General features: G+C 46.4%; 1 protein-coding gene across 1 annotated transcript; it reads right to left on the bottom strand.

The window, feature by feature from the left end:
- Positions 1–214: 214 nt before the first annotated feature.
- LOC142251092 (cytochrome P450 2G1-like) lies at positions 215–30937 on the bottom strand. The gene is made up of 10 exons (XM_075323605.1): positions 30838–30937; positions 25979–26186; positions 23377–23539; positions 22822–22971; positions 20567–20727; positions 10152–10328; positions 9015–9156; positions 7082–7269; positions 573–714; positions 215–442 (listed from the first exon to the last, which is right to left on the bottom strand). Exons 2-10 carry the CDS (start codon positions 26156–26158, stop codon positions 285–287), a joined length of 1461 nt encoding a protein of 486 aa, XP_075179720.1. The 5' UTR covers positions 26159–26186; positions 30838–30937; the 3' UTR covers positions 215–284.
- Positions 30938–54469: the final 23532 nt, after the last annotated feature.

Here is a 54469-nt window from a genome sequence, read left to right as displayed (position 1 = left end):
AACCCAGGAGTACTAAGGAAGAGGTAAATTGGGCCATGCTGCCACCTGGTGGCCACACCACACACAATGATAACTTTATTACACACAAACACATGGTCTATCACCTCTACGGCGGTGGCAGAGTCTTGTAGCCCCTACACACCCCTGTGGCCATGTTACATTTTGAACGCTGGACATATACAGTATAATATATAGAAAGTAACAGATGATATCAACCACACGTAGCCAAAAGGTCCTTTAATGGGAATAGTTTTTATAAATTCATTGACTTCCATTAACCATAGCTATAAGCGGGGGACAAAACGTATCTTATAGGGTAGAGGGGTAATGTCAATATCGGAAGGATTCTCGTCCGTTTCCAAGTTGAAATTCTGCAGGATGAAGGTGAGAAAAAGAAAGATCTCCATTCTTGCCATTCCTTCTCCCAGGCAGATTCTTCGCCCTACAAAGAAAGGAAAAAAAAGTAAGGTTTTTCTTTCAAAATTTTCTTTAAAATAACAATTCTAAATTACGAAATTGAAATTTGACTTTCTCATGAAATGTTTATTCTGTGCTGGTGCCCTCAATAATACCTGCTGAAAATGGTAGGAAAGCTTCGTTCTTCTCAAACTCCCCTTTCTTGTTCAGAAAATGCTCTGGGTCAAATCTTGCAGGGTTCTTGAAGTATTTGGGGTCCTTCAGTACAGAGGTCAGGAGAGGAAACACGGTGGTGTCCTTCAATGCAATAATAGACAATGTGGAATAAGGATGAGAATATACAAGATATTTCAGAAAAAAAAAATAGACAATCCCTTTGTGCCTAAAAATAAGCAAAATTTAGGTGCATCTTTCTGCTCTTGGCCTCAAGGGTCAGCAGTAAATGGTAGGTGGAGTCTTACTTCCGCCACATAATAACCCTAGTGTTCCGCTAATCTTCTTACTGATGTCATTGATCTCCAGACTCTCCCGGTCCCGCTGCGCTCTATGTCACCCAGAAGTGGCTTTTACAATGTAAAGGGTGCTTTACACGCTGCGACATCGCTAGCAATTGCTAGCGATGTTGCGCGCAATAGCACCTGCCCCCGTCGTGTGATATTGTGTGATCGCTGCTGTAGCGAACATTATCGCTAAGGCAGCGTCACACCCACATACCTGGTCAGCGACGTCGCTGTGACCGCCGAACAATCCCTCTCTCAAGGGGGAGGTGCGTTCGGCGTAATAGTCACTGTGGCGCTACTAAGCAGCCGGCCAATAGAAGCGGAGGGGCGGAGATGAGCGGGACGTAACATCCCGCCCACCTCCTTCCTTTCGCATTGCCGGTGGATGGAGATAAGGAGATGTTCGTCGCTCCTGCGGTGTCACACATAGCGATGTGTGCTGCTGCAGGAACAAGGAACAACATTGCTAATAAGCAGCCAACGATTTTTGGTTTTAGGACGACCTCTCCAAAACCAACGATTTTTTGCCTGTTTTGCGATCGTTTAAGGTCGCTCGTACGGGTCACACGCTGCGATATCATTAATGACGCCGGATGTGCGTCACAAACACCGTGACCCCGACGATAATACGTTAACGATATAATAGCGTGTAAAGCCCCCTTTAGTCTACGTAGCCTCATAACGAGGCTCCATAGATTTACATTGGAAAAGGGACTTCCGTTCATGCCTAAAGTGATCCAGAAAGTCCGAGGAACAGTGATATCACTTCGAAAAGGACCGTGGCGGTGCTGGATAACAAAGAAGACAGCGGTGAGCACAGTACCGTATATTAACCCACACTACACTACATGTACATATACAAGATTTATTGAACATATATGTTAATGGAAAAGCTTCTTTAAAGAGGATGCCCAAAACTAACATTGATTTCCCCTAAATGTCTATTAAAAATAATAACCCAACTGCTTTTCTAATATACTGTAATTAAACATTCTCTACTGTTCCCTCTCTAATATCTTTTCTAACATTGTTCCCTCTTTGCCCTATCTAACTGCTTTTTTTCCCTAAAATGTTTGATTACATTTTGTTTCAGAATCCCCAGTACGTCCCTAGTGCATACTGGGAAACTCAAAAAAAACAACATGAGGGGACAGAGGCTGCGGTCACTGCTACAGCTGCTCTCCCCACCCTGAGATAAGGCGCCATCAGTGACCTCCATTTCAACGGTTGGGATAGTCCCTGCTCTACTGAGCAGGCATTCATGTTCAATTCCAATATATGCTCAGTGGGATCTTGTCATTGTGCAATATTCTTTGTAATGTACAGTGTCTTCAAAGTAGGAGGAGATAAAAGGTTTAATTCCGCACAATCCGCCAAATAAGATGTAGAAATGTTGATAAATGAATCACTTTTATTCCATAGGTCTACGCATTTCGAGGTGTAAAAACCTCTTCATCAGGACCAGATATTCTGGTCCTGAGGAAGAGGTTTTTACACCTCGAAACGCCTAGACCTATGGAATAAAAGAGTGACTAATTTATCAACATTTCTACATCTTATTTGGTGGATTGCGCGGGATTAACCCCTTTTTCTCCTCCTACTTTGAAGACATCTCCGCGTGGGGCCGCGGCAGCCATTATTATCTTATGCTATCTATGGTGGTTGTGACCCTTCACAACCACAATTGGTGAGTGTATTAATGTATACACTAACCTGTTGCGCTGATAGGGTTTTAACAGATAAGCTTCTCTTTTCTAGCACTATTATTGTAATGTACAGTGACAGTGCACTCCCTTGCCGTCTCTGATGAAAAGTAACGAGGTGGCAAGAGAGTGTATTGTCAGTGCAAATGTTAAGGAGAGAACCAGGTGATCAGGAAAAATAGAGACAAGCCATAGCCTTAAAACAGATGTCAAGTTGTGTGGGGCTGGTCTCTTCTCACCGGATTTTCTTCTTAGTCCCAACTCTAGGGATCATGTGTTGGTTGTCAATTCTGATGTATGCTCAGTAAAAGCTCCATTGTCACTGTGAGATATTCTTTTAAAGGCTAAAGGCACAGTGACAGCGCACTCCCTCACTAACTCTAGTGAGAAGTGACAAACCATCAAGAGAGTGCACGTTAGGTTAGCGCACATTGTACAGAGAGAAACCAACAAGCAGAGATTAGCCCTGCCCCCAAAACAAACTATACTTTCTGGGGTAGGAGTTGTCTCTGCTTTTCTTACTCGTCAGGTTCTCTCCTAACAATGTGCACTGATTGTGAACTTTGTTGCCAGCTCATCACTTCTCATCAGAGCCAGCGAGGGAGTGCACTGTCACTGTGCATTCTAATTTATATTACCCTGTGACAAGATCCTACTGAGCATATGTGGGACTTTACAACCAATGTATGCTCAGGAGAGCAGGGACTATCCGAGCCCCTAAAACGGACATCATAGATGATGTTTCATTTCATGGAGAGGCCAAAGGCTTCAGTAGTGACCCCAGCCTCTGTTCCCTGATGACATCCAGTTTGAGTATCCCTGCATGCAGTGATGATTCTCAAATCAAATGTCATCAAACTGGAAATAGTTAAATAAAAATAAAGCCGTTAGATAAGACAGAGAGGAAACAGTATTAGAAAAGCTATTAAATTACTGGACTAAATACATAGACATTATGAAAATCGATTTTAGCTTTGGACCATCTCCTTTAAGTATCACAGCACATGTTATGGAGCCTCCAAAAGGTGTTGATATAAGGCAGGGAAACATTGAATTAGTCTTTTTAAGGCCTCTTTCACACGTCCATGTCTCCGGTACGTGTTTGGTCCTTTTCCTCACGTACCGGAGACACGGGCACACAAAGACCCATTAAAATCAATGGGTCTGCGCTCATGTGCGTGTTTTGCCATGGACCGTGTGGAGCATACGTGTGTCCGTGTGCTCCACACGTCAACATGTCCGTTTTTCTCCGGCAACACGGGTGTCACATGGAACGCAAACGGACCACACGGAGGTGTTCCGTGTAACACGCGCCGGAGAAAACACACGTGTCTGAGAAAAAAAAAAAATGTACTCACCTTCTCCAGCCCTCCTGTCTCTGCCGCTGCTGTCACTTGCTTCCAACCCCCGCTCATTATGCTCATTGCATATTCACTTCACTGCGGCCGGAAGCAGCAGCAGCAGCAGGGAGTTGGCAAGACCGGAGACCGAAGATCAGCACCACGGACAGCGACGCCAGGGACAGGTGAGCAGAAAGTTCCCGTTCTCCGTGTGTTATCATGGATAGCACACGGAGAACACACGTGAGCCATAAACACGGCTCACGCAGGGCAATACGCACCTTTAACACGTCCGTGAAAAACGTGCGTGATTTTCACGAACGTGTGAAAGAGGCCTAAAGAGCACCAACCACCAGGATTTTCATATATAAACTAATACCAGTGCTATACTGGCACTATCATGCTGATTCTATACATACCTGTAGTTGTGAGATCTGTGAGATCTGATGTATAGTTTCTGAAATGCAGGCAAGTAAAGTTTGTGAAATGCACTGTTTGATGAGAGGTGCAATGGAATATTTAATAGGTGGGTCGAGTTTTGCTAGTTATTCCCACCCCTGTCTGCTGCTTGTCCTTCCTCCCCCTATCTTTATTATTACAGAGGGAGGAAGGAGGGAGGAAGTGTCGCGGGTGGAGGAGGGGACGCCGCGCTCTCCCACTGCTCGGGTCCGGCTGCCGCTGCGGCTGATGCGGCCTGCTGCTGCTGCTCGGTGGCTCGAGCGATGGGCCGGATCCCGGGGACTCGAGCGGCGCTCCTCGCCCGTGAGTGAAAGGGGATTGGGTTTTGGGATAGTTTATTGTCTGTGACGCCACCCACGGTTGTGGTGATTTGTTGACACCACCGCTGCTCTGTATGGGGATCCCGGGAGCGATGGTATGGAGCAGCTAGATGTTAGTCCTCCCCTCCGTGGGTAGGGGGTAGTTGTCCCGGGGCCCAGTGATGAGGTGGGTGATGCAGGGCTTGGTGGGGTGCAGGGACGCGGGGGCAGCGCTGTGCCTCACGGCACTGTGGTACTCACTCAGCCTGAGACGATGACACAGTTCTCGGTAAAACACACGGCTGGAAAGACGGTTCCCACAGACGGCTGCACTTGCTTTCCCCAGTAGTTGACGGTGACGGTCCCTTTTCCTGCACCTAAGATGATGATGGTTGCGATGGGTTCCCACCGGTAACCCGCTCCCCGGCTTGGATATGGGCCGGAGGAGCCCTACTTTGCCCGCAGGCGCTGGCCCTGAGAAACTGGTGCCCTGGCGGTGGCGGTGTCTCTCTGTAACGGTTGGACTGTTGCCTTCAATCGGGACTTGCTTGTTGGGAGACCCAGAGGTCCCCTTCACTAACGGATTTGGCAAATTCACGGCGACTCCTAGCCTTGCCGGGATCCGAAAGGCCCCTGCCACTGGTGCTGACTGTTCTTCGTATACCGCTCCGGTACCGCCGGGCCCCCACCCGTCCGCGGTCCTTTCAGCAACCTCCAAACAGCCACCCCTGCAGACAGTCACCGCCGTCTGCTGACTTTGCTGTCTCAGTCCGGGGCACACACCCGGACCAACTTCAGGCTTGCTTAACTGTTCCTTTTTCTGTCGCTACTCTTACTGTCCTCCTTTACCACTTCCTTCTACTTCACTCCCCTAGACTCATCTGCCTGGTTTTCCCGCCTCCAGGGCTGTGAACTCCTCGGTGGGCGGAGCCAACCGCCTGGCCCACCCCCTGGTGTGGACATCAGCCCCTGGAGGAAGGCAACAAGGATTTTAGGTTAGCCTTGGTGTTCCTAACTGGGGTGTAGGGTGTGGTGGTTGTGACGACATGGACTCTCATGGGTTAAAGTTTCTTAACATTCAGCCAGACTATTGTTCTTATGTGTGCTAAGTCATGTTTGCTTAGCTATTGTATCTCCAGTCTCTTCCAGTAATCATTGTATTGTAGTTGTGTATTGATAATGTAATTACCTTAGTAGCCATTGTCTAGTCGGTGACTTGCCGACTCCATGTAGATATACTGAGTCTTTCTATGCAGATCATTTAAATGAACATTATCCATGCAGCTTGAAATTCATCCAATGGGAGAAGCAATCTTGTCCAACCAATCGATGAGGACGCAGTGTATCCTAAGGGAAAGTTATGGCTATAAAAGGGACTTCTTTAAGCCACCAGGTTTGATGAAGGTTGATGGATGCTGATGGATCCCGTCTAAGCTCTTTGGAGCTGACTAGAGGATCAGGACATCTTATAGCTTCAATCTAGGGACTCCGGTTCCGGTTGGAGACCATATCCACAATCTAGGGATTTCGACTCCGGCTGCCAGGATTGTAACATCATATCAGGACTACCTAAGGTGGACACTCAGGTTGGGACAATCCGGTCACCTGGCTACAGACTTTACAGACCTCACACAGCTTCCTAAATCTGGCGCTATTCCTATCTCGGTGGGTGCCCGCCGAAAGCGGGGTGCTGCTGGATTGGAGTAAGCGGCCCTGGAAGCTAGGAGGCCCGGACATTCTAATCCCTGGTGAGCCAGCGGAAGGGTGAAACTCTGTTGCCTGTTACATTTGTGTTTTGTTGTCTATGTGTTATGTGCCGTTAATTGTTTGGGGATCCAATAAAGTCTAATTATTGTGGTTCCCTCACCCTGTGTTGTCTGAGTAGTGTTACGCCCACGGTTAAGGAGGCCGGCGTTCAGTTGGGATGAGCCCTGAGCCACGCTGTCTTTCTAAAGGCGGCGGGTTTTAGTGGACGAGAGCACCCACTGAGCCCCGTGTTTCCACAGTGGTGTTATGACCTGTGACCCCTGGCTTGCCCAGGGCGTCACAGAAGGACTAAAGGAAGGAAGGACAAGCAGCCAGACATGGGCCGGAATAACTAGCAAAACCCGGCCCACCTAGCAGATATTCCATTGCACCTCTTATCAAAGTGCATTTTACAAACTTTACTTGCCTATATTTCAGAAAGTATACATCCAATCTCACAACCTAAGGTATGTATAGAATCAGTATGATAGCGCCAGTATAGCACTGGTATTAGTTTATATATGAAAATTCTGTTGGTTGGTCCTCTTTAAGCTCAATGTAAAATGTATATAATGTAGAATATAGCCCGATGTATTCATGAGCACATTTTCTCTGACCTTGGGGATTGTGTGCCCCCTGAAGTTGGTGGTCTCGTATGCTGCATGGGGCAAACCCAATGGGACAATGTCTGAATATCTATGGATCTCATGAATCACAGCCTCTGTATATGGCATCTTGCTCCGATCCTCTAAAGAAGGGCTTCGATCCTGACCAATCACCACATCAATTTCTTTTTGAACTTTAGCTGAGAAGACAAAAAACAAATTACTTTGACTGTTACTACTAGTAGGAGTTTTTCTTACTTTGACATGTAATTATTTTACATATATTAGTGGGTACATTTAGTTATTAGGGATGATCGAATACTTAGATTATTCGGCTTCACGAATATTTTCCGAATACCTCGCTGCAATTCGATTATTCGAGAATATTCGATGCGCAATGTAAGTCTGTGGGAAACCCGAATAACAACTATTCAATACGATTTGGGCTTCCCATAGACTTACATTGCGCATCGAATAGTCGAATAGCGGCGAGATATTCGGAAAATATTCGCGAAGTTGAGTATTTGAGGTATTTGATCATCCCTATTAAAATTGCACTACGTTGTAGTTTTCAATCTTTTTCAGCTTCCCTGAAATCCAGTTTGTCTCCTGATCAAAGTTATCTCTTGTGTTCACCTCCTCCCTGCTGCTATCACTAACACTGAGATAAGGGAGGGCTCTGATGTATTGTAATTTTTGGGTGAAGTAGCTGTGGATTCAAAATGCTTAATATACTCCTGAATAAAATCCTTGAGGGGTGCAGATTCCAAAATGGGGTCACTTGTGGGGGTTTTCTGACGTATAGGTACCCAAGGGGAAATGTGACATGGTGCGCGAAGTTTATTTCAACTTTTCCAAAATTCAAATGGTGCTCCTTCCATTCCAAGCCCTCCCATTTATCCAAACAGAATCTGGAGAAGGAAATGACATCACAGGTTTTTTTTTCCAAAGGTCTGTGTTCAACCAACTTTATTAACACTGACAAGTCTTAAAAAACGCACCTAAAAAACGCATGAAAAACGCATGAAAAAAGCATGAAAAACGCATGAAAAACGCATGCGTTTTCGATGCCTTTTTCTCAAAAAAGCATTGTTTACAATTCTCCCCTCTGCCAGAGGGTGCGTTTTTTTCCGCGCTGAAAAAAAAGCAACGTGTGCACATACCCTAACAGTTTTGCAATAGCACTCATCTAGAAAAAGAAAAACAGTAGAATGTTTTTAATGAAAAGTACTTAAAAAGTTGCTTATCTTTATGTTTAGGAAACAAATGAACAATAAAAAAAAAATCTGCGTCAAGAAAGCGCTTGGATAGCTCCAACCCTATCACAGATATGAATGGAGCATTTCTAGGAGGAACATCTTCTATATGTCTAAAGGCCCCGTCACATGCAGTGATATCGCTAGCAATATCGCTGTTGAAAGCACCCGCCCCCGTCGTTTGTGCATTATGGGCAAATCACTGCCCGTGGCACACGGTATAGTTCGGAGCCATTACACGACCTTACCTGCCTAGCGACGTCGCTGTTGCCGGCAAACCGCCTCCTTTCTAAGGGGGCGGTTCGTGCGGCGTCACAGCGGCGTCACTAAGTGGCCGCCCAATAGAAACGGAGGGGCGGAGATGAGCGGCCGTAACATCCCGCCCACCTCCTTCCTTCCTCTTTGCCGGCGGCCGCAGGTAAGCTGTAGTTCGTCATTCCCGAGGTGTCACACACAGCGATGTGTGCTGCCTCCTACGACCTCAACAATCAACGATTTTTTTTAAAACAAACAACGTGTCAACGATGGACGATTTGGTGAGTATTTTCCATCGTTAACGGTCGCTCGTTGGTGTCACACGCAACGTCGTCGCTAATGATGCCAGATGTGCGTCACGGAATCCGTGATCCCGGCGATATATCATTAGATACGTTGTTGCGTGTGACGGGGCCTTTACTGTATACACCTACCTTGAATATCAGGATACTTGAGCAACATTCTTAAGCCGTGTCTTAATGTCGAGCTCGTTGTTTCTGTTCCAGCAAAGAAAAGATTCAAAACACTGACGAACATGTTGTCAAAGTGGAATTCGGTATCAGGGTTCCCCTTTTCCTAGGTGAAAAAAGGTTTCAACAGAGGTCTCTAACACAAGGAGTAGTTATCGATTATGTACAATATTATTAAATCTATCACAGAAGCTGATCCATAGTGTTTTGTACAGAAGAGTGTTTTCTTTTTTTTTTTTGGAGGGTACTGGTTCTGGAGAATATAAATTCCCAGTATCAGCCTCTCCATTACTAAGGAATGTCAAATGTTTTTGGACGCATGGAAAAAATCCATCCTTGGAGATTTTGTGATTCCAACTTTTTTGCTTTATTGGTTCCAAAAATGGCCAAACCCATCAAATATCTCCTACCTTCACCATTTAGTAAACTACTTTGGAGCAGAAAGTGACTATGAGATTATTTTCACTGTTATTGACCATTTTCTACTTGGAAATAAAATATCAGCTTCATTGGAAAAGAAGAATGCTGTTTTTATCCAGGAAAAAAAGTAATATAAGGACTAAAAAATAAAACAAAAAATGAGCTCACCATAAAAGGCTATTTTCATTATGCCCTTATATAAGCATAATGTTATTTACCTAAGCATTTGAAGTGTAAATCAACTTTTTAAAGTATTTTTATATGTTGTACCCTTTACATGTCCTAAAGATCGGTGTGGATTGGGATTCTCAGGTCCCCTCTTATCACTCAAAAGCAGAATAATTGAGCTTTTGGATGAGTATGCGCACTGCAGTGTATGGGTGCACTGCAATGTATGGGAGCAATAGAAAATCTATGGGTCCATATACCGTCTAACAAGAGCTCAGCGCTTCTGCCTGCTAAGATGAGCCCTTCTGCACAGTCTACAGGACATTTAAGGGTCCACAACAAATAAAAATATATATTTTCTGCATTCATAGATTGCAGGTACTTCTTGGTCATACATTTTAATGTCGCCTATAGTCGCATGATTAATGCAATCTATGATACTGCTATTTATTTTACAGCAACAAATTCAAATTTTTCCACTAACTTGAACTTTTCCCGCCTTAATTTCCTTACCTCCGTCATCTTTACAAGGAAACAATCTATAAAATCCCTGGCACAGTTTGGGTCAAATGTCTCCTGATGTTCCTTCACTTTTTCCTGTACGAATGACTTCAGAGCTTTTATATTTCGGTATACTCTCTGATGTGGCCCTGGAAGTTTTTGAAGGATTTGTGGGAAGGAATTAAGTAGCTGTAAAGAAGATAAAAAAAAAAATCAATCCTCCGAATACTTTCTGAAGACGACCAGAAGAGACCATCGCCATCGATTTTTCAAGTTTTTCTAGGATGTAGTCCCAAAGCTTTTGAATCTATCACTACTTACGGTATTATTTCCTAATTACAACATTGGTGTCATCAAATCTGGGAACAAATTTCCTGATCACAAATTTGGCAGCAGTGAGGGCTGCTTTATCATATCATGTCTGCACATACCTCTCAGTATTTCGCGTGTCCGAAGCCGGGTTGAGCCTCAGTGCACATCATCTGAAGTCATTGTGTGGCGCCCCAGGACCTGGTCGCCACAACAGCATTGCCCCTCCAAAGGGTTAATGCTGAGCCTGGAGGTAATTAGGGGAATCATTGGCCAGTAAGTTTAACATCCAACGCAGTTTCTCCCTCCGGCCAGCAGGGGGAGCTCTGAACCTGGAGTTCCAGGGAGCATTCCTTAAGTCTGACCTGAGGGAGGGGTTAGTGTTCAGTCTGTGTAGAGAGAGCAGAGAAAGCAGACGCAGAGTGTGCTGTCTTGTGGAACTGGGGCCTAGAGCTGGAATAGCTTGGCCCAGTGAAGCAAGATTTGCAGAGAGGCACAGAAGAGACTCAGACATCGGAGTCTGTGGTTGCCAGGGTATAAAATCCTTCCCTGGTGGCCGAATCCGGAGGGCAGGAGAGCTGCAAGCCCCCTGGCCCATCAGCAATCTGAAGGTACAGCTGCATTCCAAGGGCCCGGTGTGGACTCCAGCAGAGAAGCACCCGAGAGGGCCTGCGCAGCCTACCACACAGAAAAAGGGACGAACCACCGGTCCCAGCAGCAAGAGGGCAATTGCTAATCCAGAGAGCAGGGTCCTATAACAGTAAAGAAAGAACAGGGGTAGGCCTCATACTCATCTGGCCAAAAAGATACCTCAGTTACTTCCAGGCCGGCCGGAGCCCTCAACCATCTGTAACGGTCTCCCAGGACTAACCGTTTGCAAAGAAAAAGAGGAGAAGGTAAAGAGACTGTTGTTTGTGTCCGGTCCTTTCACCGCCTGTCGGCCCTGCACTACACCTCAACTGCATAGACACATACAAGCACCAACTGTGCCCTGGGGTCCAGCTCCACCTGTGGGGAGCTGTTACGAGGGGGACCCGGGGAAGCGTGCCAAGATGGGAAATGGACTGCTTCCGCCGGTCAAGGTCCACTGTGCGGTGTAAGGGACCGCCGCTATGGTGGGTGAAGAGTGAGCGGGTTGCTGCTAGCGATCGTCTGGAATGTCACAGACGATCTATGTACACCGATCTGCCCTAACCCCTGAGGGTTGTATGGCACAGATCTCACGGCTCGGTGTACCTGTTGCACGGGGAAGCACAGAGGTGCCCACGCACGTGTGCCAGTGGAAGTCACGAGAATATGGCACGAGGGTAGCACAGAGGTGCCCACGCACGTGTGCTTTCAATAACCAGGTGAGTCCAATGGAGACTTGAGGAGCTCACCTGGGACAGGAACACGGCCTGTTGACGGGGGTACTGCCGGAGCAGCAAGGCAGGAACACGGCCTGCAAACGAGGTACTGCCGGAGCAGCAAGGGCCAAGCCCACAAGAGACAGTAATGCCTGAGCAGTGGCGTGGCAGCACGCTGCCAGACATCCAAACATAGAAGGACGGTCGCGCGCCGCCATGATGGCAGGGGGAGCTTTTAAGGAGGTGCAGCTCCACCCGAGGGCGGGCGCGAGGCGGAGATGACGGACTTGACCCAATCAGGGTCCACGACGTCCCAGCCTGGCCAGTCAGGATTCACCACGTCACCAGCCTTGTCATCAAGCCGTGTGACGTCAGTGAGCGAATCAGGACCCACCACGCATTGCACATGCTCACCCTCCTGCCTCTGGGAAATAGAGGCGGGATCCTCGGTCTCACAATGTGCAGAGATAACGGGAATCTCACTGCTTCCCTGAGCAGTAAACCTCTGCACATTGCGCAGCCTCGCAGACCTTCGGGGCCGCTGAGCAGGAGAGTCTGCGGCAGGCCAGGAATGGGAGACCGCTTCACTCCTTGTAACAGGAGAACCACTAGGTGTCACCCTTCTGCTGCCTCTCTGAGAAGGTATCTCCTGCACACTGCGCAGTCTGGCAGACCTTCGGCGCTGCTGAGCAGGAGTGCTCGTGGCAGGCAAGGAATGGGAGACTGCCTCAGTCCTTGCCTCAGGAGAGCCACGAGATGTAACATTACCCCCCCGTCTAGGCCCCCCCCTGTCCGTGCTCGAAGGCCGCTATCAAACCCGGGGCGCGGATATGATCCTCCAACTCCCAGGATCTATGCTCCGGACCACGGCCGGCCCACTCCACGAGGTAGTACCTCTTGCCCTGTATGACTTTTGTCTCCACAAGTTTTGCCACCTCAGGGTCGTCGGACGGGGAGTCGGTTTGAGCCGGCAGGGACCCCGAGAATTTATTAAGTCGTACGGGTTTCAGGAGGGACACGTGAAAGGTGTTGGCTATAGCCCAGCGTGGAGGGAGCTGGAGTCGATATGCCACTGGGTTTACCTGCTGTAGTACTTTAAACGGACCCAGATACCTAGGGGCGAATTTGGCTGCCTGTACCCGTAGGTTAACATTCTTAGAGGACAGCCATACTAGATCACCAGGGGCGAAGGATGGTGCAGGGCGGCGGCGAACATCAGCCGTTGTCACCATCCGGTCTTTGGCCCTTTTAAGAGCCTCTTGGGTGTCATCCCAGATCTCCCGGGCCTTGGTCGCCCAATCCTCCACTCTAGTATCGGGTGACGTAATGGGCATCGGAACCGGGATTCTGGGATGTTGTCCGTTATTGAGTAGGAACGGAGTCTGGCCAGAGGATTCATGGACCGAATTGTTAATGGCAAATTCGGCCCAAGGAAGGAGGTTAGCCCAGTTGTCGTGGTGCGCGGATATAAAATGGCGGAGGTAAGTTACCAAGGTCTGATTAGTCCTCTCCACTAGTCCATTGGTCTCGGGATGGTATGCGGAGGAGATGTTCAGCTCTATCTGCAGGAGCTTACAGAGCTCTCTCCAGAAGCGAGACGCGAACTGGGGACCCCGGTCGCTCACCACCTTGTCAGGCATGCCATGCAACCTAAATACATGCCGAATGAACAAGGTGGCGAGAGCACGTGACGTCGGGAGTCGTGGGAGAGGCACCAAGTGGACCATTTTAGAGAAGTGGTCCGTGATGACCCATATGACCCTGTGCCCTGCTGACTTGGGCAGATCTCCCAGGAAGTCCATCCCTACCACTTCCCAGGGACGATCCGGCACTGGCAGTGGGTGAAGAAGACCTGCCGGTCTCTGCCGGGACGGCTTATTCCGAGCACACGACATACAGGCTCCCACATATTCCTGTATGTCCTGGGGTAGTCTCGGCCACCAATAATGCCTGGTCACCAGGTCTCTGGTCCTTTTAACCCCGAAGTGACCCCCGACCTTGGAGGCATGGGCCCACGATAGCACCTCGTTCCGTAGTTCAGGGGGAACGAGGGTTTTGCCAGGTGGCACCTGGTCCAAAGAAGTGGGAGTGACCATCCTCAAGCTGTCCGGGGGTAGTATAAGACGAGGCTCCTCCTCGTCCTCCTCCAACACAACCATACAACGTGACAAGGCATCGGCCCGTACGTTCTTCTCACCGGCCAGGTGGCGGATAATAAAGCGGAACCGGGAGAAGAATAAAGACCAACGGGCCTGCCTTGGGTTCAGGCGTTGTGCTGTCTGGAGGTATGTGAGGTTTTTGTGGTCAGAAAAAACCTCAAATGGATGCTTCGCACCCTCCAGGAGATGCCGCCATTCCTGGAATGCTAGTTTCATCGCCAGTAACTCCCTATCCCCTATGGAGTAGTTTCTCTCGGCCGGAGAAAAGGTCTTGGAGAAAAAGAAACACGGATGTTTCCTTCCTCGTTCGTTTTTCTGGTACAGGACTGCACCTGCACCGACCGAAGAGGCGTCTACCTCCAGTAGGAAGGGTTTGGAGATGTCTGGACGATGAAGGATGGGAGCTCTGGAGAAGTGAGTTTTGAGAGTGTGAAATGCCTCTACCGTTTCCCGTGTCCATGCTTTGGGATTAGCGCCCTTGCGGGTAAGGGCAATGATGGGTGCTGCCACCGTCGAGAAGTTGGGAATGAACTGGCGAATAATAATTGATAAACCCCAAGAATCGCTGGATCGCCTTCAGCGAGCGGGGCTCAGGCCAGTTCATCACTGTCTCCAACTTCCCCGGATCCATTGCTAACCCCTGACTGGACACTATGTACCCCAGGAACGGCAAGGATTCCTGTTCAAAAACGCACTTTTCCAGCTTAGCATATAACGAATGGGTGCGGAGCCTCTTAAGTACTCGGATGACATCCCTCCGATGGGTGGTAAGATCGGGGGAGAAGATAAGAATGTCATCCAGGTATGCAACCACGGAAAGATACAAATCCCGGAAAATGTCATTCACAAAGTCTTGAAATACGGCGGGGGCATTGCAGAGTCCGAAGGGCATTACTAGATACTCGTAGTGACCGTCCCTGGTGTTAAAGGCGGTCTTCCACTCATCGCCCTTTCGGACTCGCACTAGATTATACGCCCCGCGTAGATCCAGCTTTGTGAAGACTTTTGCCCCGCGGAATCGATCAAATAGCTCAGTAATGAGGGGCAAAGGGTACTTGTTCTTGATTGTGATTGCATTTAATCCCCTGTAATCGATACAGGGGCGCAGATCCCCTTCCTTCTTCTGCACAAAAAAGAACCCTGCACCAGCCGGTGAAATAGACTTGCGAATGAACCCCTTCGCCAGGCTGTCCTGAATATATTTGGACATAGCCTCCGTCTCTGGAGCAGAGAGTGGATACACTCTGCCCCTAGGGGGCTTGGAGCCTGGCTTCAGGTCTATTCGGCAATCATATGGCCGGTGGGGAGGAAGAGTATCTGCGGCCCTTTTGGAAAAGACATCCCTGTAGGCCTCATAAGGTGTCGGTAAACCCGGCCCCTCAGTATTCCCTGAGGACCCAACCGACCTAATGGTAGCGGGTGGTTCGGTAGTCACGAGGTGCTCTCTACAGGATCCTGCCCAGGATGAGATCTCCCCTGTTGCCCAGTTGAGTATAGGAGCATGCTGTCTCAACCAGGGAAGACCCAGTAGGATCTCATCCGTCCCCCCTGGAAGCACCAGGAAGGACACCTGCTCATGGTGTCCCGGTGGTACATCCATCCTGAGAGGGATGGTGATCTGGGTGATAGGATCGAGTAGTATGGACCCGTCGACTACCCGGACCCTGAGTGGCTTGGGCAACAGAACCAGGGGAACTGAGTATCGGGTTGCCAGGGAGGTCGAGATGAAATTGCCTTCAGCGCCTGAGTCCAAGCAAGCCAGGGCAGAGAAGAGAGTAGTGCCGAACTGCAACTGGGAGCTGATAGTCAACCTAGAGGGAGAAGTAGCGTCTAGAGTCCCCCCTCTGATAGAAACTAGACGCTGTCTTTTCCCGACGGTTTGGGACATAGGGTAGCTATGTGTCCCCTCTGCCCACAGGAAAAGCAGATGACACAAGACCGAGAACCTGGGGCAGAGGAGACCACCTTGGACACTTCCATTGACTCCACGGAGTCGCCTACAGGACTGGCTGGGGGACCTGTCTGATGGAAGACGGGAGTCAGACGCTTTTTAGGCCGAGAAGACGTGGGTGCTGAAGAGACCTCGAGCCTTCGCTCCGCCTGGCGGATGTCTATGCGAGAGGCAACCTGAATCAAGGACTCTAAAGTGGCAGGCACCTCACGTGTGGCCAGTGCGTCTTTGACAAACCCTGCCAGGCCCTCCCAAAACACAGGGACAAGGACCTTATCCGGCCAGTCCAGCTCTGCGGCCAGTGTCCTAAAGTGTACAGCAAAGTCCCCGACTGAAGCAGACCGTTGCCGAAGTCGTAGGAGGCGCAGCGCGGAATCGTGGGTGACTTGAGGCCCGAGGAACACCATTCTCATGGCCCCAAGATAAGCTGCTAAGTTATTCACCACACGATCTCCGCGCTCCCACAACGGCGTGGACCACTTCAGCGCTCTCCCTGTGAGCAGGGACTGGACGAAGGCTACCTTCGCCTTCTCGGTAGCGTAAAGAGTCGCGGACAGCTCTAAGTAGGTGGTAACCTGGTTTATAAACCCACGGCACTCAGAGCTGTTGCCGCTAAAGCGCTCTGGAAGCGCAAGGCGAGGAGACCTTCCGCCCAATAGCACAGCCTGGGTAGCCGCCTGGGTGGCGACTGTCGTCAGAGTAGTCTTATCGGAGGAAGACTGCTCCACTGCTGCCAATCGTGACTCCAACTGCTGCACATAACGCAGCAACTGCTGCTGCTCTTCAGCCATAGCCAGACCTTTGGCGCGACCGTAATGTTACGAGGGGGACTCGGGGAAGCGTGCCAAGATGGGAAATGGACTGCTTCCGCCGGTCAAGGTCCACTGTGCGGTGTAAGGGACCGCCGCTATGGTGGGTGAAGAGTGAGCGGGTTGCTGCTAGCGATCGTCTGGAATGTCACAGACGATCTATGTACACCGATCTGCCCTAACCCCTGAGGGTTGTATGGCACAGATCTCACGGCTCGGTGTACCTGTTGCACGGGGAAGCACAGAGGTGCCCACGCACGTGTGCCAGTGGAAGTCACGAGAATATGGCACGAGGGTAGCACAGAGGTGCCCACGCACGTGTACTTTCAATAACCAGGTGAGTCCAATGGAGACTTGAGGAGCTCACCTGGGACAGGAACACGGCCTGTTGACGGGGGTACTGCCGGAGCAGCAAGGCAGGAACACGGCCTGCAAACGAGGTACTGCCGGAGCAGCAAGGGCCAAGCCCACAAGAGACAGTAATGCCTGAGCAGTGGCGTGGCAGCACGCTGCCAGACATCCAAACATAGAAGGACGGTCGCGCGCCGCCATGATGGCAGGGGGAGCTTTTAAGGAGGTGCAGCTCCACCCGAGGGCGGGCGCGAGGCGGAGATGACAGACTTGACCCAATCAGGGTCCACGACGTCCCAGCCTGGCCAGTCAGGATTCACCACGTCACCAGCCTTGTCATCAAGCCGTGTGACGTCAGTGAGCGAATCAGGACCCACCACGCATTGCACATGCTCACCCTCCTGCCTCTGGGAAATAGAGGCGGGATCCTCGGTCTCACAATGTGCAGAGATAACGGGAATCTCACTGCTTCCCTGAGCAGTAAACCTCTGCACATTGCGCAGCCTCGCAGACCTTCGGGGCCGCTGAGCAGGAGAGTCTGCGGCAGGCCAGGAATGGGAGACCGCTTCACTCCTTGTAACAGGAGAACCACTAGGTGTCACCCTTCTGCTGCCTCTGTGAGAAGGTATCTCCTGCACACTGCGCAGTCTGGCAGACCTTCGGCGCTGCTGAGCAGGAGTGCTCGTGGCAGGCAAGGAATGGGAGACTGCCTCAGTCCTTGCCTCAGGAGAGCCACGAGATGTAACAGGGAGCAGTACCACTATTGCTGCCATCCCATCACCCCGGAGGCCCCCTACAGCAGCGGCGGCTTAGTAGCCGCAAACCACAGGTGGCGTCACGGATATTATAAACTTTAATCACCCCCACTGAAGCCATATTAATTGTCCCCACCAGGGTACGGAGTCGGGCCCAGCCACCACTGAAGACCCCCAGACTAGTCTGGCCCGGCACCGGGTGTCCCATAGCCCTGGGGTGGGCGAGTCAATTGCGCTTCTGGTCATGTGCACTACGCCTCTTTGAAGTCCGAGTGCCGGCCTCAAAAAGGTGTAGTGGGCATGACCAGAAGTGCGGCGACTTCAGATGATGAGGCTCAACCCAGCTTCGGACACGGGCAATACTGAAAAGTATACACGGTAATGCAGCGACGCTGGGTATTGAATAGCATGTTAGCACGTCCACAGGGGCAGGCTAACATGCTATGTGGGCAACAACCGATTCAGAGAAAATAGCCTACAACAATATATAGTAAAATAAACATTTCTTTATTGACAATATATTAAAACGTACAGCTAAATGAGCAAGGAAATGGTGAAAAAAGGGCATACAACACAATACTGAGTACCAAAAGTGGTGGAATGTAATCTCAATAGAAGGCATAAAGTGCAATTACATGTATGCGGCCACCAGATGGCAGAGTGGGGAAAGAAATGAATGGGCACAAGCAGAGACAAAATCACCATGAACGTTAATGTAAGTATTGCTATTAATAGAGTGCATATAATAGACCAATATAACAACAAAGCATAATAAGTGCTATAAAGATGGTCAATAATGAATTGCACTAAGATAAACAGTCATGGTGATAAGTCTCAGCATGACATCCCCTGACGAAGGTACGCCGAAACACGTGTAGGGTCGGAGGCTGCCTACACACAGTCCTGCTGCTGGCCTCAGGTATATCCATCTATGTTTAACCCCTGCTGTCATTTTGGGTGTTACGTTGCTTATCTTATTCACTTAATGATGGATACCATTTCCAGTGGCCCTGTTGGTAATTTTGTGGGTGGGTGCATGGTGAGACTTATCACCATGACTGTTTATCTTAGTGCAATTCATTATTGACCATCTTTATAGCACTTATTGTGCCTTCAACCTGCAGGCTGCTATTTTTAGGCTGGGTGTCCCCAGCCTGAGAATACCAGCCCCAAATTGTCTGGCTTTATTGTGTCTGAGTATCAAAATTGGGGGTAGGGGGGGGGTGCACGTTGTTTTTTTAAATCATTTATATAAACAATAAAAAACAGCATGGGGTCCATCTTATTTTGTTACACAGCCATGATAAGTACGCGGCTGGGCATTGCAGGCTGTATATGTAGCCTTTATCTGTGCTGGGTATCATAATATGGGGGGACCCTATGCAATTTTTTTAATTTATTTATTTTTACTGTACGAGATAGAGCCGCAGACCTGGTCTGTGATTGATTGCAGGCATACGCTGTCACACTGCCAGGGGTGGGCGGGAAAGCAGTGAATATGCAATCACGGTAATGAGCGGCCTGAAGGAGCAGGGAGCGTACAGCCGTGCCACTGATTCAGTAAGTAAGGCGCACCTGCTCCAATCCCTCTACCTTTTCCACCACTTATCTTAAGTGCCGGATTCTGGTCCCCATAGGCTTATATGGGGACCGGTGTCCGGTCAGATACCCTGGATCAATTCCGGGCCGGAACCGGGTGTTTTATTAACACGATTAGACCCAACGATCCAAGGTATCTGTGAGTCCACCCATCACTAGGGTGAAAAACCAAGGCAAAACCGCTAAAAGGAATGGACAAGTTCATTCATTTAAAAACAAAGTAAAAACCAAGGCGGTTCACAAAACTATGAGGTGTTTTGTGTGTGCGCAAGATTTCTGTAATCTCATAGGCTTTGCTGAGACTGTGAAGGCAGCGTTTTATTTGCATGAATTTGCAGAAAACCAAGCCAAAAACCATGCTAAAAACGCAGCAAAAACGCCCTGTGTGAACATAGCCTTACAGAGTGCTGCGATTCCCTCATCCAAGAGAATTGGGTCACACTATGATGAAATTCGAGTCAAACTCTGATCGGAATTTGAGTTGAGTGTCATTAGCATAATCGGTCCGATTCTCTTGAATGAGAGAATATACGCGCTCATGTGACCACAGACTAAATGTGAGTTTTATGGCTTTTTGTATTTGTACCATTACCAGCTTTTATGACATTCCATAGAGCAATCCTTCAGTGGCTATTTCCACGTTTTACCATCCATTGTGACCAAGATACAACCAAACGGCTTGCTCAAACCAGCGTATACATCGAGCAAGTGCTATCCGATTTTTTATCAGATAGTAGATGGACCTACGTTATTCAATGGCACAGTGCTGATCTGCAAGTGGAACTCACTCAAGCAAGTCTATGTTGTGTGGAAATCATCGGACTGCACTCGGATGACATCTGAGCGCAGGCTAATTGCCACAATCTCAGACAATGGAGAAGATGGAGACATTTTGTTTTACATCTTCTCCTCACATTGTGTTCCAAATCTCACATCCGAGACAATCGGATTACACGAGTTGATCAGAGTGTCATTTGCATAATTGATCCAATTCTCTCAGATGAGAGAATGAACACTCGTGTAACCATAGCCAAAGACTACAAATATCAAGAAGTCCTGTAAAGACCTCACATAAAAAAACCTCATTGTGTGTAACAGATGAAATAAGGTAATGGCTGTAAAGAAGAAATAAGAAGAAAGTGGTCTACCTGTCCAGTTCTGGAGTTAATTGCAGCGAAAGTATCTTTTATCAAGGCCAGAAGTGCAAGAAATTTCTTGTCTTCATATTCAAAACGTTCACCAAAAACAATGGAGCAGATCATGTTGGAAACCGCCAAGGTCAAAAAGTATGTGGGATCACATGGTTGACCTGGAAAAAAGTTCAAAACATATAAAGTTATACGCATAGGTATGAGCGAGCATGAACTGTAAGGCTTGGGGCTCATACTGGATGCCGGGTGTCCAAGGTTCAGACCAGAACACAGATTTTTTTAAAAAGAAAAGTCAATGTCCGAGTTGGGTGGTCGGATAATATTGGTTTGTTAATAAAGTTTGTGTAAAGGCAAAAGCACAGCCAATTAAGAAGCTTCATTGCATGCAGAAGTTGCCTGTATGCTGCTGTGAACAATAAAAATGCAAAAAATTACGTAGGGTATTTTTGATAACAATCACATGTTAAACAGACAGCTGGGGGCTGCAACCTTCAGTTGTCAGCTTCACCTTGGCTGATTATCAAAAATAGAGGCAATACCACAACGTTTTTCTAAAATATTTAACAAATGATTTTTTTAAAAAAAATGGTGTGGGGTACCCCATATTTATGATAACCAGCCAAGGTAAAGCAAACATCTGGGGGCTTGTACTACCATTGGAGGAGGGCCCATGGTTATTTGTCCCCTCCTAACCTGAAAATAGCAGCTTGCAGACGCCCTGGAAGTGGAGCATCCATTTGATGCACCAATTCTGGCTCTTTACCCCGATTGGCACTGCACCAGGGTAATACGCAAGAGCCAGGTAATGTTTTTTGGGTTGATGTCAGTTGTGAATTGACAGCTGGCATCAAGCCCAGAGATTAGTAATGGATTGGAGTCAATCTAATACCCCATTAATAGATTCGGCTGCAGAACTGATATGTTTTCGCTGACTTATATGGGATGTGGGGTCCAAGGTCAAGTTTGGATCAAGTCTAGGTCCCAAACTGATCTCTTATTTAAAGTTCGGAGCAATGCCTAGTAGAAGACCACTCACTGCGTTGAGAAACACGTGATGGTGTCTCCGCGGTGTTGGATGTTGATCTCCCCGAGGTCAACCATCTGTACCTATGTGGTCTTCTACTAGGCATTGCTCCCACTAGCCAGTTTCCTACTCCACACTGATGAGGGGCAAATACCCCGAAACAGCTGTCTGTGGATGGATACCATGTTTTGGTATAGGCGGTTTCCTTGACTGGAGACTGCCTTTCCCTTGGTTGTTCCTTCCCAGTGAAAGACCTGGCTAGTTGCTTGCCAGCATTGAGAAACATGTGATGGTGTCTCCGCAGTATTCTTGTTTTGCATATTTTCCCAAGGGGCCTTGTTCTAGTGTCACTGCGTTGAAAAACACGTGATGGTGTCTCCGCGGTGTTGGATGTTGATCTCCCCGAGGTCAACCATCTGTACCTACAGAAAATAAGAGCGGCGGCCTGCATGCTCGGCATTCAGTTTAATTTGATCCAAGAAGCCAGAGTAAAGAAGAATCTCTTATGCGGGGTCCCTACCTAAATTGCCTCTACCCGGAACGATAAAGCCTACAATTTTATGGGTGAGCAGGAACCTGCTAATAGGAAATTAAAATTAAAAATCGCCCTTGGCTGGTAGTGCTGAGTAGACCTCAAGTGAAGTCATGGTATGTCTCAAGGGGGTCTCATGAGCATTAGAGGCAATGAAGAGTGATAGTGATGAAGACTAAAGTGAAGACTGGAGGCACATTGACGCAGCAGAGAATTGAGTGTGGAGATGTTGTACCAGAACAGATGAGGCAATGTAAGTATTACATTTACTCTAAAAAGAATAAAAGGAGTCGTCCACTACCTGGACAAAGCCTTCTCAATCAACATGTTTGCCCCCATTAAAATTACAACACTTACAATCACCTCCAGTTTTGGCACTGTTCCCGCGGTGTTGGCACCGGCTCTCCAGGAGCTCATGAAAGGTTCTTATGTTACGTGAGCTCATCAACACCAACTTCAAGATCCACAACTTCAGACATACTAAACACCAAGAGGAAGTGAACTCTGACTTGCTCTTGATTTTCAATTCATCCAAAGGTGGCAAGAGAGAAGCCGGTGCTGGTTAGGAGCAGGGAGCGCGTGATGTAACAGCCTGACCTGAGCTTCCAACTGAATTTGAGTTCAACGTGTTTATCAGAATAATCCGTCAATTTCATCCAGGAGATAAGAACTGAAAATGTCTTTTTTCTCACTAACCTTTCGTTTTGCTAAACTCATCTTTTAGGTACCCGGCTTCCTCTTGAATCTTTTCCTCAAGACTTTTTTTCCCCATTCCAAAATTTCTCAGGGTGGTGAGGGCAAAGCGGCGGAGCTGCTTCCAGCGTTCTCCATTGCTTAAAATAATTCCTGTTGACAGAAGAGATTGAATGTATGATGATAATAAATCATGTGTAGTGATGGGCAAATAGTAACTATTTGAGTTCGGATTATTCAGAATGAATTCCAAAGTTCTATTCTGGTATTGGTCACGATTGAATAACGAACCTAATCCAAGTTAATGAGGAACCCGAGCATTTTTCTGGGAATCTTAATGAAAAATGCTTGTTTACTCCATTGACTTGCATTAGGTTGATCATTCATCATGACGAATACGAGAATAGTACTTTAGGATTTGTTCCGAATAATCCAAACCCATATAGTTACTATATTCACTCATCACTAATCATATGGAACTATAGAGGAACGTTTTAATTTAGAAATTCAATCTAAACCCTACAATCGAGAGATGGATTTCTAATATCTAATACTTACCAAAATTTTTAAACAAAATTTGAATAGCAGGAAATTTCCCTCTTTCACTGAAGACATGAGCATTGTCTATTAAAGCCTCCTTAACTGCATCACATCCATGAATGATGACCACTCTTCTGGGACCCAAATAAACAGTGAATACATCTCCATAAACTTTGGCAAGCTGTAGCAAGGTAAGAAGACGAAATATATGTTAATATCCATCATGCATAGATTTTATTAGTTTTCACACTGGTGGCTTCATTTTCTTTTTTAGACTTGGCTCAATAGAAAATTCAAGAAGGTGAAAACGGCTACTAAAAATAGAAGCCTGAACATTAAGGGATCAGTCTTGTGCAATTTGGAAGAGAAGTCAGATCACTGTCTAGATATTATAGCTGCTGCTTTCTGATGTCCAATCATTACATAACAACTGACATTTAAATATTTATTTACTAAATCAATAGTACACATGAAAAATAAACTTTGTGGCTAAATTCTGTAATGAGCGAGGGTAGATCTACCTATTTCTAAAAAAAATATGACAGTTGGTGCTTTTAAGATTCTATGGAGGAAGGAGGAGCTAGAGTCACACATTCTGCTGGAAGTTCTCCTGGAGGAAGGAGGAGCTAGAGGCACACATTCTGCTGGAAGTTCTCCTGGAGGAAGGAGGAGCTAGAGGCACACATTCTGCTGCAAGTTTTCCTGGAGGAAGGAGAAGCTAGAGGCACACATTCTGCTGCAAGTTCTCCTGGAGGAAGGAGGAGCTAGATGCACACATTCTGCTGCAAGTACTCCAGGAGGAATGAGAAGCTAGAGGCACAAATTCTAATTCAAATTCTCCTGTAGGAAGGAGGAGTTAGAGGCACACATTCTTCTGCAAGTTCTCCTAGAGGAAGGAGAAGCTAGAGTCACACATTCTGCTGGAAGTTCTCCTGGAAGAAGGAGGAGCTAGAGGCACACATTCTTATGCAAGTTCTCCTGGAGGAAGGAGGAGCTAGATGCACACATTCTGCTGCAAGTACTCCAGGAGGAAAGAGAAGCTAGAGGCACACATTCTAATTCAAATTCTCCTGGAGGAAGGAGGAGTTAGAGGCACATATTCTTCTGCAAGTTCTCCTGGAGGAAGGAGAAGCTAGAGTCACACATTCTGCTGGAAGTTCTCCTGGAAGAAGGAGGAGCTAGAGGCACATATTCTGCTGCAAGTTCTCCTGGAGGAAGGAGGAGCTAGATGCACACATTCTGCTGCAAGTATTCCAGGAGGAAAGAGAAGCTAGAGGCACAAATTCTAATTCAAATTCTCCTGGAGGAAGGAGGAGTTAGAGGCACACATTCTTCTGCAAGTTCTCCTGGAGGAAGGAGAAGCTAGAGTCACACATTCTGCTGGAAGTTCTCCTGGAAGAAGGAGAAGCTAGAGGCACAAATTCTGCTGCAGGTTCTCTTGGAGGAAGGAGAAGCTGGAGGCAAACATACTGCTGCAAGTTCTCCTAGAGGAAGGAGGAGCTAGAGGTACACATTCTGCTGCGAGTTCTCCTGGAGGAAGTAGAAGCTGGAGGCACACATTCTGCTGCAAGGACAGATACACTTCTCCATAAAACTTTGCAAGCATCAACTGGCATCTCCTATCTCAGAAATGGGAATGTCTGTATTCAATGATAACAGATTTTATCTTTGAACTGAAAACTTTGAGAATGAAAGAACAGTTTGTGATGAGAAAGAAGGAGATTTCTCTGGTAATTGTAACTGCTAACACCAGAGGTCGCAGGTACACAGGAGTGATGTAGAACGCCTAGGTGTAATGTGGCATCTGCCCACTAGATGTCACCAGTATCTAGATGGGGAGGTAGCAGAATGGTTGCACAAGCCAAGGGTCAGAGTCGGGAGGTCATGTCAGTGCAAAGGAGGAAGAGGATCCGAAGTCACGTGGAAGCCTAAGGTCAGTAGCCAGGAGGTAACATCAGGTACATATGAGGAGCAGAACCATAGCCAGAGAGCAAGCCGAGGTCAGAAGCCGAAGGGGACATCAGAACAAAAGGGGGAGAAGCGGGACTGAGGGAAGAAGACAAGTAGAGAGTCAGGAAGTCAGGAAGCACAGACAAGACGGATGGAGCGGAGGACAGGGAGATGAGTCGGGGTAGCAGGACGAGGATCAGGACAAACTCTACAAGCAGCAGAGCCAAAGGTGAATCATGACAATAATACTGTAAAGTTTCTTATTTTCATGTGTTTTATTGATGACATTACAAAAAGTTTAAAAGACAATTATGCTATCGAATGAAGTAACTGAGTTCCTCTTACAGTGCACCCATTTATTGGACTTTTTTTCTGAACCTACCACCCCTCGGATGACAGTATTTGTGGCGCCACATTACCCCCCCCCCCATATTCCACAGTTTGGCTTAGTGTGAAGAGCGAGGAGTTTGCAGATCGCCAAGTTAGAGATGGAAATAAGTTGGTGTCCTACAATAGCCCAAACCCACACCAGAGAACTTACGCATGAGATGGTATGTTCCGTCATGGGTTAGACTCACACAAGGCACTTGACGGTTCAACTACTCAACTATCTATCTCTGACGTATACAATAAATGTCATTGTGTGACATAGTAGGTGATACGTTCTCACTTTTATTAATGACTTGGGCAGTTCTTTCATGTTCAGTTGTAGCATATTTCCAAGAAAAGGCAGCGGAGTTGGTCCAGGAGGCAATTTCTTTTGCTTACTGTTCTCTGACCACATGAAGAGAAGAATGAGGCATGTGACACAAAGAACAAGTATCGCTGATCCATATCCTCCAAAATCCATTATTCCAGGTCAGAAATAGTAAATATCCCTAAAATAGACAAAGTACAAGAGGTGAAGTGGCTCATATTGATCAGATGTCCTATGAGGTCTTCATTAAATTTGCCCTATGAATTCCTCCAGAAATAAACAATTTATATTAAAAAAAAGGAAAATAAAAAAAAAAATACAGAGACAGTGATATAACAAGAGTCCAGTGGGCCCTGGAGAAAAATTTGGACCTGCTGCACCTTTGCATGTTGGTGAGATGTATGGGCCATTGTAGCATTGTAAGTACCATAAGAACATATGAGTTAACTCTCCGTCCCCCATTATGTTGTAATGTCTGCCATCTTCGACCCATCCTGGTATATATGTTGCCCATCCTGATATAAATGTTCTTCTACCCAAGCCCATTCTGGTATATATGTTCCCCTTCCTGTGATATATTTCTTCTACCCTGGTATATATGTTATCCATCATGGTATATATGTCCCCCACTCTGATATATATGGGGCATCCTGGGCCCATCCTGATATATATGTTCCTCATCCTGTTATATATGTATCTCATCCTAGGCCACATCCTGCTATATATGTCTTTATCAGGGTCTATATGTCCCCATCCCAGTAAATATGTCCACCATCTTTGAATATATGTCCCACATCCTAGTATATATATGTTACTCATCCAGGGCCTATCCTGACATATATGCCCCCATCCTAGGCCCCAACCTGGTATATATGTCCCACATTCTGGTATATATGTCCCCATCCTGGGCTCATCCTGATATACATGTCCCCCATCCTGGTATATATGTCCCTTCCAGGTATATATGTCCCCATCCTGGACCCATTCTTGTATATATGTCCACCATCCTGATGTACATGTCCCTCATACCGGTGTATATGTCCCTTATATTTTTATATATGTTCCCCATCCTGGCATATATGTCCCCCATACAGAGTTCTCATCATGGTATATATGTCCCCTATTCTGGTGGATATGTCCCCCATTCTGTTGCAGTATTGTAATGACTAAAAAAATAAACAATTTTACTAACCTTTCCTCTGCTCCAATGCGCGGTGTCCTACCTGAAGCTGAAAACTGACTTCCGTGTGCAAGCAATAAGCAGCACATTACATCACTGTCATGCATCCCCAGCCTCTGTTTGGTCGGCAGCTTGTATTGCTGTGCAGGGACCCAGTGGGTCTTTGTGCAGCAATACACTTCAGCTGAATATGCGTCCGAGGATGCGCCTTTAAGCTGAAGTATGCGTTGGCACCAGTAGGCTCCCTCCACCCCCAGCCTCTGCTACCATGATTGTTACACCCCTGCACAGAGGTTACATTTGTAAAGTTATAGTGATGTGAGATATTAAAGACATATAAATACATAGATCCAAAGGCAGTATGGGGCTTGAAAGAAAAAAATCTGATGTATTATTGCTAATCTCAAAGCACAACAATTTTAGATGTTTTCTAAATTTAGCCTTGGAAAGGGTTTCTGCAGGAGTGCACTGCTCCCCTGCCTTCAGAGCAGCGCTTACATGCTCCCTAAAGCTTGTTAAGTACTGCACTCCTAATCTAAAAGATTTGTCACCTTTTACAGACTGCAGCAGTGTCTGGTAACAATAAAATTAAAACCCCTTAATTCTTTAGACCAAGTAAATTGTTTAACAAACACTATGCAATTTTAACTAATGAAGTTGAGAAAACCCCTTTAGGTTAGACCAATTGTTGGTCAGCTCAAGTATATTGACCACCTTTTGGCAAAATATTACATGTTCCCGCATCCTAATAACAGTAACATATAATACCATACACATTACATTAGGTACATGTAACTGATGGCAGTGCCCACCAGCATTGACAGGTTAACAACGAAATCAGATGTGTATAAGGAGAGTAGCTCTGTCCACTTGTGTCGGGAGAGTAAAGGTCTAGCCTTGTGAACATTACCATGGTGTCGGGAGAGTGAAGGTCTAGAGTTGTTAACTTTACCATCATGTTGGAAAAGTGAAGGTCTAGCGCTGTGAACCTTACCATGGTATTAGGAGAGAGGAGGTCTAGTGTTTTTAGCTTTACCATGTTGTCGGGAGAGTGAAGGTCTAGCATTGTGAACTTTGCCATGGTGTTGGGAGAGTGAAGGTCTAGGGTTGTTAATTTTTCCATGGTGTCGTGAGAGTGAAGGTCTAGCGCTGTGAATTTTAACATGTTGTTGAGAGAGTGAAGGCCTAGCATTGTGAACTTTACCATGGTGTCGGGACTTGGGAGAGTGACGGTCTAGGGTTGTTAATTTTACCATGGTTTCGTAAGAGTGAAGGTTTAGGGTTGTTAATTTTTCCATGGTGTCATGAGAGTGAAGGTCTAGCGCTGTGAACTTTACCATGGTGTCAGGAGAGTGTAGTTCTAGCATTGCGAATTTTACCATGGTATTGGGAGAGTGGAGGTCTAGTGTTTTTAGCTTTACCATGGTGTCGGGAGAGCGAAGGTCTAGCGCTGTGAACTTTACCATGTTGTCGGGAGAGTGAAGGCCTAGCATTGTGAACTTTACCATAGTGTCGGGACTCGGGAGAGTGACAGTCTAGGGTTGTTAATTTTACCATGGTTTCGTAAGAGTGAAGGGTTAGCGCTGTGAACTTTACCATGGTGTCGGGAGAGTGGAGGTCGGACATTGTGAACTTTACCATGGTATTGGGAGAGTGGAGGTTTAGTGTTCTTAGCTTTACCATGGTGTCGGGAGAGTAAAGGTCTAGCGTTGTGAGCTTTACCATGGTGTCAGGATACTGGAGGGCAAGGATTGTGAACTTTACCATGGTGTCTGGAGAGTGAAGGCCAAGCATTTTGAGCTCTAATACACATTCCTTCACTATGAGTAAAGTAGTAGATAAGCCCTGCCAGATATATCTGGTCATATTACATTGTCTATAAACAACACACATCTAACTATTGAATTTCTTAACGCTCAGTTAGACGCACCAATGATTGTAAATGATCGGTCACCAATTTTCAGCTTGTACGCCAGCAATCACCCAATGAACGAGTGTTTTGCTTGGACTATTCATGTAGCCACAAAATCATTGTTCTCGACAGCACATCATCCAGTGTAAACAGATGAACTGTCAAAAAAGAGTGATATTCTATTTGCAGGGAACAATGGAATTAACAATGTTTTTGTGCGCTTAGAATACTATCTTAAGGGTGTTGACCCGCAAACAAAGTTCATTGTGATTAATAGATCTTGGAATAAAAATAAGTTTCACAATTGGATATATTAAAAAAAAAATGTTCCTGTGCTGGGATAATCTTATATATGTGTCCCTGCTATGTACTGTGTAATGGCTGTGTCTGACCGTACAGGGACATGGTCTGATCATACCACATGCAAAGTGTATACAGAGAGTTCATAGCTGATTCTTTCTGTGAGGTAAAACATGTTAACAAACAGTGAAATGTTTTACCTCACAGAAAGCAGCAGCTGCAAGCCACTGCTATGTCATCTGTATAAGTCCTGGCACGTTACCTCCAGGGATGCTGCACGAATAGTAATCGGGTATAAGGAATTACTGGATAGGTGGTAATAGTTGTGCTAGATTGGTGTGATTTACCACTGAGATCGCCAATGATCCCCAGAATGGAGCTTAGTGTCCCCTATTTTTATGGAGCGGTGGTCTCACACACATACTACCGCTCTATTCATTCTCTATGCAATTAATAGAAAAAACAAAGCTCTGACTCTGATATCTCCAGCTGTCCCACTGAGCAAAAATAAAAGCGGCCTCATATATTTTGGCAATTGATTGTGGCTCCATAGACCCACCAAACTCACGCATAGAACCATCCAACCCACCCATGGATCCATCAAACCCACCCATGGATCCATCAAACCCACCCATAGATCCATCAAACCCACCCAGAGATCCATCAAATCCACCCATAGATCCATCAAACCCACCCATAGATCCATCAAACCCACCCATAGATCCATCAAACCCACAGATAGATTCATCAAACCCACCTATAGATCCATCAAACCCACCCCACACCTCCATCAATCTAGTAGTTTTTACTACTACTGGACTAACCTTTAATCTTTGTATATAACGAGACAAAAACAATCAAGCCACTCGTCAAACTATAAAAACAACACATGACGGATAAAACCCGGAAAGCAACGCCAAAATGAGCTGACTTAGATCTGCAGCATAATTTATGCTAATTTCCAAATTGTTTCACCCCTGATGGACCTACCCCTTCCACTAAACGCTGCTGTTGCTAATTCCCGTGCCAATATTTCGTGCAACTTTTTGGCAAACGTCAATGATCAACTCCCCTTCCCAAAAAAAACAATATATGAAGTAGTAAGTTACGACGTACAAATGCCAAGAACCTGCAGACAAATACAATAAATTAATATGCCAAAAGTACAGAACTACATTTTTTGCAAACAAGGGTTAAAATAGATCACAAAAAAAGTGATCCTGCTGAGGATAAGACCGAGTGTTACCCTACAAAAATTTTCTATTCTGGCAAATTGAGCATGGTCCAAATTCGAGAGATTCCCTTCTTATACAAATGTCAATATCAGGCAATTAAGTTATCAAAAACAGAAACTAGTAATTCCCTGGTTTCCTTGAGGTGAGGAGGAACCTAACAAAAAGATCCCTTGTGCTGTCCGACCAGGCTTGAGTCCCTGCTTACCTTAGATGTCTGATCCTTGAGTACCTGCAGGAGATGTGCAGATTCTCAGGATCGTCTGCATGTCATACTGTTTTGCTCCACTCCCCGCCTGTACGCTTACAGACCTTTACCCTAATGACAAGCAATGCGAAGCCTGCTGTGTATTTCATGCAGTATAAAACAAAAAATGCTGCGTCAGAGGCGATCATCACATCTAATAACTGCAGGAATTTACCGAAAATATACACCACAAAAGAATTAAAGGGACTCCATGGGTGCAGGATAAGTAAATAGGTTTCCCAGCTGGCCGTGCCTTAGGCATGTATGGAATGGGGAAAATGTAAAATGAGGAGAATGCATTATAAATAAGCAACACGAGTCCAAAATGGCCGCTGTCTGAGGCAGATGTGGATTAGGGAGCTCCTGAACATCGGCTAACATACTGATCCCCTGCTGTAACTATATCTGCCGGATCCCATCATCCACGTCTCTAGAACACCCCTGGACGGGGGAGACCCCCATTTTCAAGTCTCATCCACGCTGAGACCCTCAAGGAGCCTTTCATTACTGAGACCGGGAAGGACACTGGAGGCGGCGAGGCCCGAACGGTGTGACCCCTGAGGCGATAACCGCACGCTGGAGGAGACCCGGAGTACATCAGCAGGTCCAGACTGAACAGAGTGGGGTTCGGGGGTCTTGCTATCACCCCCCCCCACACCCGAACTGGACCGGGCTGGTCGGCGGGCCCGGCGTCCTGTGCAGAGCGGAGAGGAGCCGCCGCCATCTTGAGTGGCTGACCGCTTGGACCCGAAGAAGGGGGACGGTGCGGTGACTCCACTGGATGCGGGGGTAACCCAGAAGACCTGCGGGGAAAGAAGGCGCCAGCACTTACCAGCTCCTGAAGAACGCGGGTCCGGAGTGGTTCACGAGCTGCGTCTGATCCTCTGGCGGCTGCTCGGAGTTTCTGGGGCCTGGTCGGAAGTCTCGCGGAGGGTGCAGGCGGCACTTTGAGAGACCTCGCAGGGACCATCGGAGAGATCGGGCGGTGAGTGTGAATTCCCCAGACACCCATCCCCACACCCGCCCCACGGTCCCTCAACGAGCCCCGAGGCCGGTCTGCTGCACCTCGCAGGCCCGAGCACAGACATCCGCCGCCTCAGTGTCCCCCTCCACGGCCGGCTGTCACACGTGGATCTGAGGCCGGACACGTTGCTGGGCACTCGTCTGCAGGGAGAGCAGAGTCTGGTGCTGGGGGGGAGACGCCGAGTGAGGACTGTGCTGGGTGCAGGACGCTGAGCAGGTTTGCCCCGCTTCGGATTTGGGCCTGGTGAAAGGTGAAGATAGGGGAACGGACCCTGTTTAAGGGGACCCCTTTTCAATTACACAAAGGGTCACTAAGAGCCATAGGGGGTGGCTCTGTACCCCCACCACACACTACAGGGTGTCCTGTCGATCTGGGTCTGGGCCGCCATTGCGTGGCAGGCGGACTGGCAGCAAGAAAATCTCTTAAGTTTCAGCTCCATACACCATCACGGGCACCGAGGCCACAGGAGAGGCCTTTTGGTGGAGAGGATATAGAGAGAGGTCACACAGTGGTACCTCCAACATAGGGACACTCTCTTCTCGCCTCCTTCCCCTCCCTGAAGGAGTATAATGTTTTAAAAATCTGTGCAATTTGGAGGGAGCGGAGTGGCCTAACCCCTACTATTCATTCTCTCAAGCATAACACCTCATATGTCTGACTTTAACATGGTCAAAATCGGCAACGCACGAGCTAGCTCACTGCCCAGACCAGTCAAATCTACTACCCAGGCTGATGTCGATAAATTTCTCAAAAAACACTTCCATACAGCTGTCGCTAAAACAGGCAGCCCCCAAAGCATGTCTACCAACGACGCACAAGATATAGATGATGATGAAAGTGACACTGAAGGTGCTGATAATAGCAAGAGTCTCCCCATCTCAAGATCCTTTATGAAACGGATCCTTAAAAATGCGCTGGAACCGGTGGCAAGGGAGCTATCAGATATCAAACAAGAAATCGGCCAAATTGGACACAGAGTGGAATCCCTGGAAGCGGCCCAAGCCACAATAACCTCCACTTCCAACACTGTCATCTCCTGTCTTCGCCAACAGGAGGACAACATCAATCAAATTCATGCCATTCTGGAAGATCATGAGAATAGAGAAAGGCGAAACAATCTCAGATTAAAGGGTCTTCCAGAATCGGTAGCAAATGAAGCTTTGATCCCGACCCTGCAGGGCATCTTCACTGACCTGATGGACTCTGACCCTGTTCCACCATTAGAGCTGATAAGAGCTCATAGATCTTTGAGACCTCGTCCTAAACAAGGGGAACCACCAAGGGATGTTATATGCCGCTTCCTGGATTACCGAATTAAAGAACTTATTCTTAAAAAGCCAGAGAAGCGGAGTCTATAAGTCATGAAGGCTCTAAAATTCTGATTTTTCAGGACCTTGCTTCCACCACCATGACCAAAAGAAGATTGCTACAACTCTTCACAACAGTGTTACGCCAACGCCAGTTTCCGTACCGCTGGTTATTCCCATTCGGCATCGCTATAACTGCTAATGGAAAACACTATCAAGCCAAAACTTCTGCGGAGATAAGACGGATCTGTGAAGATTTGGGGATCACATTGGAGAAATACCCGGAGCTGGAAATTCATCGTTCGGCATCTACATTACAAATGCTTCCAGATCCGGCACCATGGCATAGCCTCACCCCAAAGACCCATAGATCCAGGCGTAAAGCGGCGAAGAAACTCCAGATGAACTCTGAAGGCGAGCCCCCCTGAAGGGGTCTTTGATTGGGCCTATTGAAGTATATAACTGTTTATGCTAGCTTAAAACACGAAGTTATTACAGGGGTTTTGCACTTTTTGCTCCCTCTTGATGCACATTCTTTTTTGTTTGAATTTCACATAGTTGAATATGTTGATACTAATACCCTGCTCTCTTTTGAACCTCTCTCTACTCCCTAGTCTCTCTATCTTTTCTACTCTCCCTCTGGTCTTAGGTCTGGTCCATTCATCTCGATGGGAAAAGAACAGATTGTCCTCCCGTTTGTATCATCATGGCATCACATCATAAGGTATTTACGGCAATAAGCCTTAATGCACATGGATTAAATTCCCCCGTACAAAGGTCACAGACTTTGCATAGCCTGAAAAAGAGACACGCAGACATGATATTCTTCCAAGAAACGCATTTCCGTGACGGCAAAATCCCAAGCTTTGACAAAGCACACTACAACAATTGGTTCCATGCTCCCTCCCCACGTAGGGGATCTAGAGGGGTTTCCATAGCCCTCGCTAAAGATATACCCTTCCTGGCTCAAGATGTCGCTACTGACCCAGAGGGCCGATTTATTTTCGTCAAGGGTATGTTGGCCGGCTCTATGATAACCCTAGGGAATGTATATGCCCCAAATGTCAAACAGATTCGATGGTTGATGTCCACGCTCAAAAAATTCTGCATTTTTTCAGAAGGTACTCCAATATTGTGCGGTGACTTTAATGTGGCTATGGAGCCCAAGCTGGATTCCACTGCAAAAAAAGTCACCTCTCTTTAAGGGACCTATCTCGGATTAAATGCTCTCTTCATTCCCTCTCTTTGATTGATATCTGGCGCTATCAGCACCCCACAACCACAGACTTTACATTCTTCTCAAATCCCCACAAATCATATCACAGACTAGACTACATTTTTCTACCTAGGCATTTACTACCCAATGTCAATGACTCAGAGATCCATTCTATACCCTACTCTGACCATGCTTATGTTTCAGTTAGTTTCTCACTCCTGAGGCCGTACTGGCTACATCGTACGTGGAGATTGAATGAATCAATTCTCTCCTCGGAAGAAAATAAGAAACGCATATCTGAATGTCTCCATAATTATTTTGCAGAGAACAAGACACCAGATATTGCGGCCCCAATGCTGTGGGAAGCGCATAAGTCGGTCATTAGGGGAGAACTGATTTCCATCTCCTCACATCTCAACAAGCAGAGGAAATTGTTCTTGCAGACTCTGTATGCTGAAATAGCCACATTGGAGGCCCAGCATAAGAAGTCCCTCTCCCAACAGACATTAGAACAATTGACTGCGAAGCGTGTGGAACTCAGGGATATACTTAATAGGCAATCGGCAAAGTTTTATCTCAGCTGGAGGAATCGTATGTTCCTCCATGGGGATAAGGCTTCCAAGCTTATGATGTCCATGATAAAAAAAAGACAGGCTCGCACGTTCATACATGCAATTAAAACCTCACAGGGGCACCGTACGCAAGACTATTCTCAAATCTCGAATGAATTTCTTCGTTTTTACAAAAATTTATATCAAATTCGAACAGAAGAGTCGGCATTGGAGAGAGACAAGAGGAAATGTGGTATACAAAACTACTTAACTAAATTGAATCTTCCGAAACTTTCTAAAACACAGCAGGCGTCCTTAGAAAAACCGTTCTCCCGGGCTGAGGTTCAGTCCATCCTGTCCAGGAGCCCCGTGGGGAAGGCTCCAGGTCCAGATGGCCTCCCCATTATCTATTATAAGAAATTCTTTGATATTCTGGGGGATCATCTATTAGCTTCATGCAACGCCCTTCTACATGGCGACCCTATACCCAAGCAAGCACTAGAGGCACATATATCATTAATACACAAAGACGGGAAAGATCCGGAGTGTTGTGGAAACTATAGGCCCATCTCACTCTTGAATGTAGACCTAAAGATATATGCTAGTTTAATTGCCAATCGAGTGGCAGATATCCTTCCAGATCTCATCTCCCCAGAACAATCAGGTTTTGTCAGAGGTAGAGAGGGGAAGGATAACGCACTAAGAGTAATAAACCTAATGCAATTCGCCAGGACACATAAGCTGCCTCTAGTCCTGCTGGGAACGGATGCCGAGAAGGCATTTGATAGGGTGGACTGGACCTTCTTGCGGGAGACGCTGGAGGCCTTCCACTTTCCTCCAGATACCACACGCGCAATCCTACAGATGTACACATCCCCCACAGCCAGGATTAAAATAAATAATACTCTCACCAACCCTTTTGACATTAAAAATGGCACAAGGCAGGGTTGCCCCTTATCCCCCCCTACTCTTTGTTTTGGTCATGGAGCCATTGCTAACCTCCATTCAACAGGATCGGGACATTGGGGGGTTTAATCTGCAGGGAGTTCACCACAAGTCCGCCGCCTTTGCCGATGACTTGTTGGTGGTAATGTCCAAGCCAGAGAGGGGTTTCCCTGCCTTTATGAAATTATTAGAGGAATATGGCCGATGGTCCAACTTCAAAATAAACCTATCCAAATCAGAAGCATTAAGCATTAATGTCGCCAGTAAAGTCACTAAATCTCTCCAAAACACGTTCCCTTTTCGGTGGCCAAATAGTCATATAACATACTTAGGCATTAAGATAGGGAAAACCTTCAAGTCCCTATTTGATCTCACCTACAAGCCCCTTCTTCCTAAACTTACCACACAAATAGCCTCGTGGAAGGCTCCCTTCCTTTCGTGGATGGGTCGGAAAAATATAATTAAAAGCATTATACTTCCAAAGTTTATTTACCTTTTTCAAATGCTACCCATTCCAATCCCCGCAGCTTTTCTCTCTCAATGTAACTCTTTAATTTCCAACTACGTCTGGGACAAACATAAACCGAGAATCAACTTTCAAACATTGAACCTCCCAAGGGACAGGGGGGGCATGGGGCTACCCAACATATCGGTATACTACCAAGCCGCCGTCCTGTCTAGAACGGTAGACTGGATCAGACGCCCACCGACTAAATTGTGGATATCCATAGAAGAATACCTAGCCCCTACTCCTCTATGAGCTATGCTACTTTCCCCTGCTAACCAGAGGGATAAAAGATCTGTCACAAATGAGCTTACGAGAATTCTATTGCACAAATGGAAGGAAAACAGAGAGATACTGGCCCCGCCCCTCTCCCCTTTAACCCAAGTTTCCGACATATTAGATGCTGATGTAAACCAAGCCGCGTCCACGAAATCCACATTTCTGACCAATGTGAATGTTCCGATAGCTGATCTCTTGGTGGACGGCTCTTTGATTTCTGACCAGGAGATGGGTATGAACCCAGGCCTCTCTAAGCTCACATTTCTTCATCATACAAAGTTAAAATATGTGATTCATCCATTACTACTAGAGTTGAGCGCGGTTCGAGGTTCTCCAGTTCTAAGCTCGAGTGATTTTTGGGGCTGTTCGAGATCGAACTAGAACTCGAGCTTTTTGCAAAAGCTCGATAGTTCTAGATACGTTCGAGAACGGTTCTAGCAGCAAAAAGCAGGGCTTTTTACAGCTACAGTGTGCAGGAGCCATCGCTGGCAGCCTGCCAGAAGCTGGTAACCAAGATAAACATCGGGTATCCAAGCAAAGCGCTTTGGTTAGTAACCCGATGTTTATCTTAGTTACGTGCAGGAAGCCCACACTTCCCCGCTCAGCTCGCTCCGCCCCCTCCTGCCCGCGGCATGTATACATACATACACACACACACACACACACTCTCACTCACGTACACCCCCCCCCTCCCAGCTACAGTGTGCAGGAGCCATCGCTGGCAGCCTGCCACAAGCTGGTAACCAAGATAAACATCGGGTATCCAAGCAAAGCGCTTTGGTTAGTAACCCGATGTATATCTTAGTTACGTGCAGGAAGCCCACACTTCCCGCTCAGCTCACTCCGCCCCCTCCTGCCCGCGGCATGTATACATACATATACACACACACACACACACGCACACACTCTCACCCCCCCCCCCCCGCTCGGCTTACCTGCGGTGATGAAGTCCCGCCATCCCGACCTCAGCGCTGTCACTGTCCTCCATGGCCGCCGCTTGTCACATCACCTCTCGCTTCCGACCCGAGACTGACACTGGCGGTGACGTCACGGACCTCTTGCGATACTTGATGTGAAGGCGCCGGTCATTGACCTCAGTGACAGGGGCTGTCAGTGTGCTGGAGATCAGCGCAGGTAATGTACCTCGCTGACAGCAGCACTTGTCATCCCCTGCAGTGACCTGGGCTGACCCATTGATGTTAGCTCAGGTCACTGCATTGCTCTCCCAGCCAATGGGGAACATCCTGCTCTTCATTGACTGGGACAGTGTGGATCGTCATGGCAACCCCTTGGATTACACCAGACCTGGATTTGTTTTTCTTTCTAATAAATTGGTTAAAGAGGGAATGTTTTGGGGAGTGTTTTTTCAAATAAAAATGTGTTTGTCGTCTATTTTTTTTTATTACTGACTGGGTTGGTGATGTCGGGTATCTGATAGACGCCTGACCTCACCAACCCCAGGGCTTGATGCCAGGTGACATTACACATCTGGTATTAACCCCATATATTACCCCGTTTGCCACCGCACCAGGGCGCGGGATGAGCTGGGGCGAAGCACCAGGATTGGCGCATCTAATGGATGCGCCACTTCTGGGGCGGCTGCGGCCTGCTATTTTTAGGCTTGGGAGAGTCCAATAACCATGGACCTCCCTAGTCTGAGAATATCAGGCCCCAGCTGTCTGCTTTACCTTGGCTGGTGATCCAATTTTGGGGGACCCCTACGTGTTTTTTTTTTTTAAATTATTTATTTAATTTAAAATAACAGCATGGGGTGCCCTCAGTTTTGGATTACCAGCCAAGGTGAGGTTGCCAGCTGTGGTCTGCAGGCTACAGCCGTCTGCTTTACCCTAGCTGGCTACAAAACTAGGGGGAACCCTACGTCATTTTTTTTTTTCATTTTTTTGGCTAAATACAAAGCTAAGCACCCCTTAGTGCCACATGAAAGGCACCAAAGGGTGCTCCACTTTTTCTCCACTTTTTCTCCATTTATTCTCCACTTTTTCTCCACTTTTTCTCCACTTTTTCTCCACTTTTTCTCCATTTATTCTCCATTTATTCTCCACTTTTTCTCCACTTTTTCTCCACTTTTTCTCCACTTTTTCTCCACTTTTTCTCCACTTTTTCTCCACTTTTTCTCCACTTTTTCTCCACTTTTTCTCCATTTATTCTCCACTTTTTCTCCACTTTTTCTCCACTTTTTCTCCACTTTTTCTCCATTTATTCTCCACTTTTTCTCCACTTTTTCTCCACTTTTTCTCCACTTGTTCTCCACTTGTTCTCCACTTGTTCTCCACTTGTTCTCCACTTTTTCTCCACTTTTTCTCCACTTTTTCTCCACTTTTTCTCCACTTATTCTCCACTTTTTCTCCACTTTTTCTCCACTTTTTCTCCACTTATTCTCCACTTATTCTCCACTTATTCTCCACTTTTTCTCCACTTTTTCTCCACTTTTTCTCCACTTTTTCTCCATTTATTCTCCACTTATTCTCCACTTATTCTCCACTTTTTCTCCACTTGTTCTCCACTTGTTCTCCACTTGTTCTCCACTTTTTCTCCACTTTTTCTCCATTTATTCTCCACTTTTTCTCCATTTTTTTCTCCACTTTTTCTCCACTTTTTCTCCACTTTTTCTCCACTTTTTCTCCACTTTTTCTCCACTTTTTCTCCACTTTTTCTCCACTTTTTCTCCACTTATTCTCCACTTATTCTCCACTTTTTCTCCACTTTTTCTCCATTTATTCTCCACTTATTCTCCACTTTTTCTCCATTTATTCTCCACTTTTTCTCCACTTTTTCTCCATTATTTTCTCCACTTTTTCTCCACTTGTTCTCCAATTTTTCTCCACTTTTTCTCCATTTATTCTCCACTTTTTCTCCACTTTTTCTCCACTTTTTCTCCACTTTTTCTCCACTTTTTCTCCACTTTTTCTCCATTTATTCTCCATTTATTCTCCATTTATTCTCCACTTTTTCTCCACTTTTTCTCCACTTTTTCTCCACTTATTCTCCACTTATTCTCCACTTTTTCTCCATTTTTTTCTCCACTTATTCTCCACTTTTTCTCCACTTTTTCTCCACTTTTTCTCCATTTATTCTCCATTTATTCTCCACTTTTTCTCCACTTTTTCTCCATTTTTTTCTCCACTTTTTCTCCACTTATTCTCCACTTTTTCTCCACTTTTTCTCCACTTTTTCTCCATTTATTCTCCACTTTTTCTCCACTTTTTCTCCATTTATTCTCCACTTATTCTCCACTTTTTCTCCACTTTTTCTCCATTTTTTTCTCCACTTTTTCTCCACTCTTTCTCCATTTATTCTCCACTTTTTCTCCACTTTTTCTCCATTATTTTCTCCACTTTTTCTCCACTTTTTCTCCACTTTTTTTCCACTTTTTCTCCATTTATTCTCCACTTTTTCTCCACTTTTTCTCCATTATTTTCTCCACTTTTTCTCCACTTTTTCTCCACTTTTTTTCCACTTTTTCTCCATTTATTCTCCACTTTTTCTCCACTTTTTCTCCATTATTTTCTCCACTTTTTCTCCACTTTTTCTCCACTTGTTCTCCAATTTTTCTCCACTTTTTCTCCATTTATTCTCCATTTATTCTCCACTTTTTCTCCACTTTTTCTCCACTTTTTCTCCACTTTTTCTCCACTTTTTCTCCACTTTTTCTCCACTTATTCTCCATTTTTTTCTCCACTTATTCTCCACTTTTTCTCCACTTTTTCTCCACTTTTTCTCCACTTTTTCTTCGTTCTTTTTCTATGGTCGGTCTACCCATTAGCTCTGCCATGCATACTGTAGCTCTACACCTACTGCACATGTTACTTTATGATTGACATCTCTTTCGTACCAGAGCTGTCTAAGCCTACTCTAACCCCATATTTGTCATTACTATATTGTCCTTGTACTGTATTATGACATTTGTATCATGTGTTTCATTTTTTGCTGTGTTGCAATTTTTTTGCTGCATGCCAATTGTACCTCTACATTGTTCGAGTTTATGTTATTGTTCTCTCACTCTTATGTGATACTGATTATTGTCATTTTTCATGATTACATGCAGATAAGTCCAATCTGACGAAGGCTCAGGCCGAAACGTCATTTGTAACTTGTTTTGGACAAAAACATATATGCTTATGAAAAAAAAAAATTTCTTAATACGGACCAATAAAAAGTGATTTTGCATTACTATCCATTGTGACTTACTGACTTAGTCTGGGAGATTTAGAGTGCCGAGGTTACTCACTAATTTTATCTATTATTACCTCTGAGCACCTATATACCAGTGAGCAGAGCTTCCTCTACAGTAGTTCTCCTGATTAGGCATGCCCTTACCTCATGAGCAGGGCATTGCAGCTTTGGTAGCAACCATTACGACATGGACTCTGCTGCTGTGGACCCGGGGAGAGTGAGTGCAGATTCATTGCACCCACACTCCTCACATGAAGGGTCCGCACTCCTAGAAAATGGGGGATACGTTCCCTGAGTGTCTCCCCCCCATATTCTAGACGGTCCAGAGTCGTCGTGGGACCCCTTTATTTTTTTTCTTACAATAAATTGGTGAAAGAGGAAATGTTTTGGGGACTGTTTTTTCAAATAAATTTCTTTTGTTGATTTTTTGTTTTTGTTAGTACTGACAGTTTATGATGTTGGGTATCTAATAGACGTCATGACATCACAAACTGCTGGGCTTGATCTCAGGTGACTTTACAGCTAGTATCAACCCGATTTATTACCCCGTTTGCTACTGCACCAGGGCACGGGATGAGCTGGGGTGAAGCGCCAGGATTGGCGCATCTAGTGGATGCGCCACGTCTGGGGTGCCTGCAGCCTGCTATTTTTAGGCTGTGAAGGCCCAATAACTATGGACCTTCCCACCCTGAGAATACCAGACCACAGCTGTCCGCTTTACCTTGGCTGGTGATCCAATTTGGGGGGGACCCTACTTTTATTGTGTAATTATTAATATTTATAAAATAATTATAAAAAAGAGCCTGAGGGGACCTCCACATTGGATCCCCAACCACGGTAAAGCTGCCAGCTGTGGTTTTCAGGCTACAGCTGTCTGCATTACCCTAGCTGGCTATCAAAAATGGGGGGACCCAACGTCATTTTTTTTTTTAACTATTTTTTAAATAGAAAAAGTTAATGGGCTTCCCTGTATTTTGATTGCCAACCAAGGTAACGGCAGGCAGATGGGAGTGGCAACCCATAGCTGTCTGCTTTATCTGCGCTGAGAATCAAAAATACCGCGGAGCGCTACGTCATTTTTTTAAAGATTTATTTTTACAGCACTGTGATGTCCAGCAATCAAAATACAGGGAAGCCCATTTTATTTTTAGTTATTTAAATAAATAATTAAAAAAAATATATATGGGCTCCCGCTGCATTTTTTGTATTGCTAGCTAAGGGTAATCCAAGCAGCTACTGGCTGCTAACCCCCACTGCTTGGTGTTACCTTCACTGGCAATGGAAAATCCAGGGAAGCATTTTTTATTTTTTTTGCCAAAAAACTACAAAAAAAGGACGTGAGCTTCGCCATATTTTTGTATGCTAGCCAGGTATAGCAGGCAGGTGCTGGAAGAGTTGGATACAGCGCCAGAAGATGGCGCTTCTATGAAAATGCCATTTTCTGAGGCGGCTGCAGACTGCAATTCGCAGCAGTGGGGCCCAGAAAGCTCAGGCCAACCTGTGGTGCGGATTCCAATCCCCAGCTGCCTAGTTGTACCTGGCTGGACACAAAAATGGGGCAAAGCCTACGTCATTTGTTTTCTAATTATTTCATGAAATTCATGAAATAATAAAAAAAGGGCTTCCCTTTATTTTTGGTTCCCAGCCGGGTACAAATAGGCAACTGGGGGTTGGGGGCAGCCGTACCTGCCTGCTGTACCTGGCTAGCATACAAAAATATGGCGAAGCCCACATAATTTTTTCAGGGGGCAAAAAACTTCTGCATACAGTCCTGGATGGAGTATGCTGAGCCTTGTAGTTCTGCAGCTGCTGTCTGTCTGTATGGAGAAGAGCAGACAGCAGCTGCAGAACTACAAGGCTCAGCATACTCCATCCAGGACTGTATGCAGAAGTTTTTTGCCCACCAAAAAAATGACGTGGGCTTCGCCATATTTTTGTATGCTAGCCAGGTACAGCAGGCAGCCACGGGCTGCCTCCAACCCCCAGTTGCCTATTTGTACCCGGCTGGGAACCAAAAATATAGGGAAGCCCGTTTTTTTTAATTATTTCACTTATTTCATGAAATAATTAAAAAACAAATGACGTGGGCTTCGCCCCATTTTTGTGTCCAGCCGGGTACAACTAGGCAGCTGGGGATTGGAATCCGCAGCACAGGTTAGCCCGAGGTTTGTGGGCGCCTCTGCTGCGGATTTCAGTCCGCAGCCGTCCCAGAAAATGGCGCTCTCATAGAAGCGCCATCATCTGGCGCTGTATCCAACTCTTCCAACAGCCCTGGAGCTGGGTGGCTTGTTGGGTAATCATGAGTTAATACTGGCTTTGTTTTACCAGCCAGTATTAAGCCAGAGATTCTTAATGTCAGGCACGTTTGACCCGGCCATTAAGAATCTCCAATAAAGGGTTAAAAAAAAGACACCACACAGAGAAAAAATACTTTAATAGAAATAAATACACAGACACATTAGAGACTCCATCTTTATTACCCCCTGTCAGCCCTCCACGATCCTGCTCTTCTGTCTTCTTTCTTTCTAGTGTAGTAGTAGTGACGATTGTAGTGAGGATGAGATTCACCAGCTCATCACTTGGGGCTGGGGAACCTCCATCCTCACTACAATCATCACTAGTGTAGTAGTAGTGACGATTGTAGTGAGGAAGGATGAGATTCACCAGCTCATCACTTGGGGCTGGGGAACCTCCATCCTCACTACAATCATCACTAGTGTAGTAGTAGTGACGATTGTAGTGAGGAAGGATGAGATTCACCAGCTCATCACTTGGGGCTGGGGAACCTCCATCCTCACTACAATCATCACTACAATCGGGAAGCAGCGTGCAGCCTTCACTCCGTGAGTGATCACTGCTGGCTGCTAGCGGTAACGCTGACAGACGCGTTACCATAGCAACGGTGCTCTCGGAGCCGCGGTTAGCGGTGACGTCACCGCTAACTGCGTTGCTATGGCAACGGTGATCTCCGTTAATGACCGGCTGTGTCAGCCGGTCGCTAACGGAACGGGGAGTCGACCGTGTGCTAGAGCATGTCGCCGGTACACGGCGACACACATATGTGCACCGTGTACCGGAGAGATGCACTCGCAGGTCCTACATGACGTGTCATAGTCATGTGACCAGTCTGTAGCCAATGAGATAATAGCCACGTGACTGGTCACATGGCTATTTTGACGTCACGATAGGTCCTGCATCTCTGCTGGCAGTGCAGGTCACCGGGAGGATTCAGCGATCATCGGATGGAATAGCGGCAGGAGACAGAGTGCAGAAGGGATCGCGAGGACTGGTAAGTGTTATGGCAATGTTTATTAACTGTTTGTGTACATTTATAATGCATTTTTATGTGTTTGTGATTGCCTCCCATTATAGCCTATACGTTCGAGTTCGGTTCGTCGAACGTTCGACGAACCGAACTCGAACGGGACCCCCGTTCGGCGAACCGGCCTCGAGCCGAACTGGGACCGGTTCGCTCATCTCTAATTACTACCTCACACTCATCTTGACAGACCTTTAACTACTTTTGAATCGTTTTGCATGCAAACCCGGACTCCCAGGAAAATTCTTTCTAACCTGTACCAGACCCTGCTTACAAAAAATCTGGTGGTAAAGAGAGCATATATACTAAGATGGGAAAGGGATCTGAGCACTATATTTACTGATTTACAAACGAGCCAGATTTATAATGCCTCACATGGCCCGTCGTGTTGTGTGAGAGTTCAAGAGAACTCGTTTAAAGTGATTGCGAGATGGTACATTGTCCCCACCTCGTCTAGTACATGGAGCTCTTCCAACTCAGATCAATGCTGGCGATGCGAGAGAGACAAGGGAACATATTTACATGTTTGGTGGTCTTGTCCGATAGTCCAGACCTTCTGGCGGATGGCATCAAAGTTAATATATGACCTCACAGGCAAGCAGGGGGTTCTGGAACCTGGACAAATGCTTCTGAACTTCCCAATGTGGCCTAAAGACAAAGCTACTTCAAAACTGGCGTCATTTGTAGGCTCAGCGTGTAAACTTCTCATAGCCCAATTGTGGCGCACAACGAAAATTCCTACTCTCACACAGCTTTTGCTGAAGATTGATCAATTGTATCACGTCGAAGAACTCTCAGCCCTTTCGCGTCAAAATATGCTCTCTTTCCTTCAGGTCTGGAAGGCTTGGCAGACCTATAAGTCTAAACCGCAATTTTCAATAGTAACTTTGCAGACGGTAGCATAGGGGACTGTAAGTTACCCTTCCCCTCACCGTTGTGATGAATGACAGTTGTCTAAACATCCTTACCACGAACTGAATGGATCCAAGACCAAAATCTTCTCCTTTCTTCTCTCCTTTCTATTTCTTTCCCCTTCCCTTTCGTCTCTTGAACCCTCTAACTCTAATCCTGTAACTGAATTTCATGCGACGAAGTTCGCTCTCCTAGATTCTAGATCCCCCCCTACCTCTAGTATCTAGGATACTTGTTGTTAAAAATTGTTGCATATTAAAACAGAAACCAGAATACTAAGTTAATTAGGGCTTTCCCAATACTAGATAGTTAAGTTTATTATTTTGATGGCTCGGACAGCACATACGTAATCTGAGCTATGTAGTTGAAATGGAAAGCGTCTGATGCAAATGTGATTGTATTAGTCAAATCTGTGATTTCTATTGTTTGTGTATTTTTATTTTTCTTTTGCTTCAATAAACAAAACATTAAAACAATAAATAAGCAACACATGGATCGATGGAAGAAGGGATAAATCAACTAGCGGTATTTAACCATGTGGGGGCCTTAAGAATCAATTGTTGTCTTCCTTTTTTTCTTCAGACTCACGTTCCAATAGTCCAAACTTGTATTTTTCTGGTATTATAGTATTAGAGTTAAAGTATTGAGAAAATCTCCCTGAAATAAACTTTAGGAAATTCACTCTACTATAATGAGGGGGTTTTTTTGGGAGAGGAGTTGTATTTTTCAATGGCACCATTTTGTATATAGGACAATCCTGGGCAGCTGCAGGCTTCTATTTTTAGGCTGGGGGGCTTGCAATAACCATGGGTCTCATGGTCCCAGCCCAAGTCCCAGCATCAAAAAGGTATAGAGGCTGAACCCAGCTTTGGACATGTGCAATTCTGAGAGGTATGCACAGCCATGTTGTGAAGCTGGGTATTGAATAGCATTTTAGCACGCTCACAGGGGCAGGCTAACATGCTATGTGGGCAGACTAGCCGGGGGAACTAATGCCCCTGGCAACTAGTCATAGCCATCTAATGGATGTAACAATCCTGGGCGGCTGCAGGCTGCTACTTTTAGGTTGGGTCTCCCCAGCCTGAGAATACAAGCTCCTAGCTGGTGGGCTTTATCATGGCTGTGTATCAAAATTGGGAGGGACCTCACGTCGTTTTTTATATTATTTATTTAAATAATTAAAAAAAAAAAAGCCGTATGTGGTTCCTCTTATTACACAGCCAAGATACACAGCCAAGATAAGCACATGGTTGGGGGCTGCAGCCTGTAGCCATCTGCTTTATTTGTGCTGGGTCTCATAATATGGGGGGACCCTACACTAATTGTTTTATTTATATAAAATAATGATGGATGCCCATAGCGCCTGTAAATGGAAGCAGTCAGTTGACATGCTGACACTGAGCGTGGGGGCGCGTCTTACTGCAACCAATTACAGATGCCAGTGGGCTGGGAAAGCAATGCATATGCATGAGCCTAATGCATGGCTCTGGAACTGAATGTGTGGCTGCGGGAGCAGTTACAGCCATGCTGTAGCCTCAGTAAGTATAACGTGCCTGCTCCTATCCCCCTATCCCTTCTACCACCATTTTTAATCAATGGATTCTAGTCCTCATAGACTTATATGGGGACCAGCGTCCAGCCAGATATCCGGGATCAATTTCGGGTCAGAAGTTCAGAACCGATTATTTTTTTTAAGTCCGGTTAGTCCTGCCAATCTGGGATATCTATGAGTTTACCCATCACTAATTATTAAATAAGAATATGACTAATATGTTAATTTTTAAAAAATAATAATTTCAGCCTATTGGATTGGCCTTCATAACAGTCACACGTTCTCATGTGGCCAATGGGAAAACCTAATCTCCCACCCCTGCTCTACACTGTATACAGACCTCCTTGTATATTATCACTGGTGATCTGCGTATTACCTGTACACTATTCAGTATACACAGAGCTCCTGTGATGGTAATATTATTGTTATAATTATTTTGGTTCTTATTCATGATTAGTATTATTATCAGTATGATTAGTATTATTTAGTCACTATGTGATGATATGACATAGTCTGGTCACGGTGTGGCTGTATTTGTCCCCTGTATGTGATATTATTTGGTCACTATGTGGTGATATGACATGGTCTGGTCACGGTGTGGTGGTATTTGTCCCCTGTATGTGGTATTATTCGGTCACTATGTGTTGGTAATATATGGTTTGGTTATGGTGTGGCAATATTTGTTTCTTCTATGTGGTCTTATTCAGTCTCTATTTGGTGATAATATATGGTCTGGATATGGTGTGGTGATATTAGTGTCGTATATGTGGCATTATTCAGTCACTATTTGGTGATAATATGTTGTCTTGTCATGGTAGGGTGGCATTTGTGCCCTTTATGTGGTATTATTCAGTCACCACGTGGTGGTAATATGTGGTCTGGTCATGGTGTGGTGGTATTTATCCCTTGTATGTGGTATAGTGGACTAAGTTGTGTATGGAAGTAATTTGTTCTCATATTAAGAGATTACTTTATTTCCATTAGAGAATAAATACTTAGAAATGTAACCCCTCCCTGTCCTGTGACTATTACACAGTGACAAAGATGCAGTGTCTTCTAATCGCAAATCCCAAAATACACTTGTCTAACATTTCCCTGTGAGAGCTGTGGCTATTTGGATATTACAATATATTTGCTGTAGTGAGGGTCCATATTATATTCAGATGTCATGTACATATGCAAATACTGGTACTTTTATTACTAAAAGGTAACATGGCCTCTCACTTATTAATGAGATGTTACAAAACATTTCATCATCGTGTAAACATAAAAAAAAACAAGGAAAAAAAACAAGGACAAAGAGTAGAAGTGCCCTAAAGATAATTACAGCATTTACGGTTCTGAAAGGAATAAAACCAAGTAAAATTCTATTAACCATTATCACTTTATCTGATGCTTGATTAATCATTTACCACATTCATGACAATGTTTTACCAACAGTAAGAAATGGTCAATGATAATTCCCTCTCGGTGCTTATATTACTACCCATATTTTACCTTTTGGGGGGGTTGTGAACCATTTCCTCACTAATATCTGCGGCCTGGCTACCCTAGAATTTCTTGACGATTCCGGCATAACTGCCAGGCAGAAGCTTAAATATCATTCCTATTGTTTGAGAAATTTGACTCATTGATTAGTCTATAGCGGGCTTTACATACAGGCTGCGATATCGCTAGCATCGGCTAGAGATGTCGAGCGCGATAGCACCCGCCCCCGTCGTACGTGCGATATTGTGTGATCGCTGTCGTAGCGAACATTATCGCTACGGCAGCATCACACGCACATACCTTGTCGGCGACGTCGCTGTGACCGCCGAACAATCCCTCCTTCAAGGGGGAGGTGCGTTCAGCGTCACAGCCACGTCACTGCCAAGTCACTAAGCGGCCATCCAATAGAAGCGGAGGGGAGAAGATGAGCGGGACATAACATCCCGCCCACCTTCTTCCTTCCGCATTGCCGGTGGGCGGAGGTAAGGAGATGTTCGTTGCTCCTGCGGTGTCACACATAGTGATGTGTGCTGCCGCAGGAACGAGGAACAACATCGCTAATAAGCTTGCAACGATTTTTGGTTTTAGGACGACCTCTCCAAAACCAGCGATTTTTGCCTGTTTTGCGATCGTTTAAGGTCGCTCGTACGTGTCACACGCTGCGATGTCGCTAACGGCGCCGGATGTGCGTTACAAACACCTGACCCCGACGATAATACGTAAGCGATATCGTAGCGTGTAAAGACCCCTTTTGAATTTGAAGACCATCACAAATCCTGCTTGTAGTTTTTAAAATTCTAATTACAAGAAAGACTTACAAATAAATTTGAAGCACTTGCCACCTTTATTCAAAATCTTAAGTTGTATGATAAATCTGACCTTTTACCATCTTTGAAATTGCAAAAACTGTAAGGGGTACTTTGCACGCTGCGACATCGCTAGCCAATGCTAGCGATACCGAGCGCGATAGTACCCGCCCCCATCGCACATGCGATATCTTGTGATAGCTGCCGTAGCGAACATTATCACTACGGCAGCTTCACACGCACAAACCTGCCCGGCGACGTCGCTCTGGCCGGCGACCCGCCTCCTTCCTAAGTAATGAATGACAAAGGAATTCAGCTCACCCACTCCAAGTCTCCAGGCCCTCTCTCTGCAGCACGGACAATCGGCTGGGCAGCTGCAAGCATGTAAGATGAGATCCAGCGCAGGAAAGAAGGCACTCTTCAATATAAATTTCCATATAGTTTATTCCATGTGCACACGTGTGAAGAAGGTACCTACACCTTCATCTTACATGCCTCCTTCCTAAGGGGGGCGGGTCGTGCGGCGTCACAGCGACGTCACACGGCAGGCGGCCAATAGAAGCGGAGGGGCGGAGATGAGCGGGATGTAAACATCCTGCCCACCTCCTTCCTTCCACATTGCCGGTGGAGGCAGGTAAGGAGATGTTCCTGTGACGCCCTGGGCAAGCCAGGGGTCACAGGTCATGACACCACCACACACCCCACATTCCCTGCAGGAACACCAAGGCCAGAACACAAAACCCTTGTTGCCTTCCAGCAGGGGGTGGGCCAGGCGGTTGGCTCCACACACCGAGGAGTTCACAGCCCTGGAGGCGGGAAAACCAGGCAGATTAGTTGAAGATGAGTTTTAGAGTTGAAGTAAAGTGGTAGAGGAGCAAGAGAGAGGCGTTAAGGTGGAAGAGAAAGTGACAGTTAAGAGCCTGAAGTTGGTCCGGGTGTGTGCCCCGGACTGAGACAGCAAGGTTGGCAGACGGCGGTGACCGTTTGCAGGAGAGGCTGATCGGAGGTTGCCGAAAGGATCGTGGACGGGTGGTGGCCCGGCGGTACCGGAGCGGTATACGAAGAGAAGCCAGCACCATTGGCAGGGGCCTTTCAGAGCCTGGCAAGGCTAGGAGTCGCCGTGAATTTGCCAAATCCGTCAGTGAAGGGGACCTCCTGGGTCTCCCAACAGCCAAAGTCCCGATTGAAGGCAACCGTCCAACCATATTGGAGAGACACCGCCACCACCAAGGCACCAGTTTCTCAGGGCCAGCGCCTGCGGGCAAAAGAGGGGCTCCTCCGGCTCATATCCAAGCTGGGGAGCGGGTTACCGGTGGGAATCCATCGCTACCAACAACGGTATTTAGGTGCAGGAAAGAGACAGTCACCGCTAACTTGCAGGGAACATCAACACCGCAGCCGTCCGAGGGAGCCGTCCAACCAGCCACTTGTTTACCGTGAACTGTGTCATCATCCTTGGGCTGAGTGAGTACCTCCGTGCCGTGCGGCACAGCGCTGCCCCTGCACCCCAACAGGCCCCATAACCCACCTGTCAACCATCCTAACTCTCCATCATCGGGTCCCGGGACCACCAACCCCCTACCCACGGAGGGGAGGGCCAACATCTAGCTGCTCCATACCATCACTCCCGGGATCCCCATACAGAGCAGCGGTGGTGTCGACACAATCACCACAACCGTGGGTGGCGTCACGGACAATAAATCCCCAAAACCAATCCCCCTTTTCACTCACGGGCGAGGAGCGCCGCTCGAGTCCCCGGGATCCGGCACATCGCTCGAGCCACCGAGCAGCAGAGGCCGCAGCAGCAGCGGCAGCCGGACCCGAGCAGAGGGAGAGCGCAGCGTCCCCTCCTCCGCCCGCGACATTCCTCACTCCTGTGGCTTCACACACAGAGATGAACAACATCGTAATAGCGGTCGATCCGACATTATAGAAATGACCGACGCTACACAGATCACCATTTTACGACGCTTTTGCGATCGTTTATTGGCGCATCTGGGCTTTACACGTTGCAACGTCGTTACCGGCGCCGGATGTGCGACACTTTCGATTTGACCCCGATGATATCGCAGGTGCGATGTCGCAACGTTCAAAGTACCCCTAAGGCTATGTGTCCACGGGACAATGTACCCACGCATTTTGCACGCAAAATGTACCCTGGATCTTCTAGATAAATCCAAAGGTTTTAGCAAGTACAGACACTCCCCATGTTATCCTATCGGACATGGGGAGTGCTGTGTCCATGCTGCGGTATGTGCGGCTGCAAAATATGCTGTGGATGTCCCGCAGCCGCACATAACTGCATGTCAATTATTTATGCGGAATTCCCGGCCCTCCACTATAAAGATAGAGGCCGGGACTTCCGCAGGTAAGTGGCACGAATGTCCGCAGGTTTACCGCAGATATTTCGCTGGAGTCCCGCAGCAATGGATAGCTGCGGATTCCGGGGAGCTGCTGTGGGAAACCTGTGGACAAACCTGCAGATATATCTGCGAGTACAGAGTTCCGTGGGCACATAGCCTTACTGTTGCTCTTATTCATTCTCATGTGGACGATTGAAATTCTCTACTGATCAGTTTCCCCCTTACCAAACTTTTTCCTCTCCAGTCCATCTGGAATGTGGCACACAGGGTCATTTTTCTGTCCAGCTGCTACACTGATGCCTCCACCCTGTGCCAGTCATTGTACTAGTTAACCATTTGCTATACAATACAATACAAACCCACAAAGCTGTGAACAGTTCTGCACTGCCCTAGTGCTACTCCCTCTTCTCTGTCTATAACTGATCTAGAACTGACATCCTCTATAATCCGAATCTCCCACTTCTCTCTGCAAGACTTCTCTGATATAACTTGACAAAGGGCCGGCACGCCAAATCTTCTGGAATTTTTTAGAATTTATTCCACATAAGTATACAGGCGTAAATGTGGAATGAATTCTAAAAAAAATGCCAGAAGATTTGGAGTGCTGGTCCTTTGTTCAAATTATATTGTAGATGCCTTCCTCGGATATGTGCACCTTGGATTGTGTGCCGCCTGGAACATTTGTTTCTGCAAGACTTTTCTCTCATGCTGCACCAGTTTTCTAGAGTGCACCATCATGGATCATCCAAGAAATACCCAGGCCCCACGATTTTAAAATTGATTTAGAAAGACATGTCTTTAGACAGGTTTCTGTGTACAAGAATTGACGTCCTCTTTAATCCGAACCTCCCACTTTTGTCTGTAAAGGCCCCGTTACACGCAACGACTGCTCTAACGATATATCGCCGGGGTCACGGATTCCGTGACGCACATCCGGCATCGTTAGCGACGTCGTTGCGTTTGACGCAAGAACGACCGTTAATGATGGAAAATACTCACCAAATCATCCATCGCTGACACGTCGTTCCTTTTCATAAAATCATTGATTGTAGAGGACGCAGGTTGTTTGCCGTTCCCGAGGCAGCACACATTGCTACGTGTGACACCTCGGGAACGAGGAACCTCACCTTACCTGCGGCCGCCAGGAATGAGGAAGGAAGGAGGTGGGCGGGATGTTACGGCCGCTCATCCCCGCCCCTCCGCTTCTATTGGGTGGCCGCTTAGTGATGCCGCTGTGACGCTGCACAAACCGCCCCCTTAGAAAGGAGGCGGTTCGTCGGACACAGTGACGTTGCTAGGCATGTAAGTCCATGTGACGGCTCCGAGCGATATTGTGCGCCACGGGCAGCGATTTGCCTGTGCCGTACAACCGACGGGGGCGGGTACGCTCGCTAGCGATATCGCAAGCGATATCGCTGCATGTAACACCCCCTTAAGAGTTCTCTCTAATGCTGCACCAGTTTTCTGGAGTGCACTATCCCGGATGGTCCAAGAAATACCTAGGCCCCATGTTTTTAAAATTGATTTAGAAAGACATTTCTTTAGACAAGTCTCTATGTACAGGTGATCTACAATTGACATCCTCTTTAATCCGAACCTCCCACTTTTGTCTGCAAGAGTTCTCTCTAGCACTGCACCAGTTTTCTGGAGTGCACTATCCTGGATGTTCCAAGAAATACCCAGGCCTCACATTTTTAAAAATGGTTTAGAAACACAATTCTTTAGATAGGTCTATCAACTCACTGTTACTCTTCCCTGTGCCGCTTTTCTATTTTATCCTCAGAATCTGGTCCAGTTTATCATTTTTCTCCACATCCTCCATGCACCCAATAGCACTTGGTAACCGCACTTCGGTAGATCCTGGCTGATGACCGGGTCATGCAGCTTATTTGAAAACCTCTATTATAAGGATGGTGAGAACGTGTCTGTCAAGCACTATTTTTATTTATAGTGTCCCTCCCCAATTCATTATAGATTGAAAGCATTCAAGCAGGGTCCTTGCTCCTCCTGCACGGGTGTTTTACAGGTGACAGACAGTAATGTGGTTTATGGCAATAGCAGGTCACAGCGTTTGAATGAGCAAACTGCTCCATGACTTTCTGTTGTTCCTGCTGTCAATATTCATTGCACTAGGTAGTTTTACTGCTGTATTTTCATCTATTCCCCTTTAGGACCCAGAGGAGCTAAACGTCCATCCAGCTGCTGATTATCAGTATTTCCCTTGTGTTTAAACACTCCCTTCTTCTCTGCACTGGTGCTGGTGATATTATCCTTTTTATTATAGCTCTGGTTGCAAGCAGGTGGCTTGTACTCCTCTGTGATATCGTTGCTGAAACTTTGCTGAACTTCTGCTTCAGTTATATGTAGATAAGTAGTTCATGCATTTTCCCCCATGTGTGTCCATCTTGTGTCTTCCTTTAGCATTTAGTGGGGTTGACAAAGAGCTCATCCCACCTGTTCCCTATTTAGGGTCCACCACTAGGGATACTAAGGGTCAGGCTCGACGCATAGGTGCTGAACCTATCTAGGGTGGTAAGGGACTCCAGGGACCAGCAGTAGGTTTGGTCAAGGCTCACCATCTCCCCCTTCCCTAGATGCAGGGGTTCCCTTACCTTTCGTACTTGTACAAACAGCATTTTCTGAGCAGAAATTGTGATTTTGTGAATCAGCTTTCTTTGATGTTCTATTATTCTACCATATAATTTTATATATATATATATATATATATATATATATATATTATATATATATATATTTATTTTATGTTTTCAATAGGAAATCCATTAAAAAAGGAAGATATTCTAACAAATCTGACAACATATTTGGAATTATCTGGTGTGTTAGAATAGGAAAATATTTCGCAAGCCATCCGGCAATATATGCTCATCATGTGCCAATTTTCTCTGAAAGTTTGCTGTTTTTCTTTATTTAACCTTTTGTGACTGTGACCAAAGGGTCATGATTGTTGTTGTTGGACACTCGGCGGAGAGCACAGTACCGACAGGTCCAGGAATATGTTGAAAAGAACTTGTGCCGGAGTCGGGGACAGCAGGAGCAGTGCTTCAACAAGAAGGCGCCTGCTGGTCCCTTCCAGCCTGGGGATGTAGTGCTGAAGCGAAAAAGAAGGACCCA

The sequence above is a fragment of the Anomaloglossus baeobatrachus genome, chromosome 9 (assembly GCF_048569485.1).
Source record: "Anomaloglossus baeobatrachus isolate aAnoBae1 chromosome 9, aAnoBae1.hap1, whole genome shotgun sequence".
Classification (NCBI taxonomy): domain Eukaryota; kingdom Metazoa; phylum Chordata; class Amphibia; order Anura; family Aromobatidae; genus Anomaloglossus; species Anomaloglossus baeobatrachus.
This window is presented reverse-complemented; position numbering and strand designations above follow the sequence as displayed.

Excerpts from the sequence above, each read along its gene's own strand:
- LOC142251092 (XM_075323605.1), bottom strand. The coding sequence starts at position 26,158 with ATGGATTTTGGAGGATATGGATCAGCGATACTTGTTCTTTGTGTCACA. Across the intron at positions 23,540-25,978 it reads TGCCCAAGTCATTAATAAAA|CTTGCCAAAGTTTATGGAGA; the intron begins GTGAGAACGTAT and ends ACCTTGCTACAG. Across the intron at positions 7,270-9,014 it reads CAAGTATCCTGATATTCAAG|CTAAAGTTCAAAAAGAAATT; the intron begins GTAGGTGTATAC and ends TTGTCTTCTCAG.